Source organism: Mauremys mutica, chromosome 12, assembly GCF_020497125.1.
Source record: "Mauremys mutica isolate MM-2020 ecotype Southern chromosome 12, ASM2049712v1, whole genome shotgun sequence".
NCBI lineage: Eukaryota > Metazoa > Chordata > Testudines > Geoemydidae > Mauremys > Mauremys mutica.
Genome location: NC_059083.1, coordinates 18,557,164 through 18,612,305, shown reverse-complemented (window position 1 = coordinate 18,612,305; position 55,142 = coordinate 18,557,164). Strand labels below are relative to the sequence as shown.

Below are 55,142 nucleotides of genomic sequence, written 5' to 3'. Positions count from 1 at the left end.
CTGAGACAACAGCTATACCGCCCTAATCCCTGTGTAGACAGTGCTGTTCTCCCATCGACCGAGCTATCCCCTCATAGGGAGGGATTACCTACCCCAGCTGGAGAACTCTCCCCCTGGCACAGGCAGTGTCTACACTAACCTGCTGCCTGCAGCCAATGTAAAGGAGCCCCAAATGTGGGATCTGCAATCTGGGGATTTTCCCAACTGAGTGGGTGGTGCCTGCTGTATCAGTGACCCTGCAGAGGAAGTGCTGCTGCTTCACTCAGTATTCACCAGAGCTGCTTGAAAAAAATTAAGGGTCCCAGGTTGGAAATATTTATGCATGTGCTTAATTTATAGGACTGCAAGTAATTCCACTGATGTCCTCGGGGCTGTTCCCAGGAGTAAAGTCAAGCACATGCGTAAGTGTTTGCAGGATCAGGGTCTAAACAATGTTTTGAGGGGGAAAATATTTCAGATGTTCACAATTTTGATTTTTTGACAAAATTTCATTTTGAAATTTTTCTTTTCTGTATGGGGGTGTGTGTGGAATCATACATACTTTTTAAAAAATGTCCCCCCCCCCCCATCCAAGGTGCAAAAGAGCTTAAATGAAGTGAGAGAAAGTGGGGTGGAAAATCTACGCACATTTTTCCCCACTGCCTTTAAAAAAAAATTCTCCCCTTTTTTCCGACTTAAAAAAACAAAACAAAACAAATGTAAGCGGGGGAATAGTCCCGCTGTTGTGGGGAACTCTCCTGGGTTCTGCGCTACCCCGGTGAAGTGGGCTAGCGAAAGGATCTGAGTCCTTGCTCCCACTTCCTTTACCCAGAGGCCTCCCTGCCTTTGAGGACTCCCCTTCCACTCTCCTGTCTGGCAGAGTCCTCGTAACCCCAACAAGGCTGGGCCCAGGATTCCTGGGGGGCTCGACCCCCAACCCTGCTGTGGTCACCTAGGACAGGGGCTAAGGTGTCCTAGGGTGTTTTTTCCACACTGGGCACTTCCCTGACCCACTGATTATTCCATACAATTTAAAGCAAATACAAGTTGTTTAATTAACAATTAATTTAAAAAATAAGGAAAAATGGGAACGGCTGAAGGAAACACGTCACCCCGCTCTGTGGCAGGGAACATCACAACCAGTGTCTCTGGAACATCAGAGCGGTTCACAGGCTGTTCCTTGTAGGTCCCAGGCCTCCTTCTCCAGCCCTGGCTGTGCTGCAGGGACGCTGCGGGTCGGACACTTGCTCTGGCGGTGGCCACACGCTCTCAGGCTCTAGGTGTCAGGACCCTTCTTCCCAGCGTCGCCCCCGCCCTGTCAGGGTTACGATCCCCCCAAGTCTGGCCTGCAGGGCCTCTTGGCTGAGGCGCCTCCCTGCGCTGGGCCCACTGCCCGGGGTCCCCCTCGCTCTCCCCAGCTGCTCACCACACCTGGCTCCAGACTGCTCCAGCTCCAGCTCCACTGTTCTAGCTCCTGCTCCACTCTGCCTCAGCACGGCTGCTGCTGCTGCGCTGCCTCCAGCTCCCTGGGCTGCCTGTCTGGCCCCGCTGGCTTTGGGGCTGCAGCTCTGCTCCCAGCAGCTCAGCTCGGGCCCCTGCTCTCTCCTTAGCTCGGCCCCACTCCTTCTGCCCCAGGCTATCCCAGCTCACACGGAGGATGGGACCCCCCGGCCTCCTGTCTCCCTGATTAGCTGCCCGCCCTGTCAATCAGGCTGACCTGGAGCATTGGCCTCTCCACTGTCAGTCTCAGGGTCCTGATTTCCCATTGACCCTTCTCCTTTTAGTGCTGGGAGCAGCCAACCAGAACACCCCCCCTGAATGTTAGTAAGGGGGCGACAGTCCCCTTACACAAACAAACAGAAAAAGTGGGATTTCTCCTCCAATTTTGCAATGGAAAAATCATTTTTTTCTTAAATGTCACTAAAAAAAAGAAGATGAGAATGAAAAATGTTTTGGTAAAAAACATCATCAAAACCCCATTTCTCATTTGAAAAAAAAAATTCAACAGGGGTCTAATTTGCAGGGCTTGATCCCCCAAACACACAGCTGCGTAACCTTCCTGTGGTGGCAGTGAAACCGATGAGATCCCCGACGCGAGGGAAATGGTGAAAGTGAGTTAGCATTTCCAGACTCCATGGCTTACCTTGCACTTCCCGAGTGGCTGTTTTCAAATGCACAGTGACCAAGCGCTATGGCTAGAGAAGCAACTGCTGGGGGTGGAGCGTGGGGAAAACCAAAACCCAACCCAATACCTAACACATGCAATATTCCCCCTTCCCCCACAAAGCAGCGCTCATGAGAAAGCCCTCTGATGTCACACCTCACAACAGACAGGAAAGCTGTGGAAGACAGCCAAAGCCATCGGCTTCCTGATTCAGATCTGTGTATTCAGTCTGTGTTATGGTAGCACCTGAAGCCTCACACCGGGTATCGGGGCCCCATGGCGCTGGGTGCTGCACACACATCGTATATAACAATAAGACCATCCCAGCCTACTGCGGCTCACAGCCCAGGGCCCTGATCCGGCAAAGACCTGTGCACATGCTTAACGCTACTAGGGTGACCAGATGTGCTGATTTTATAGGGACAGCACAGGGGTCTTTTTCTTATATAGGATCCTATTATCCGTCCCAATTTTTCACACTTGCTGTCTGGTCACCCTAAACGCTGCTACCACGAGTAAGATCTGGGCAGCAGGAGGTGCCTGCATTTGGGGGAGGTGCAAGTGGCAGGGGGAGTTCTCCATTAGACGGCTGGGGGTGGGGAGGGGACATCTGGGCAGAGGGAGTCTCCTCCATTGAGGGAGGGGGGACACAGGAAGGAGGGAGGTTCTGGTTCTCCACTGGGCAGGTTAGGCAAACAGGGTGGCACTAATGTTCTGTGAGCCCCAACCTAGACCCCAACATCACCCCCCATCCAGCACTAACTGCAGCATCAAGGCCCCAGCTCATCCCTCTGCACCTGGCTGCTCCGTGCAGGGTGGAGCACACACCGGCCTTGGGGGCAGGGAGGGGTCGCTCCTTTCTGCAGCTGCCAGCTGAGCTCCGAGGACACACAGAGACCCACAGCTTGGGGCGGGTGGGGGGGAGGGGGTGTCAGCCACCAGCACTGGGGCAGCACTGATGCCGATTGTGCAATCGCTACTCCCAGCTGTTGAGCCGCAGTGATTGCTCAGGGGGGGGATTTCCTGGCAGCGCCTCCCCCTGTGTCAGAAGGTGGAGTTACGCCCACACTGCGGATCTGGCCTGTTGTGCCTTAGGAGAGGAAAAGCTAATCCTGGGATCTGTGCCTCGGGCAGCTGTTTAGCACCCAGGCGCCCTGTGCGCTCTCAGCTCCCTACGGGCCCTGGGAGGAATCCCCTTCAGCGTGACAGTCCTGCTCGGGGGGGCCACTCCCTGTCGGGGGTGAAGCCCTGCACTCCTGGAACTGCACCTCTCTGAGCCCTAGCAGGCCTGTCTCTCGCCTGGGCCCCCTCCACTCGCTCTGTGCCCCAGGGGCCTCCACACTCAGAGGGAACAATGCAACCCTGCCTCTAGCCCGCAGTGACTCAGCCAGCGTAAAACAGCAGAGTTTATGGAATGGCTCAACCCAGCACACGAAGTTCTCAGGGCTTTTGGAGCTAGAAACGCCCGGCCCAGCCCGTCTGGGTCTGTCCTGCATCCAGGTGGCTCAGGCTGCGATTTGTCCCCAGTCCAGCAGCCCCCTCCTTCCAGCCGACCATCCTATATTACCTTCCCCAACAGCCCCTCCCCCGTCCGTTGTCTTCAGTTCAGTCCCAGGCCAAAAGGTCACCTGGGCCCTCTCTCTTCCATCATCCTTTGTTCCCACCCCTGGCCAGAACCAGCTGCCTTCCAAGATGGGATGGGCCTCCAATCACCAGTTGCTAGGGTACCCAGGCTGGTGTCCAGGGCGATTGCTAGGTGAAGTCACACCAGGTCCTTGGCAACAACAACCCCCCTCTCCCACCACCTTGTTAAACCTGCAGCACACCGGGGAAACTGAGGCATACCCAGTACTCATGCAGAACACTAAGAAAATCCCCCACTGCGTCACACTCTCCAAAGAGTTCACATGAGTTACCCTGTGATTGTTGCTGCTTCAATATGCATGAGAGTGGTGGGGTGATCTAAGCTAAGTATTTATGGCACCCGGGCTGGCTCCCTTCCAGCTGTGTTGCATGGGGGCAGGGAGGGAATGCAATGAGATGGCTGGCTTTTTAAAAGACTGCAGTACGGTAGAGGTGGTTGTACATTTATCTTTGATGTTTTTAAATGAAAAATGGCTTCTTGAAGGCAAGAGCAACTTTTGTTTGCTGTGAAGATTTCCAACAAAAAAAACCCAAACCCAAACATCTGGGGTTTTTTTAAACTTGAGAATGACTTTTTTTTTTTAATTTATCTGTAAAACTGACTTTTTCCGTCTTCTAAATTTTTTCAGGATGGGACGCCCAAACTAAAACTCCCACAAAGAACCGTGGCAGCTCTAAATTGCACGAGTTCAGTCTAGAGTTGCCAATTTTGGTTGCGTGTTTTCCTGGAGGTTTCAGTGCAGGACATAATCTTTAATTCAAGATTAATCTTTAATTCCTGCAGCCTCCAGGACCATGCTGGAAGCTTGGGAACCCTACTTCAGTCTTCAAGTTTTACACCCAAAATTTGAAGTTTTCTGTTGGAAAAAAATCTGCTTTTTTCCTCTCCCGCTGCAGTGCTGAAGAGTTGGAAAATCTGCATGTAGTTTCAGTGAAAGACACACAACCCCCTGCACTCAGCCCCAGCAACCATCCTCACTGCAGCTAAAAGCCACTGAGCAAGGCTTGTGTTCAAAGCTTCTCCTGTTCAGCCTGTCAGCCGCCCTCGAGCACTGGGGGAAGGCTTGGATGGCTTGTTTTTTTCTAGCTCAAACAGAAACAGAAAAAAATAAAACCCAGCTCGCACTTCCAAACTCCCCCCAAGTAGACAAGCCACTGCAGCGTCCTTAATTACCTGGCCAACCACCTCAGTAGACAGTCAGGTTAGGAAGTTAAATTGTGTGTGTGAAACCCTGTTAGACAGTAAAATCCTCTGACACATCATGTTTAGCTATTTAAATACCTGTTGCATTATCTGTATTGTGGTCGCACCTAGGAACCCCAGCCGTGGGCCTGCACCCCATTGTGCTAGGTGCTGCACAAACACAGACTATGAAGATGATCCCTACCCAAAAACCCTACAATCTAAGTAATGGCCCATAGAGAAGGCTCAGCTCCCACATCCAGTGAGAGACAGTCCCTGCCCCAGCTGAGATCAGGGCCCCGTTGTGCCGGGCGCTGCACAGACACACAGTGGATACGTCCACAATGGAGCTGGAGGATGTAACTGCCAGCTTGAGGAGACATACCCACCCTACAACGCTAAAATCAGAGTGTAGCCCTGGTGGAGGGAAGGGCTAATTGCTCAGAGTACAGTCCCAGCCAAAACCCTAAATAGGTACTTGAGTTGGATGGTCCCTCCTGATGCCACAGCATGGCAGCTTGACCACAGCTAGTGTGGGTATGGCTGCTCCAGCCAGAAATTACACCTTCCAGCTCCAGTGCAGACACACCCAGCCCCTGCCCTGCAGAGCTCACGGTCTAACCAGGCAAACCGTCCCCAGGGCCGCCCAGAGGGGGGGGGCAAGAGGGGCAATTTGCCCCAGGCCCGGAGCCCCACAGGGGCCCCCACCAGAGTTTTTCGGGGCCCCTGGAGCGGGGTCCCTCACTTGCTCCGGGGGGCCCGGAAAACTCTTGCGGGGCCGGGCCCAGGAGCTTCTTCGCTCCCGGTCTTCGCCGGCGGGGGGTCCTTCCGCTCCGGAGCAGAAGGACCCCCCCCCGCTGGCGAATTACCGCCGAAGACGGAGCGGGACCAGCCGCCGCCGTTCAGCTCGGTCTTCGGCGGCCGGGGGGGGCCCTTCCATTCCGGGACCCGCCGCCAAAGTGCCCCGAAGACCCGCGGCGGGACCCCGCGCCGCCGAATTACCGCCGAAGACTGGGCTGCACTTTGGCGGCGGGTCCGGCTTCAGCGGTAATTCGGCGGCGGGGGGTCCCGCCGCGGGTCTTTGGGGCACTTTGGCGGCGGGTCCCGGAATGGAAGGGCCCCCCCGCCGCTGAAGACCCCGGGATCCTCTGGGCAGCCCTGACCGTCCCTATTCCACAGATAGGGAAACTGAGGCACAGTGAGAGGCAGTGACAGGGAGTCTGTGGCAGAATGGGGAACTGAAGACAGATCACCTGAGTCCTAGCCCAGTGCATTAACAACAAGACCAGCCTTCCTCAGTCTCCTTGATCTCCAATCCTTGTCTCAGTCTCCGCTCCCTCCTTTCCCCATTCAGCCTTTTCTCCCCTGTACCCACCTTCTGTCAGTCACTTGCCCTGAAGCAGCTTAATTGCTCCTCCCATCCCCTGCTTCAGGCTCAGGCCAGCCTCTGGCTGACGGTTGAGACAAGACTCTCCCTGGGGGCAGGCTCTGTCTACAGAAAAAGTTGTGCTGGGATAAGTGGAGCTGGTCTAGTGAAACCTGGGGCCCAGGCAAACCCATGACTGGCTGGCTGGCTCTTACTTTGAGTGGCAGAGTTTGTTTTTGTTTGGTTGGTTGGTTTAGTAGATATTGGGAGCAGGTTTAAACTAAACTGCAAAAAAACTGCTCTTAAACCAGATTAAGCCTATCCCGACAATGACCAGGGAAATTGTACCAGTGTAATCACTGCTGGTACACCACTGGCCCAAAGTGAATTCAGCTCAGCAGTCTGTAACCAGACTCTTAATAAAATCAAAATTAACTCTGATATTCCACAGTGGAGAAATTAAAAGGTGGTAATAACATTTCAAACCTTCAAAAGACACTCACCCCATCAACTATCTATCTATCCCCACCCTCTCTTCATTTACTGGGTTTTGGAACCCATGTCCCTTGTCTAGCGAGTGCTACTTAGTTGATGGCTAGTCCCTCTGTCATAAAACAGTTCCACTGTCCTTGATTCACATAATCAGCGTAACAACACTTTATTCTTCCTGCCCCAACAACAGAGAAACTGGGGATCCCACAGCAGCCAAAGTGACCATTTGGGCTGCTGTGGGCTCATGCTAGGCGGGGTGGGTGTGCTTATGCAAATAAGATCAGCCCCTGAAGCTCTTTTCCACAACTCACCACAACTCACCACCAGATGTCAGGGTAGAGCTCATCCTGACTCCGCTTACATCTACAGCTGCCTAGTGGGGCCACACAGGCCCACATAGACAAGGCATGTGTGTAGAGCAGCCTCTGGGGAGCTGGGCCTGTCCACGTGTCACTTGGACAGTGGCTTCTCTAAGGGCTAACGGCGCTCAGGCCCCACCAGTTCAGTCCCCTCCTTTTCGGCTTTAAACAACCCCTCAAGGAGGGGATAGAGCTGCAGGGCCCCAAACCCCTTTGTGGCTGCTGCTCCCATCTCCCCCCTTGGCCAGCAGCCCGGTGGGGTGAGCGGCAGGAAGGTGGCAGAGACATGGGAGAAGGCAAAGGTTTTGGCTCTGAAGTTTGAGCCTTCCATTGACAGCGCAGAGCAGAGCTGGCCATGCTCAGAAGCTGCATCTCCCCAGAGTCTGAAGACTCTGAGTGCCCAGCCTGGGAGAAGCACCAAGGGGCCAGCAGGGGGAAACTGAGGCAGAAAGGCCCAGCCCCTCCTATCTCCTCAAGAGGTATTTAAGTGCTTAACTCCTACTGGGAGCTAGGCACCTAACTAGCTTTGAGGGTCTGGGCCAGAGTCATTGTCTGAATCCTGCAAAGAGGGCTACATAGGTGATTAAAGTGAAGCGCATGCATCTGTCTCTGCAGGTTTGGGATCCTATGTTCCAGCTGAGCACTTAATAGAAAATAAAATACAGGCCCCTTTAAAAATCTCAGCGCTGCACATTAGAGCTAGGAGTTATTACCTCTCGGCTCTGCAAGTGCCGATTGCCACAGCCCTGCACAGATACAGAATTTGTATCCGCATCCAATCTACAAAAATAGTGCATGCATATAAAGCGGATCTCTGCAGATTGGCAGGGCCCTACAGATCGCTTATTCCTCTGTCTATTTGGATGGCGTCCTTCTGGCAAATCCATCTGTATTCACCGCTGCAGGTTTCCGACTGGATCTGACTCCCTTTGATCACCCCACAGCTGTTCTCTTCGGCGGCTCCTTTCACGGGGAACCTGCCAGACCAAGGGAAGAGACATTGGTCGCCCTCATGGCACTCAAGGTGTCTTGTTAATGCAGGTCACAGACAGCAGAGCTGTTCTGTGTGTCGAGACCCAGACTGGTGTTGGCGAAACCTTGTCGCTACTTGTAACTGGAGTACAAAGAATCTGGAAATGTCGGAGACAAACCTCCTGGAGCCCTGGCATGTTCTCACGGGGTGGATCTCCCCGTGCCAGCATCTCTTCTGACTGAGAATGGCGGCTGGGGGAGGGCGGGGGGATGTCACTCAAAGCTCTTCCCTGGGATGCTGCATCTCAACCTTCCTAAGAGTTAGAGTCAAGGTGTAGCATCTTCAAATGGTGCCCAAGTGATTTAGGAGCCTACGTCCCATTGCCTGTCAATGACACTAAGTGCCCAAGTCACTTGGATGCTTTTGAAAAGTGTGCCCTAGAGTTTCAAAAATGAGTTGAGTGATTTTGGGACCCCTGTTTATCAGAGGGAGGGTGCTCAGCACCTACCAGCAACTGGGCCCTTTAGGCTGCCTCAGCTGGGTACCCAAAATCACTCGTCACTTCTGAAACTCTTGGCCTCAGATAATAAGGGACACCCGCCCCCTGCCTTGCATAACTCAGCAACCATCCGGAAAAGCAACTCACAGCGTCTGATTTAACAAGGATCCATCCACCCAGGTCCATTTCCTCCAGGTCCCGTTCGCACTGAGGCCAGTCCAGACAAGGTACTTCTCTTGAATGCTGCTCCCCAGGAACTCCTGTAAGCAGGGGAGAGGCACTTGTGGGAGAGAACCCGCTGCAACTCCCAGCTGCTTTGCAAGCGGATTTGTAACAGATTCACATTTGCCGTGGATGAAGCACGGAGCAGGACACACACAATGGCCAGTGGATTACGCTAGCACCTGATGTTCGATTGCTACCAGGTTAAATTCTCAAATAGTATTTCCCAGAGCCCCCCCATGTCCCCTTCCTCCATTTGGGGCTCAGGGCTTTAGCCCCAAGTTTGAAAATATTTACAGGTGCTCCACTCCAGACTGCTCTGAATGGTACTGACAGATACCAAGGATGATACTTAAGCGATTACGAGGAGGGTTTCCTCCCTCTCCAATCAAAACAGAGCCAAATCCATGCAGCCCATGGGCACATCCAACCCACTGCAGGGGAGCTGAGTCCAGAGCCCACGCAAGCCATATCCGGCACAATCGGCATCTCATTTGGGTGCAGCCTGAGTGTGCCGCTCCCAGCTCATCTGCTCGGCTTTCCAGGGCTCAGTCACACCTAGGATGACAAACTCAAAGCTGAGGGTTTTTCAGTGTGTTTCCACTGGGTATTTGACAGCACCTGGTGTATATTCAGGTTCACTGTATCAACCTGTAGATCTCAGTTATTCCGTTTCCTGGGCTGTTTAGAGCTTTTTTTCCCCAGCAACAGGAGAGAGAAACTTTAAATAAATATATAGGAAAATGTGCTCGGAAACCCACAAAAACTGGCACAGGAATTTTGGTGGCACTAGTCCTATGATAAAACTAAGTGTGTGCACAAGCGTGTTTGCAGGGTCATGGATTTGGCTTCTCCGCGACATAATCCACCAGAACAGCTGACAAACAGACGAGCGCGCGAGGACATTCCCAGAGAGGTCAAAGCTGGTTATTTTATGGTCTTTGTTTAAAAAAAAAAGTGAACTATGAAAAGTGGCCTTGGGGTAATTTTATCATTTTTTAAATCAGTTTAAAATGGATATTCATTGACACCCCCCATCTTTCCCGGTGAAGATTAACACCCCCCTCTGCCTGTTTCTCACTTTACCATCTCATCCTGCTCCTGGATCACCACCATGCCAGCGCTCCTCGCTGAGCAGTCCGCACGGCTCCCGGCCCAGATTTTACTCTCTGTAGAAAACCAGTAGCATTTGGCACCATGTGGCAGCCAGTCCGGGGGACAGATTTTGCAGCCAGTGCCCTCTAGAGGAAACAAACAGGAGACACCGTTAATGGCTGAATTAGGTGCTGACATTGAGAGGCTGCCTGGTGCAGCAGCTTGGACAACAGACTGACTCTCAGGAAACCTGATCTCAGCTGGGGCAGGGACTGTCTCTCTCCCTGTGTGTCTGTGCAGCGCCCGGCACAATGGGGCCCTGATCGCAGCTGGGAACCAGCAGAACTCCCTTGAGGACAGTTGAATTACCCCAGAGATGACCAGCACCTTTTCATTCTCCCCAGTGAAGCTATTAGCATTTGCACACCCTGTTCCACACGATCGGGCACACACACCATTGGCCCCCGCCCTCACTAGCGCTATAACATGGCACCATGCACTCAGCTACGGGGCAGCTAGTAGGTGTCACTCAACCACTGCTTGAAAGTGTATCTCCAAGGGTCTTCAGTCACAGAGCCCAGAGAGGAGGAGCTGGGGTTACCCCGGGAGCTGCTGTTGATGGGAGCACACAGAGCCTGGCTCAGGCGTGCCACTAGCTGGGTCAGACGGGCGCTGCACTCTGCCCTGTTTCTCTCTCCCCGCTGGGCACCATAGCTCGCGGTGGCATTCGGCGCTGCTCCTGTCAGTCCTTCGTGAGATGAACCTTGAAAACAGCCACGAGACCTGCGGTTAGAGTTCTTGCCTGGCAACAGAGTGGAAAATGGGCACCAAAGAACGTGGATCAGGGGGAAAAAATCAAGGGGAGAAGAGAGAGAAAACTAATTCATTGGGAGGGGCCAGGCCAGGGACTTGGGGGTTCTATCCCTGGCTCTGGAGGCGGGTGGATCAGAGCAAGGGAAGTTGGGTGTCAGGACTCTTGTAGCTGACTCATGCTTTGGCCGTGGGCCCATCGCCTCCCATCTATGGGCCTTAGCTTGGTACTTCTGTAGCACAGGAATTACGACAGTACCCTGTACAGCCAGCATGCAAATGAGGGTAATTAACCACTGGAACAATGTGCCAAGGGGCGTGGTAGATTCTCCATCACTGACCATTTTAAAAATCAAGATTGGATGTTTTTTTCTAAGAGATCTGCTCTAGGAATTATGATGGGGGTCAGACTAGATTGTCATAATGGTCCCTTCTGGCCTTGGAATCTATGGAAAGCCTCTGGGATGAGCTGCTGAGACATGGGAAAGTTTACAGGGCGTCCACAAAACGACCAGGATCTAGCCGCTCACCCAGAATGCTCAGCGCGATCACAGCCAGCGTCGCCAGAACGCTCCAGGCCCCCAAAACGCCGATGGTGATTTTATACCCATGCAGCTTCACAGGAGAACCTGTGAATTCGGATTTGTAAGTCAGCCTCAGTGTCCCCCGGGCTGTGTGACAAGTATCACCATAACCCTTCGTAGACCTGTCATTACCGGTGAAAGAAGCAGAGGCCAGGAGGTGTTCTGCATCTGCTCTCTGTCTCAAACGCTCCTCAGCAGAGCTGGGTCACAGCTGTCAGAGCCAAAGGCCAAGATCTTAACACAAGAACAGCCATACTGGGTCAGACCAAAGGTCCATCTAGCCCAGTGTCCTGTCTTCTGACAGTGCCAGGTGCCCCAGAGGGAATGAACAGAACAGGGAATCATCAAGTGTTCCATCCCCCATCGCCCATTCCCAGCTTCTGGCAAACAGAGGTAGGAACACCATCCCTACCCATCCTGGCTAATAGCCATTGATGGACCTATCCTCCATGAACTTATCTAGTTCTTTTTGAACCTTGTTATAGTTTTGGCCGTCACAAGCTAATATCCCAAATTAATTAGGGATTTTAGGTGCCAGCTGGTGCCACCTTACAGGAGGCTGGTTGTTGGGGGGTAGGCTCTCAGCACTAGCTGGTAATTAGGGCCTTTTAAAATATTCTCAAGGCAGGCCTCCAAAAACCAAAGGGGACACATTCACCTGTCACTACAGCAGATTCAAAATCAGAATTTCCATCCCACAGGAAATTCTGACATGCTGACTTCTGGTTCTGTCCTGAAACAGGACAAAGTAAATCAACATATTGTTTTGAATGGAACAGAAAGTTTAAATAAATTATAACTAAATATTTCATTTCTGGTTAGTTCGATGTCAACCCATGTGCAGTGATGCCTCACAGGAGTTGTAATTCGCGTGCCTCATGCCGCTGTTCTCCACTACGCCTTGGGCTCCCCAGCTGGACTACATCTCCCACAATGCACCAGACTGGCTCTGCAGGGACCCAGGTGCATTATGGGAGGGGTAATGCAGCTGGAGGACCCAGCTCACAGGAGCAAATGAGGGCATGAGGCATCCAAACTACATCTCCCATGAGGCACTGCAGCAGCTCGGGAGAACAGAGATTCATATTTTGTTTAGATATTCCCCAAGTGGGAAATGATTTACATCGCTGTAGTGCCTCAGAGTCTCGGCCATGCTCCAGGGCCCCACGGTGCTAGGAGCTGTACATTATTTATTAGGTATATCACGGTAATGCCCAGGAGTCTCAATCATGCCCCAGGTCTCCATTGTGCCAGGAGCTCTACAGACACAGAACAAAAAGAGGGTCGCTGCCCAAGGAGCTCACAACCCAAGTATTAGGCACTGCACTCAGCAGAAGTGACAGACACACACGGGGACGCAGATCTGCTGAGGGAGACGTGGTCACTTCCACAGTGAGTTCGGTTCTGCTGCGAAGAGAACTGAAGGCCCAAGAGCAGATGGGCCAGAAGGTCCCACACTTCTAATTTGCACTCCAGCTTTGTCTGCATGGCCATAGCCTCTAGATGTCCCAGCGCCCCAGGCTAGGCACTGTACATATTTTTTTCACACAACGCCCAGTCAACCTGTGGAACTCCTTGCCAGAGGATGTTGTGAAGGCCAAGACTATAACAGGGTTCAAAAAAGAACTAGATAAATTCATGGAGGACAGGTCCCTCAATGGCTATTAGCCAGGATGGGCAGGGATGGTGTCTCTAGCCTCTGTTTGCCAGAAGCTGGGAATGGGCGACAGGGGATGGATCACTTGATGGTTGTCTTGTGCTGTTTATTCCCTCTGGGGCACCTGGCACTGGCCACTGTCGGGAGACAGGATACTGGGCTAGATGGACCCTTGGTCTTACCTAGTGTGGCCGCTCTTATGTTCTAGACACAGACGGCTCCTGCCCTGAAGCGATTAGTCTCAGATGAGACACAGCATGTGGATACGAACAGGGGAAGCAGAAGGAAACAATTAGATTCTGCTGATCAACATGATAAGGTGCAGTCACCGCATCTTGCTTTTCACTCTGTTCTGGGCCCGCGGGAGCTCTCCTGCTGCAGGACAATTTCACTCTGCATTTTGGCCAAGATTTCTCAAAGTAACTGGTGATTTCCCCCTCCCCTCTCCGCCCAATTTGAGACCACTTAAAGGAGCCCTGATTTGGGGAAATCACTGAGCACCTGCCCCCTAGAACCCTTGTGGTGTCCCGAGTTGGTTACCCAAAGCAGCCACCTCTGTGTCCACCATGCAAACTCTAACTGCCAGCCCAGTTCACAGAATTCACGCTGCAGGGAATGGGGCGTTTCCGTCCGGCTTTCTGCGACGCATGGCTGGAAAGGGAGTCAGTTACAGCATTGGAAAATCAGGCTGGGGGGTGGGAGCGAGGGAAGGGAGAGTCGGAGACACAAACGGGAGGTAGGCACCCAACTCCCCAGGAGTTTCCATGGGCCTTAGGAGCCTGACTGCCCTGGTTGACTTTGAAAATCTTGCCGAAGCTGGTAGAGAGAGAATGAAGTGATACAGGAAATGGAGGCGAGAAACGTTTATTAGATGAAATCTAACAGGACACGAAGCATCCGAGGCAGGTCACTACCGCGTCCGAAGCAGGACAGAGACACAGGATGTGGTGTTGCCGGCGTCATTATCCATATTACAGTAACGCCTGGAGACTCCAGCTGAGACCGCACTGTTCACAAAGGGCAGATGATAATCTCCCTGTTAAAGAGGGATCCAAGGCCCAAAGAGATGCACAGACTTGGGTCGCAGCCCAGTGCATTAACCCTGAACGCAGCCTGCCCCTCCTCACTTAACCCTGCTGCTAGGTCGTGACGGTAGAAAGTCAGACTTGGCCCAAATCGCATTCAAATCACCGCCAACGTCCTTTTGCGACAACCCACGTCTGCAGGTCAGCGGGAACCTCACTCCACTTAGTCACCGTACGATCCAGGGCCTGCACAGGGTGAAGCCAGAAATAACCCCAGGCTCTTCCCCAGAGTCACCTTCTGTAACGGCTGACCCTGCCCAGGGACATTAGGATACAGCAGGGGTAGGCAACCGAAGGCGGCACGCGAGCTGATTTTCAGTGGCACTCACACTGCCTGGGTCCTGACCACTGGTCCGGGGGGCTCTGCATTTTATTTAATTTTAAATGAAGCTTCTTAAACATTTTAAAAACCTTATTTACTTTACATATAACAATAGTTTAATTATATATTATAGACTTATAGAAAGAGACCTTCTAAGAACGTTAAAATGTCTGACTGGCACGCAAAACCTTAAATTAGAGTGAATGAATGAAGACTCGGCCCAGCACTGCTGAAAGGTTGCCGACCCCTGGGATACAGCATCAATACAGTCAGTGCCTGCTGCACTGGGGCCCCCAGCCCTGCTTGCGTTGCAGAGGCATATTCAAACCATGGACAGCAATAACCCCTCACTGGCTGCTGGGTTATTCATATTAAATACGGGGCCCCGTTGGGCTGGGCGAGGCACAAAGACATCAGTGATCCCTGCCCCACACAGCTCATCGGCTTAGCTAGAATTCTACTTGCATACAAACGATGCAGGAAATACAGCCAAGCTCTCCAGGTCCCGGCTCAGACGGGAGCGTAGGGGACCAGCAGAGACCAGCAAAGCGGGAACGGTGCAGGGGTAAGGTGCTGTCCGATAACCATCATACGTGCACATGGCTGGCTGGAGTTTAGCACCGACCTGCTCCAGCACTGCGGCTCTGGGTGCACTGCTCTGATACACACACCCTGCATCCCCCCCCTTTGCTGTTCTCCGTCACCCCCATATGAACATCCCAGTAGCTAGGACACACCCTAAGTACCTCCCACACTATTGAAGCATCTAACGGTCTTTATTGTATTTGTCCTCTCACCCCTGCACCCTGAGGCAGGCTAGTGCTTTTATCCCCAGGTCACAGATGGGGAAACTGAGGCCCAGAGCAATGAAGGGATTTGTCCTCAGGGTCACACAAGAAGTTCTTGGCAGAATAAGATTCAAACCCAGGCCTCCCACATGCCAGGCCACAGCCTGAAACACAATATGAAGCTGCCCCTTGCCTGCTTCCCATCCATCCTCTCTCAGACCCCACTGAAAGCACAAGCTGGAATTACTGTGACAGATGAGACAGCCCATGGAGACTTTGAGTGATACCTTGGATCCCCGTCGCAGATGGGCGGCTGGCGGTTCCCATCTTGGGCTGGAGATTCAATACCGTGTAACCCTCTTCGTCCTGCATCCTCCAGAGTCGCCTTCGTCTCCCAGCAAACGGGAAGAGGAGGGAAAAATCAGAGAGAGACGAAGGGACTGGGGTGAGACTCGGCCCGTTCAGCTTGTGGGGCTCCAGTTTGCAGAGGAAATGGCCGCCTCCCCTGGCCACACGCTTCGAAACCACACAGGAAACGTAACAACTCGCACAGCAAGCTAGCGAGGGCACTAGCAAGGGGGACAGAACATGGACCTTGTGTCCTATGCAAAAAGCAGCCTCAAAGCTATTCCACTGCCTAAAGGCACCGATTCCCGGCTCGTTCTGGCGACCAGCCCCTCGCCGCAATGGGATGCGGCTGGTGTGAGGACGAAGCACCAGGTCCTAAATCCAGGAGCCAGGCCCCTGGGTGCTTGGCAGGTGGGAGGACTCGGGCACTCTCTGGAGAACCTGGGTTGTGAGCTCCCCGTTCAAGGCTGATAGCCTAGTGCCTGCTCATTTGGGGCTGCATGAGCTGTCAAGGGGATCTACACTACAGCTCTGCTCTCCTGCGGTCAAGGAGCCGAGCCCCAATTCGCCCCAGCATGAAGTGGGTGCGACAGGCACTGGGGGAGAAGGTCTCTTCATCTCCAGCTTGGGGGGAGTCCCGAAGGTCGTCCCTCTGCAGGCTAGACAGCTGCCCCCCCAAGGGGCTGTTTGCTCATTGTTGGTCCCAGCGACTCCCTCGATTCTCACTCATGGCTCCAAGTAGCTGCTTGCGTTCACCTCAGCGCCATGGTTCAGGCCTTGCCTGGCAGGATAAACCCAGCGAGAGGAGCGAGCGCCAGCAACTGCCAGACAAGGGCACGCCCGCCCCTCCGAATGCCCATCAAGGAGCTGGGGACGAACCCATGGGGAATATTAGGCCATAGATGCCGAAGCTGGAAAAGACGGCACTGGGGCCCCTGAGCACGGTCGTGTTGATGGAGAGGAATCAAAGTTCTGAGCTTTTTACCTCGCCCCACCGGACAGGAAGCCGAGGGGCTGGAGCTAATCAGTCACTAATCTCCGCAGCGCACAAGGGGACCAAAGGGGCTGTTCATGAGGCCTATTTCCTCACATCCTGCCTCGAACCAGAACGCTGCACTTTCTAGGTCAGGCTGAAATGTGGCAGCCCAGCTCCCGCCTCAAACAGTGACCCCTGAGCAAATGGAAAGTGCCGTGGGTGAGAAATGGCTGATCCGAGAGGCTCACAGAAGCCATATGAAACACCAGTGCGCAGGCAGGGTGGGACTTGCTGACCCACAGGAAGTGGCCTCTGGCCAGCATCACACGCCTGCCTTTGCAGAGGTGTGCAAAGCCGGTGTCTGATTGGCTAGACCTCTCCTTATTGTCTTTGAACCTATAGCACTTACTCCTGAAAGCACCAGATATTAGACCACGTGGTTGTGATGACTCCTCGTCATGGTGCATTCACCAGGGAAATCCTCCTAGTGGATCAGAGCCCACAGACGTGGCCAAAACTCCACCGGAATATTTTTTTTAAATAAAAAAATTGTTTTGGACAAAAATGAGTTTTCCACTTTTGGAAACTGAACATTTTGCAGTCTCCCTCCCACCCCAACTTCCTTTGCTTTTGCCACTGAAAAAGGATGGGGTGGGGGGGAAGAGAACAAAAGGGAAAATCCCAACACATTTTGGTTTGGTCCTTTTAAGTTTCCGTGACATGTTTACCATATTTCCACCAGCTGTGGGAAGACTGCTCCCCAGCCGAGTTTGGCTCAGGTCTGTGGGCCACTAGGGGGCGGCTGGAGAACCTCTGTACCGGTTGACTCCATGGAACATAGATCCTTGCTTTGGCGACTACTAAGGCTGGGGTTGGGGTGGGATTTTGTGAAGCACAAGGCCCTGTTGAAAGGCAGGAAGACTAAGGCACCTAATACCCCCAGTTGGCCCAGTCATAGGTGGAAGAGCAGGGGGCCACCGCTGGGTTTAGATGAGAAGGAAAGAGGGTGAACTCCAGGTTACTTAGGGTGTGAAAAAGGAAACAACAGCCCCCCACAACCAGAACAGGGAAGCTGGAACAATTTGTACAATGAGGGGCTAAGAGCCATTGAACCAAACTGTAACCTGCATATGATGGAAACCACTTCAAGCCAGGCGCTGTGGCAGCTACTTCAAAAAAAGAACTAGATAAGTTCACGGAGAACAGGTCCATCAAGGAATGGTGTCCCTAGCCTCTGTTTGTCAGAAGGTGGAGATGGATGGCAGGAGAGAGATCACTTGATCATTACCTGTTAGGTTCACTCCCTCTGGGGCACCTGGCACTGGCCACTGCCGGAAGACAGGATACTGGGCTAGATGGACCTTTGGTCTGACTCAGTAGGGCCGTTCTTATGCCCCCCAACATCCCAGGGTTGTGCAAAACTAGAAAACTGGCATAGTGGTTTCTCGACTGGTCGGTTTAACTCACTCCTAAATTTAAGAAGCTGGTAACTAATCCCAAATTCTGTCTTCACTCACCTCAACAAGACAAAGGCTGGCGTGTGTGCAGGCCTGTGTGGGGTCTTGAATAAATACTGTTCTCCATTTTGATCTGAGCAGCTCACCGAAAATTGAGAGTGTGTAGCAGGCTGTCTCAGTTAGGAGACAGTGAGATTAGAAGCTGGTATTTATTTGAGGCAGGTTTGTTTATTTACAAAGACCATACAAAGGACCTGTTTCCCTCTACACAGAAGAAAACAGGTAAACAGAAAACAGCTTATTTTGCTCACAGCACCAACAGCATATTTTTCAGCCTGCACCTCTGACCCCTAAACCTCATCCCAGGCTCAGACACTGTTTTCTGCTGTTCCTTCCAGCTGTCTGCGTAGCTCGGTAGTTGTGTTCTGCACCCACCCATCCAAAAATTGGCAAAACCCTGCCACCCATTCAGTACAAAAGTCTCAGGCAGGCTCACATACCCTGTGTCTGGGGAGGGGGCTTGCCATTACCTTATTCTGACAGTTGTGTTAATTGAAAGGTGCATTCACACTCCATCAGTCTCAATGAGGTTTGTGCAGCCGCCACCACCACCTCTCAGCATAACAATACTATTCAGCAGCAAAGAATCCTGTGGCACCTTATAGACCGCGCTGCAACTTGTAAGTGTAGCCAAGCCCTAGCAGAAGTTTTAGAGCATGAACTTTCGTGGGTGAATACCCACCTTGTCGGATGCAAGTACATCCGACGAAGTGGGTATTCACCCACGAAAGTTCATGCTCTAAAACTTCTGCTAGTCTATAAGGTGCCACAGGATTCTTTGCTGCTTCTAGAGATCCAGACTAACACGGCTACCCCTCTGATACTTAATACTATTCAGGCATCATTAATCTTAACACTACAATTCAGTTACCTTGCACTACAAGTCCAAATCCAATGATAAGGCTGTAATGTTGTAAATGAAGTATATTATAAATACAGTGCAAAAAAGCTGCCAGAAACATATGGCTCAGTGATAAATGCATAGTTAAGTAAATCACAGTTTACAAAGATTTAAAAACAAATGGAAGAGGAGTCCATGGCTCAGTGTTGACAGCTGTGACAAAGCAAGCCTGTCTCTGTGCTACACTCAGTGACAGTGTTTACGATGGGTATAAACAGATCGCACATCTGGAGAGTTTGCACCTGCAGTGGTCGGTGCCCGGAATGATTCTGGCTTTCCAGGAAAGTCTGGCGGTCACAGCAGACAGTGAGGACGAGAAGGCGTCTGTACGAAGGACGCTTCAAGTTCTACACGAGACTCGTGCACCTGACGAAGTGGGTTCCACCCCCACGAAAGCCGAGGCCCAAGTAAATGCGTTAGTCTTTAAGGTGCCACCGGACTCCTCATTGTTTTTGCTGAAAACAGACTAACACGGCTACCACACTGAAACTAGAGACTAAGACGCCCCCGCTTTGCTACTTATTTGCAAGTTGCTACCAAGGTGTCTCCCCATTGGGGGTGTAACCATTCACTGTTAACATCCTCTTGCTGTCTGTGCCACTGTGTAACCTTCAGGCATGTTCTTTGCACTCATCCATTCACTGGACTCTGCTGCCTTCTAACTGTCCCTTTGGAGACGCAGAGATAGCTCAGATGGGGAGCAGGGAGAACACACTGCATTCACTCAGTGCATCAGATCTCAGAGGCTAATGCCCAATTCTTAACCAGTCCATCCATGGCTGCCGGATCAACCCTCGCTCGGCCCTTTGTACCTCGTGCCCTGCTTCCTTTCTGCAATTCCCGCCTTCGTTCTCCTGGCTTGCCAGCGTCACTCGCTTCATGCCAATCTCTCCTGGAAGCTCACTGCTGTGCAGCCTGCACTGGTAGGCGCGCTCGAGCCCTTCAAATCATGCACAAATAAAAAACGCTCCCATGACAGAACCATCCTCTGGGCCACTCCGTGCACTTCAGGTTGATCTCAGAGTTGTCAGCAGCACGAGACAAGACCCGCTTTCTGCAGCAGCTAGTAATGTGCAGAGGTAGAAAATCAAATGATTGCACAGTTATCCAGAGCCACCTCTCAGCTTCCTGTTCTTCCCAAAACCAAATAGCTGAAGTTTCAAGGTCACAGGGGACATTATGACCATCTAGCCTGATCTTTTGCAGAACACAGGGCAGAGAAGCTCACCCAGTGATTCCTGCATTGAGCCCAGTAACTTATGCTCTAGTTCAGCCAGATCAATTGGAAAAATACGATACATCTCCACCCAAAAGTGGAGGGGCTAGTATGACCCATGGTGTTGTCTCAGGTCATTCTTGACCAGAGATTGCTGCCCTGCAAAACATTCCTAGTCTCTTTCAGCTGAGGGCCTAAGGGCACAGCTACACTACAAACGTAAGTTGACCTACGTCGGCCCCTGGCTGAAGAACAAGGCAGATCCCGTCAGTCAGCGCCTACAGCAGGCCAGAGCACTGCGTGCCTGGATGCTGCTTCTGGCCTAGTTAATGCTGTCGGCAGCTGTGATCAAACCTGGGACCTCTTGAGCTTGATGGGTGAGCTAGAATACACAGTGGCTCGTCAACTCTAGCTGGCCTAGCCACCACTTGGAGCGCAGGGCGCCACACCGAGCAGGCCAGGGTTATGGTGGCATCACAAACACCCCCACGACCCTCCTTCTGTGGGCGGGGGTCATCCTCAACAGGAGCACTTCCCGACAGCGCGAGGGGCCGAGAGCCAGGCTCCCCACAGGGGTTCCTGCCCGGCTCTCGGCAGCCCAGCTAGGAGCAGGGAACCCCCACACTTGCCTCCCTAGCTAGGTGTCAGGTACAAGGTTTGCAGCAGGGAGGCTACCAGCCTCTGTCAATTTCACAGCTGGGGCAGGGAGCCATGAAATTGACAAAAATGCCAGCTAAAAGCTGATACACATAACTTGGTGTCTACATAGGCACTGCATCACGCTTAGTAGTTCTCAACTTATTTATCACTGTGGGCCTGGACCCCAACCCCGGAGCTTGCAGGGCTGAGCGGCAGCCCCAGACCCCGACCCCCAGAGCTTGCAGGGCCGGGCGGCAGCCCCAGATCCCACTGCACCGGGCAGCCAGGAACCCGGACTCCGCCACACGGGCCAGCCTTTAGCACACAGCTGATCTGGGCTGCAGCTGTGTGCTAACTGGGTGACACGCGGCCCATGGGTTGAGAACCACTGCTCTAACTACACGGCCACACGCCCTGCGCCTCTCGTAGAGGGGAAGTTATGTCAGTGCAGTAGGTAGGGCACTTACCCTGGTGGGAGCAAGGCTGTAGCACAGGGGTAGGCAACCTATGGCATGTGTGCCGAAGGCGGCACGCGAGCTGATTTTCAGTGGCACTCACACTGCCCGGGTCCTGGCCACCGGTCTGGGGGGCTCTGCATTTTAATTTAATATGAACCTTCTTAAACATTTTAAAAACCTTATTTACTTTACATTCAACAATAATTTAGTTCTATATTAGACATAGCAAGAGACCTAAAAACGTTAAAATGTGTTACTGGCCGGGGAAACCCTAAATCAGAGTGAATAAATGAAGACTCGGCACAGCACGTCTGAAAGGTTGCCGACCCCTGCTGTAGTGTGTACACACCAGGCGGCTTTATTATAGCTGGAAGTGCTGGTTGTGGAAGTGATGGCTGGTGGCAGGTCTGTGGCTTTGGAGTGGCTCAACTGGAAGATGAGATCAAAACGGCTCCCTGAAAGGTGGCCCAGAGTTTGGTCCTTATTTGCCTGTCTGGGTGTCCAGACATACCAGAAGAAGAGGCCTCAGGTGAGAACCAGCTGGTTCAGGAATCGCCAATTCATCCAGTCCAGTCTCCTGTCTGTGGAGCACAGAGCAAAGGGCAGGACACCCAATGGCCAGTTACGAGATCACTCGCCCACAGGGGAAAGTTTACTCCCCGAGATAGGGAGCTTAGGCCCTGAAGCAGGAGGGTCTGGCCCATCTCAGATGCTTTTTGGTCTCACTAGCATAACTGCGAACGCTCTGATTAGCCAGAAAAACATCCGAGCCCGTCAGCATCAACAATGTCCCTTCTCTTCAGGGCTGAGCCTTCAGCCCCCTGCCCGGCGCCATGCTAAACCTTTGCACACGTGTGGGGTTTGCTGCAGACCCAGTGCCTCTCCATAGAGCACCGCGAGGAGCTGATGGCTTTTGCTTCCTTCAGATACGCGCACTTGCCTCCCCCTCCGATTTTAAACCTGCGGGGAAGGAGCAAAGAGACTGTCGGTAACAGGCAGTGGGGGCTGCTGGGCAGAGGGTTCCCAGTCATGCAGCAGGGTAACAGCACATAGAAACCCACACAGACAGTCGCACCATGTGCCAAGGGAGGTAACCGGGATTACCCCCATAGCACAGATGGGGAAGTGGATGCACAGAGGTGAAGGGACCTGCCCCAGGCAGCACAGCAGTTAGTGACAAAGCTGGGATCAGACCCCAGGTCTCCCAATTCCCCGGCACCTGCTCTAGCCACTAGGCCATGCTGGCTCTAAGGGGAGGCTCCCTTCAATCGCAAGGTGATTATTCACCTCCACTTTGGTCTGGGGGAAGATAAGAGCAGCCCTCCCATCACGGACCCGCAGTGGCTGGTGAGTGACACGTCTAACCCGTGCCTGACCCCCGGTGGGTAGAATCAGCGCAGCTGTATCGAGATTAGCTCCCCCCAGCAGCACATACATGAGTGTTCAGGACAGATGGACACACACGGAAGCAGACAGAGCCAGACGCAGCCACCAGCTTTCCTCCCGCCCTAGGCAGAGTTGGGTCAGCGCCAGGTCCCCCAGCGCCGCAGAGCATAGCTCAGAGCCGGCCAGTGCTGTCATGGGGCGACCAGAGAGAGCATCAGGACAGGCAGAGCCCAGGGCAGAGAAGTCGCCCCAGCACATGGGGAGCTGCTGGCGAGGGTACTGGTTGGGATGGGGTGGGGAAGGAGACAGACAGCAAGAGCACTGCACAGATGCAGTGTGGCTGGAGATTCACACCTCTCCGGCTGGTGAGGAGGGTTCTGCCTGCCCTGCAAAAGTGGCTAAGACCCACGGCAGGAGACCGGTGCAGAGGGAACCGACCCTTCCCAGCCCCAGGGCAGGAGTTGAGATCTCTGAAGGCAGAAAGGAATCAGCACCATGCAGGACTGGGATTGGAGAGCCCAGATCCCCCATCGCTCCCCTATGCTTCCCACAGGAGGTGGGGGCAGTCGCAGACATGGGAAGCAGGTTGATGTCACTTTGTCATACAAGACGCAGGTTTCCCTTGTCAGCGACAAGTCCTGGCTCAGTGTGAGTCCAGGACATCAGGTGCCCATGACCAGATACTCAGGGAGAGGTGAGAACTCACCAGTTGTTGAATTTGGTGCCGTTCACCCATCTCCAGGGCCGGAGGTCCTGCTCCCTCCGGAGGCCGAACCAGTGATCACGGTGGCTTCTGTAGCGCAGCACGAAGTCCTTTAACAAAAGCAGCAGGAAACTGTACACGACATGTTTGACGGACCTCCCAGCAAGCTAGGTTTGAAGCTACAGGCCGACAGACAGGGCAGGGGTATCCCCATCCCCCAATTCAGCAAATGTGTCCCATGTAGTGTCTGCCACCAGCTGCAGCCAGCACGCAGCTTGAAGAGATTATTCTAATGTGACATGATCTGGGGACCCTGTCAGAGGGTGGGCGCTCAGCCCCCCGTGATAATCAGCCCCCCTTACGGAGGGTCTCACTTGGGCTCCCATGTTACGTCAGAAAGAACTGGACACATTGAACAGGTCCCAGCCTAAGAGCCACAGGACGCTGGGAGCTCCAGGAATGAGAAGCCCAGAGGAAAGCAGCAGGGCTGGGGCTCAGGGAATCAGTAGGGCAGGGAGCTGCGACAGCTCAGGCCAGAGGGGGTGGATGGGGAGGAGATCTCAACGGACAGAGAACTGGGGGGGACGGCTGGGGGTTCAGAGGAGATGGCGGGGGAGACAGGGAAGCAGTGTGACATGGGTTGAGTCTCACGAGTTGCTGCTGAGAGTTTGGAAGCCGGACACCCTCAGATCAGGCACGCTTTTAACCGCTGAACCCCCTCGGGGAATCGCTGAGCTGCCCAGCCCTTCCCAGCAGCCCCTGGGGAGGAGGGGGCGTGGTGCCCAGAAGTCAGCCCTGATTCGCCAAGGCAGGTGTCAGGCTGCAGCCTGGCAGCATCTCACCATCGGAGGTGGGAGAGGAGCCGAGTTTGGGGAATGGAGTTGGAGCAGAGCCAGCTGTGCCCACGGAAGTGGAACGTCTGCCTGGGACAGGGATGGTTAGATCGGCCCCGGGCTGGGACCCATCCTGCCAGCTCCCAACCCACTCCCCAGGGTCTGAACCCTGGCACTGTTCCAGCACCAGCCACCAGGCCACACCCAGCCTGTTACTGCTCCACAGACTCACCATGTCCTGCTGGGTGTCGATCCCAGCCAGGGAGGCACCGAGGGAGGAGCAGTTGCTCTGGCTGTCGTTCCAGCTCCCTTCGACCTCTGAGAAATAGTAGCATTTCCCTTGGAACGCGACCCAGCCATTGGGGCAGGCAGTCTCTCCTTGTACCCCCACATCAGCTACAGGTGGCTTAGATGTTACCACTGGAGGGGAAGAGAGTAACAGGGTGAGTCTGTCCCTGTCCCCTTCCCCCCAGGCAAAGAAACCCCCACCACCAGCCTGAGTAGAGCTGAGACCCCACACCAGAGCCAGTGACTCTAGGCCTGAGATAGATCCGACCCCCCTCCCTGCTGGGTATAGCGGGGACGGGCACTACCCCTGCGTACAGACTGGGAGGCAGGACTCCGGGGTTCTGATCTCCCCGCCCTGCAGTCCTAGCGCCATGCAGCCCCCTCTGTAAGAAAGGGGCAGTCTCAGCCCTGGGGGTGGCAGGAGATGGCCGGACAGTGCTCAGAGAGTTCACTGAGCAACGGGAAATTCACTTGGGTCAGTACCATCCTCTCCCTTTATCCCGGGGACCTGGCAATACAGAAGGGGAGGGGCTGGCTCCAGGTCACAGGGAGTCAGTGGCCGAGCTGCGATTTGAACCCAGGAGTCCTGGCCTGTCCTTCACTCACACCGCACCCCTCCCAAGTGTTGGTTACGGCGGTTTTGTAAGATGAATTTCAGGGCCGTGCTCAGCCCATGGCACTAACTGGGCTCAGAGGTGGGAACTTGAGCACCTCGGCCACAGGGTGGCACCAGCACCTCGGCCATGGGAAGCTGCTTCTGTGCTATGGGTGGTTAGATCCACCAGAAAAACGTTATCTGGCCAGGGCAGTGACAGGCTGGGGCACAATCTCCAGGCACCTGGCACACAAATCCAGCAGTTGTGCTGGCTCTGGCTCTGCAGCGGTTTCCCCAGACGGCCAGGACTGGACACACACAGGCACTGCCATCACTTGTATAGGCCAAGCTCAGGCGCCCCTGTGATGGGTGCAGCGAAGATGCCTAGACAGAGGTACGACCTCCTGGCCCATCCTTCCTATTTATAGGCCTTTCAGCATGTGCACACCCACCCCACCAGCACCCGAGTTCCCCACAAACAGGGGTCGATTTTAGCCTCATGTTTCCCTGTGAGGCAGGGAAGTGCAATTAACCCCATTTTACTTAGGGGAAACAGAGGCACAGAGTGGGGAAGCATTCGGTCCAGTCACCCAGGGGCAGATCTGGGAACAGAACCCAGGAATCCCAATGCCCATGCCAATGTTTTAACCTCAGGCCTGACCCACACCTGGCTGCTGCACAGAACTGGGACTCGCCACCTCCCTAATCCATATGACCAGTGCCAGGGAGGGGTTGGAAGGGGCTTGTGCAGTAGTTTGAATGGGGTGAGTAACAGACGTTACACTGGGGCCGGTCCTGCCTGACACAGCGTAACCAGCTTCCAATGGGGACGGCCAGCCCTACATGTCCCTCACGCCACCCTCCTCCCCAGCTGGGGAAATTACTGGGGGCCCAGGACAGGCAGTCACGGGGTTAAAAGCCAGTCCAGGCCTGGAGAGAAGAGAAGCTCCCAGAGAGGCAGCGGAGAACCTCCGAGGGAGAGGAGGGCTGGTTGCCGGCTGATCTCTGCAGGGAAGGAGTTAGAAGGGGCCAGCTTGGAGAAGCCGAGGGAGGGCCACAGCCGGCCTGAACGAGCAGCACCCAGACCCCAGAAAGAGGCTCAGAGACTCCTGATCCGAGGAGGGGAATCTACCCACAGAATCACACAGGCCCAGGAAGGCTGGGTGGGGGATCCCTGAATCCAGGGGAACAGAAGTTAGACTTGAGGGGCAAAGGAGCAGTTTGATTTGCTGTACAAGAGACTTAATGCGACAGCCGAAAAGGGGAGGAATCTTAATTTAAGGTACTTGGTACAAGACACAAGAGGGAGCTGGAGGCGGCACACCTGCAGGGCCATGTTAAGCCACAAGAGGGCACCCCGAGACAGCTCCCTCTTATACTAGCCTATTAAAATACATAGATGCTCTGCATTAATTTCCATAGGAGCTGGGATAGGGTCGGTGCTCAGCCTAAGGACCCTGATCATGTTATTTAATTCCCTGGCTTCCCAACAAGAGCCTAGCAAGCATGGCAGGGCTATGAGACACATCAGGAACATGTACACTGCAGAGTACGTTACCTCCCCCCAATCACCTTAACTCTGCCCCCTTGTAGTGATGCTGGCCTGCTCCAGTCACATTCCAAGTAGGGCACTCTGCATAGACACACACATGGGATTAGTGTGCTGAGCCCAAGCAGAGGAGCAGGAGCCTCACATGGACAGTGCTGCTTTCCAGGGGGATGTCCCGGGCAGGGGGAGGTTAGATATTTCGACTCCCTGCAACTGGGCTTCGTGACACAGGGAGAGTTGGCTGCCTCAGAGAGCCCGAGGGCCCCAGCATATGAGGGGCTGGGTAGCTGCTATGTAAGCCCTCTGTGCCGGAACAGAACGGGTCCTTCATGAGGAGTGGGGGTCTGATTGCTCTTGCACGGCACTGTGACCAATCTAGATGGTAACAATACTGAACACTAACCATGCATGAGCCTCCATCAGGCACTTCACCACATTAGGCTAAAGGGGGAAGCAGCCTGTTTCCTGGGCTTGGCATGGATGGAGGGGGCAGCTGGATTTTCAAGGAGTGTCTATGGGGGGCGGGCAGAGTTAAGGTGGTCTGGATGCCCAGAGTGCTATGAGCAGTCTCTGCTATGCACTGCCTGGGTTTCTTAACATTGAGGGAGTTATTTGAACTGCTGTTCTTGCCCGGCTCCAGCGGAGGGAGCCGGGGGAACATGGCAGCAACTGAAATGAAGGTCTGTGTGCGGTGACTCTATAATAAAGGTCACATTTAGCAGCATCTACAGCATGTGCCTACTAGAGCGGTTAATAGCCGAGGTGGAAACTCTCCCATCTGCGTTCCAACTTGACGGACAGGTTTATTTCCCAGCTGCGCTGCAGTGAGCTCCCCCCCCCCCCCCGTGTCCACTAATCAAGCCAGTCTCAAAAACACTGTAGTACTTGCAAGCCCTGTCCTGTGTCCTCCCAGGAACAGTGTGCGGATGAGCTAGAGATCCTGTGGTGGGAATTAAGTTCACGCCATTGCTCCAGGTGTGTGTAAGATGGGGCGCGTGTGTTTGAGCTGTACAGAGGGAGTGATGGGCACTGGGGCCGGTGCGGGGGAAGGAATTGGAAAGACATCTCACGTGAATCCTTCCTGAACCCAGTGCTGAGGTCAGAGAGGCTGGGAGGGGAGAACATGCAACTGAATGGGATGCACAGAGGCGGCCAGACAGGCTGGGAACTCACCTGCCAGAGCTGCCACCAAACAAATGATGATGACGACCAGAAATGCAACTGTGCCCCCTACTAATGGTTTCCTGACAGGAGCCAGACAACCTGAAAGAGAAGCCATGAATGCTCACAGGGCTGCTCCACGGCAGGGGATCGGGGAGCCAACGTCAGTAACCGGCAGCATAGGAGCAGCCACAGACCAGGTATTTATTTGTATTGCTGGAATTCGCGTGCCCTTGAACATACCTGGATATTAGTTAAAACCACAGAGTCCTAACAACGTCCTCCCCAAATCCCACCAAGTTACAGGGATCTTGGCTCCCGTTAGAGCATAAATGGGTCTAGCTAATCCCCCTCTTCCAGTCCAGGCTCTCCTGGAGCATCGGAAGGGTGACCGGCTCCCAGCTGTCAGAGAGAAGGGATAGGAACGGGTCTCTTACTCCCCTTCTCTGCAGTCTGTGCCCTGAGCTGTGTCCTGGCACTGAGCCCAGATCCTCTGCCTTAGGTCAGGCAGCTCTGAGCCCAGAGCAGTTGAACATCCAACCTTCAGCCCCTCCCTCGGTGAGTGTGAGTGGAAAATCTACTATCAGGTCATAGAATCTCAGGGTTGGAAGGGACCTCAGGAGGTATTAATCCAACCCCCTGCTCAAAGCAGGACCAATCCCCAGATGGATTTTTACCCCAGTTCCCTAAATGGCCCCCTCAAGGATTGAACTCACAGCCCTGGGTTTAGCAGGCCAACGCTCAAACCACTGAGCTATCCCTCCTGCCTATGTTGATTCCATGAGAGAGCTGAGAAGGTTTCCCAGCACTGAGACTTCAGACACACTCTGAAAAATGAAGGAACTGGGGACACTGGGTCATTACCCAGGGAATAAACCCTGTGCAAAAGTCGTCCACCCTCTGAGCCAGCGTGGGGCTGGGAAAACAGCTCTGTGGCCCCACCCAGCCTTCACAAACAGCCTTCCCCAAATGCCCAGAGCCACATTTTCCGAAGGCCCAGGGAAAGCCAGCTCGAACACAGGCTCCTCAACAGAAGGTAGGAATTTCACTGTCCCCACACACCTGGCTCCTTGTCATGCACAAGTGGGGGACCCTGGGAGTGCCCCAGATGTGGCTAGACTAAGCACTTTGAGGCTCGGACTTTCATTGTGTGTACGTTTGTACAGCACCCAGCACAACGGGCCCCAGCCTGGCTGGTCTCTAGGCACTCGATTAGAAATACAAGAATATGTGAGGGGGCCTATATGCTCTCCTGTTTGAGAGTCTGGCCCTCGTGGTAAGCAGAGGGATGAACACAGAACAGGGGCCCAGGGTTTTAGATGCAGAGCCCGTAGTGTGTAGAAATGGGGCTAGCGCCCCTTTAAATAGCTGGGGAGCCCTCCAGCGGCGCTCACCGTGTTTTAGAGTTGAGAAGCCAGCCCGAGCAGCAGTGCGCATGTAGCTGGCCTGGTGTGTAGTTAGTACACATAGATATTTGGCACCCCACTGTGTCCTGGGGTTCGTTCATAGCATTTCATTGCCTCTTGCTCTTTAAAGAGGAGTGACACGTGTTCATCCAGAACTGTTCATCCACAACCCCCCCGCTGCACACAGCAAAGGGCAGTTACAGGTGCAGGCTGGGTAACTGCCAACAGGAGCCCACTGGGGCAGTCAGGGCCTTGCTACCTGGGCAAACGCAAGGAGACAAACCCTCAGTGGAAGGGGGAAATTGCAAAGCCAGCATGCGCCTCCCTCTCCCATTCCCTGACCATGAAGCTGTGATTACCTGGGTTACGTTCTCTCGTTGCATCTCCATTCCTACTTGGCACCTCCATTAGGAACTTTTCTTGTTGAGGATTCTTTTGAGTTTCCATCTCCCCTCTTGTCTCAGGGTCCCCATTACAAATGAGGCGCACCTCTCCTTGTGGAGTGTGCTCAGTTGAATCTGCTGTTTTCCCCATCTCTCTGCTGACGCACACAGGCTACTCTGAGCACCTCTGATCTGCTCCTCTCCAGCTGTAGCAAGAGTCACTCCGATTCCTCTCTCTGCGACTTTCAGTTCTGTGCAGAAGCTAAGATGCAACACTCAGAATCGTTCAGGGCACAGCGGGGTCAGTTCTTGTCATTCCCTGTTCGGGCCAAGAACATAAGCACCATAACACCCAGTTAGTTTTTGGCTTCTGAATTCTACTGCACAAGTTGAGCCCGCAGAACGGATCCTAATCCACCAGCAGAACCCAGACCCTGCCAGAACAGCCCAATGGCACCACAAACATTCATGCATTTGGCACATAGATCTGGCCAGCTTTTGGTCCCAAATTCAAGACTTTGCCTAAAGGAATAGGCTAGTTTATTGATGCAGTCTCTCCCCACGCCCTGGAATCCACCACCATTCAGCCCCTCAACCTGCTGCGCCTAACAAGTGAAGTTCCTACCAGGACAACAAGAGAGTTTTTAATCGGACATTGCTGGGCAAGAACATTTCAAACCCTGTCTCCAGCATCTAGACTCAGCTGGCTCCTGCTTTTGGCCCAGAACCTCTAAATCATCTCAGTAGCAGGTAACAGACCTGGAAGTGTCCATTCCCAGGAAGCCATTTCCCCTTAGTTACTGTCACACCATGAGAATTTGGTCACATCATGAAAAAAGCTTCCTGTTGTGGGTTTACTTCTTAAGGGATGCTGTTCCTGCAAGCATGGGCAGTCATACAGTTCCTCCTATCGGATCTCTTTCCAAGACCGTATTAAGATTGTTTAGAACAAAAATGTAAATGTAACCTCACACAGCCTGGACCAGCCAAGGAGGGGAAGCAACGAACAAAACTACGGCATCTGAAAAGGACGCGCATTGATACACTGTTCTGCGATAGCTAGCAACCAAAGAGCAAGAAGTTAGTGAGTGTCTGCCTGAGAATCCTGTACATGAAACTCACTAAAATATTCACTATTTTTGAGACCTCAGTGCACTCAGTTGAACCTCATCATCATAAGGCATTTTTGGTCCTGCAGTTAAACAGATTCTCCTTCATACAAGTTTGTATTCATAGTTGAGAGATTGGGGCTAGATCTGGAACAACAAAAAGCAACCCACCCATTCTCCTTTCTTGGTGAAGATAAGCAGCACACTCTCACCCCTTTCTAAAAAAAAAAAATCTACTACTGTAGTCATTATTTTCCTGTGTTGAAAGTATCAGTAATGCTTGGCACTGTTCCAGTAAAAACTCAACAGGAGGCGTTTGCTTCTTAGGCTTGGCAGAATTCAATATTTGTAATTTCAATGGATAACACTGGTTTATTTGTAAAGATTTTTTACATCAATTTAAGTTTTCATAGCTGTGAAGAAAGTGCGGGCCAGTGGGTGGCGGTCAGACAATATTTAAAGACAGATGTTGATATTTTAAAAGTTTTCTTACTTTGCCAGGCTGTACATTTCAAACATCACCAATGGAGATATTTTCCGTCAGCGTGTCTGCATGCCATCAAAACTGAACCCTTCCAAGCCTACTTTTTAGCTTAATACAGGGGTAGGCAACCTATGGCACGTGTGCCGAAGGCGGCATGCGAGCTGATTTTCAGTGGCATTCACACTGCCTGGGTCCTGGCCACCCGTCCAGGGGGCTCTGCATTTTAATTTAATTTTAAGTGAAGCTTCTTAAACATTTTAAAATCCATATTTACTTTACATACACCAATAGTTTAGTTATATATTTTAGACTGTGACAAAGTTCCTCCTCTACCTTGGTGGGGCCTGTGCTTATTGGCAGATTTGCTCACCTCAGATTCACCCTGTGGGTCAGGAAACAGCCCAGAGACCTTCCCCTCTGGTAGAAGGCACAGTCCATGTCAACTCCTCCTGTGTCTGATCAGGAGTTGGGAGGTTTGGGGGGAACTCAGGCCCACCCTCTACTCCGGGTTCCAGCCCAGGGCCCTGTGGATTGCAGCTGTCTATAGTGCCTCCTGTAACAGCTGCATGACAGCTACAACTCCCTGGGCTACTTCCCCATGGCCTCCTCCCAACACCTTCTTTCTCCTCACCACAGGACCTTCCTCCTGGTGTCTGATAACACTTGTACTCCTCAGTCCTCCAGCAGTGCTTACTCACTCTCCTCTGGCTCCCCTGGCCTGACTGGAGTGAGCAATTTTATAGCATCAGAGGGACCTTAGAGTCAGGTGCTTAACAGCCTCACCTGACTCTTAGCAGGTTAATTGGAGTCAGGTGTTCTCATTAGCCTGGAGCAGCCCCTGCTCTGGTCACTCAGGGAACAGAAAACTGCTTCTCCAGTGGCCAGTATCTCTCTCTTCTACTACTCTGCTGTACCCAGCGGACCTAGGTCTATCACAAGACTTATAGAAAGAGACCTTCTAAAAACATTAACATGTATGACTGGCAGACGAACCCTTAAATCAGAGTGAATACATGAAGACTCGGCACAGCACTTCTGAAAGGTTGCCGACCCCTGGCTTAATAGGTCATATTGTAATAGCTGCTTCACGGTCTATAATTTGTCCCCCAGCTGCTGAGTTTTTATGGGAGGAGGCAGCTTCAGCCCCTGCCGTTTAACCTCCTGTTTTCAACTAGGGTATGTTAGAGAGCTGCTAACATCCCCGCATTTCTGGGAGCTGAACCATGCTCTTGAATTAGAGCAGCAGGATGGGCTGCTTAGCCCGTGCCAATTCCAGGAGAACTGCCCTGCACGGGATACAGACACCTCCAGGCTGTTTCCCACCCTAGCCAGCAGCAAATTGAGATTCGGGGGGGGGGGGGGGTGTTTCACAGTTCAAATAAACTGCTCAGCACAGCCTCCAATCCCCCCCCCCATCTGATCAGCATGCAGCCCCACCCAACAACAGTCCCCCATCTGATCAGTGGAGAAACATACCTGTCCTAGCTCCACCAGTGTAACCCCCTCCCCAGTATCCCCCCATCTGACCCCTGCTCCACTCTCCAGGGTTTAGCTGAAGCTCCCCCCTTTGCTCCATGCTCCCCCTCCCCACCCTGATCAGCACAGGATCCCCCATCCTCACCAAATACCAGAGCGCTCTCACTTCATGCACTGCGTCTCCCTGCCCCAGCAGGACCCTGAACCTCAGCAGAGCAAGACCGAGTCCCCTAAACCCAGGGTGGAGAATCCCAGGGCTCTGCTCAGGGTTATTTCTTTAGCAAAAGCTTTGAGTCAGCTCCCCTCCCTTCTCCTACAGACGCAAGCTGCAACACAAAGCCAAGAGTCAGAGCCTGGCAGGTTGCTCAACCCCCAGCACACACCTCCTGCGGCAGGTGGCACTTCCCATTCCAGCCAATCCCCGTGAGCACTTAGGAAAAACACCCTAAAAGGGCAGCAAATCTAAACATGACAAGAAAGGAGCCCCAAAGGAGAGAAGCCAATTCGCCAGCAGTGACACTCTTTGCAGGTTCCAAGAAGCACCCCGTCCCAGACACACCTTGAGACTTTCATGATTGTTTTAAACACCAGTAAATAAACTCACCCTGTGGGGGAGCATCTGTCACAAAGTGAGCCTCTGAATCCGACTGATCCCTGCGTAACACCTTCAAAAGACAAGTCTGGGAGCTTAAATTCATTCTTCTGCTAGACACTAGAAATCACGGACTGAACAGAGACACTGGATTTATGGCTTTTTACAACAGTGGGTAACCCACTAATCCCCTATGACTGCAGAGGCATTAACCAGCCATTCTACCTTGAATGGTCCCTTAGAATATGTGCCAATTACTGATGCTAAACCATCTATTCCACTTTAGCTCGGAGAACCTTTCCTGGGCCTGCAGAAGAGTGCCCTGTGTGGCTGGAAAGCCCGTCTCTTTCATCAACAGAAGTTGGTCCAGTCAATGATATTACCTCACCCACCTTGTCTAATCTTTCAAATATTCGAGTGACTTATTTAAGAGATCCTTTGCCCATTAAGAAACACATTATGCCGAGCGCCATGCAAAAATAAAGAATCTGTGATAATTATGGACACCCAATGCATCCCCCCCTCTTTCCTGACCCTCTAACCTCATGCACAAAGATATTGCCCATGGGCTCCAGTTTTGTAGACAGTGAAAATGAAAACCATAAAGGAGCAATCGCAAGATCTACAATGGTCACCCTCCACTCTCAATAACAGCACTTCCCATAGTGTTAAAACCCACTGAACCTTTGTGCAGGGGCTGCATTGTTTTGGGTTAATGGTAGTTCCCTCCTCTCCATCAAGCTGTTCTTCACAAAAGAAAGGTTCTCCTTCAGCAGAACAGATTCAGATACAATGGTCTGTTACAGAGAATGCCAGACAGAGCTGCCCTCTTTCAAAATGGTGTCCTCCCCTCTTCTCCTCAGTGGGACAGAAGCCATACCTGTCCTCGCTTGGTGGCCATTTTGAGAAGGGCACCTCTCTCTCTTTACTTCCTCAACATGCAGGGACCCACCAACTTCCTTGAGGGATCCTGTGGCCTCAGACCCATCAAGAACAATGCAATATGGAGGCCATTTTAAAAGGGGTCTATTCTTTCTGACAAAGTTTGTTATGAAAAATAGCCATTAATCCTGAATGTCTTTGCAGACGCCACCCATTCAGCCAGATCTACTCAACAGGTAGGCCACAAGGGAAGGAGAACTGGTGTATCTGAGCACACAGGGTAACCGGTAGGGCGGTACCAAAAGCAGGAGGAATTTTGAGGAAGACAGGGTGGGTGAGGGGTAAGAATCTGGAAAGGCTATTTTGCCCTGCTCCGGTCAAACAAAGCAGCTGTAAGTCTACTGCCATAGGCCCATATGCACGGGCTACTTTGTGCTTCAGAGGGAATGAACAGAACAGGTAATCAAGTGAGCCACGCCCTTTCATCCACTCCCAGGTTCTGGCAAACAGAGACCACGGACACTCAGAGCACAGTGTTGCATCCCTGCTCATCCTGGCTAATAGCCATCGATGGACCTATCCTCCATGAACTTACCTAGTTCTTTTTTGAACCCTGTTAGTGTCTTGGCCTTCACAACATCCTCTGGCAACAAGTTTCACAGGTTGACTGGGCGTCATGTGGAAAAAATACTTCCTTGTGTTTGTTTTAGACCTGCTGCCTATAAATTTCATTGAGTGATCCCTAGTTCTTGTGTTATGAGGAGTAAACACTTCCTTATTTACTTTCTGCTCACCAGTCATGATGACTTCAAATTACTCATCTCTTTTCCAAGCTGAAAATCCCAGTCTTCTTAATCTCGCCTCATATGGAAGCTGTTCCATGCCCCATATCATTTCCATTGCCCTTCTCTGTACCTTTTCCAATTCCAGTATATCTTTTTTGAGCTGAGGCAACCAGACCTTCACGCGGTATTCAAGATATGGGCGTACCACAAATTTAGATAGAGACATTATGATATTTTCTGTCTTGTTCTCCATCCCTTTCCTAATGGTTCCTAACAGTCTGTTAGCTTTTTCTGACTGCTGCTGCAAATCAAGCAGATGTTTTCAGTGACACCATGCTGCTGTTACGTCTGGGGGGATTCTGCGCCCCTGCAGGGGCACATAATTCATTTGGTCTGCCCATTCATTTTTCTGTGCCCCCCATGCAGAAAAATACAACAAGTAAATAATCAGCCTCTTCCCTGGGAGCCCAGGCAGTGAATCTGTTCCAGTGTGTCTGGAGGATCAGCCAGACACACGCGTGTGCCTAAGTGAGTTCTGTTGGAGGGAGAGGGCATCTTTTTTTATGCAAGAGGCAGGCTAGAGGCACAAATAGCAGCCCTGCCTGAGTTAATTGATTCATTCACCAAGGCACTAGCTGCCTGCCTCCCTGAAGTAACATTGTTAAAGTTGCTTATGATGGTTAATTGATCACATTCTCTGCAGCCTGACTATTATGTTAGTGTTGTTCACATTTCTATTGTTTTTCAACTGTTCTCATTCTAGGTCAATTCCCCCAGAAACAAAGTTTTAAAGCATAAAACTGTGAAAGTTTTAAGGCCCCTACATTGCCAGAGTGATTTAAAAAGCACATTATAAATGACAGTAAGGGAATCCTGAGCTAGGAAGAGCTGTGTGCTGTCTCACTTTCTTCCTGTGCCAAAGAGAGGTTGGTTCTCACTGGCTGGAAATCATTAAAACATGCTGACTTGCCTTTACACTAAATTTGGTGTGTGTGCGTGGGGGGGTTGTTTTATTTGCTAGCCAGGAGAATACAGTATCTCTCAACACATTTATTTAAGCAATTATATAGCTTATGTTTGTACAGATTCTTAATTTTTATATTTCTATTATGTTAGAAAGTGGTGAGTGATGTTTTTCTTACTTACTAAACAATAATGATTTGCGGCAAGCTCTGTTTAGATCAGGGGTCTCAAACATGCGGCCCGCGGAGCTCTTCCCTGCGGCCCGCGGAGCTCCCCAGAGCCGCCCAGAGGGGGGGGCAAAAGGGGCAATTTGCCCCGGGCCCCGGGCTCCGCAGGGGCCCCCCCAAGAGAAAAGCGGAGGCTCCCGCCTCCGCCCCTCTCCTGGAGCCTCAGCGCATCAAGCGCCGAGTCTCCGCCGGGGCCTCTGAGCCCCGCTCCGCTCAGAGCCGCGTGGGGAGGGGGCGAGGCTGGGAGCTCCAACAGGGCCTGAGCCCCGCCCCGCTCAGAGTCGCGTGGGGAGGGGGCGGGGCTGGGAGCTCTGGGCTGAGCGCTGCGCTCGGCATGGAGCTCACAGCCCCGCCCCCTCACCACGCGGCTCTGAGCGGGACGAAGCTCAGGCCTCGCCGGAGACGCGCTCGGGTAAGGGGGGGGGGAAGCGGGACCCGCCGGGGCCGGGCCGGGGGGTGGGGGAGGGAAGCGAAGCGGGACCCGCCGGGGCCGGGCCGGGGGAAGGGAAGCGAAGCGGGACCCGCCGGGGCCGGGGCCGGGCCGGGGGGTGGGGGAGGGAAGCGAGACCCGCCGGGGCCAGGGTGGGAAGCGGGACCGGCTGGGGTGGGGAAAAGAGGGACCCGCCGCCGCCGAAGCGCAGCCCGGTCTTCGGCGGCGGGGGGCCCCTTCCGTTCCGGGACCCGCCGCCTAAGTGCCCCAAAGACCCGCGGCGGGGACCCCCCCCCCCCCGCCGCAGGTCTTCGGGGCACTTTGGCGGCGGGTCCCGGAACGGAAGGGGCCCCCCGCCGCCGAAGACCCCGGGCCCCCGGAATCCTTTGGGCGGCCCTGGAGCTTCCCCAGTTACTTCCTGTCACCGCCAAACTCCCCTCACCCCCGCCCCCCTCCCCGAGTTATTTTCTGTTACTAAGCTCCCCGCGCGCTGCTCCCCAATGTTTGGGGCCGGGTCTCTCCCCTGGCCCCACCTGCCACCCCCACGCACCTCCCCCCAGTGTCTCCCGGCCCCCACTTGCTGCCCCCTCACCGCCCGGGAGCCTGCCCGAGAGCTCACGCTGACTCTACTCCTCTGCTATGCCAGCTTCCGGCATCACCTGCTGCCGCAGGGTCCTAGAGCCCCCCTGCACTACGGCCAGGGCAGGCTGCCCTTCCCCTGCCCTTCTGCCCTAGTCCTGAGACAGAGACAAGGCAGGGGCGGGGCCTCATGGAAGGGGTGGATTGGGGGTGGGGCCAGGGACAGCAAGGGGCGTGTCAGTGATGCGGCCCTCGGGCCAATGCATTAGTCCTCATGCGGCCCTCGGGGTCATTTGAGTTTGAGACCCCTGGTTTAGATGGAAAAAATCAAATTCAATTATAAATGCACCAAATTTTTTAAAAAAAATTAGTTAAATAAAAACTACCTTAAATGTGCTGGATATATAAGAAACATTATCTAAAGCTGATTTGTTAAACAAAGTATTCTCTATAGTCAGGGGCGACGCGTGGGGGGCCCGGGGGCCCTCACTGACCTGCCCTGGCAGTGGCCCCCACTGGCCCCTCCCCTTTTCTGGCACCATCCCCCAGTAGCAGCACTCCCATTTATACCAGTTGCCTGTGCCTAGAGTTAATGAATTAAGCTGATTGTTTCTGGTCACTGTGTCCTTCAAGATTTTTAGGACTAGGAGCTCTCATCCTGTTACAGCTAGTTATTAGTCATGGATTGGAAGAAAGAAAACGTAGAAAAGCTTGTTTATCCAACTAGGAATGAGCTAGTCAATGAACTGAACTATTTAAATAAACTGAAATGAAGAAAATATTCTCTCTGCAACAGAGGCTACTGCTGTTAAAAGCTGGTTTATCATTTCAGCAAACTCTGGTTCCAGGTGCTTAGCCAGTGCCTTCCACCAGTTCAGTGGTTTGCCTTTATTTAAGCCTTTGCAGAAGACAAGTTCTGCTTAATTCTTTTTAATTATAGTACACCTCTACCCCGATATAATGCAACCCGACATAATGCAACCCGACATAACACGAATTTGGATATAACGCAGGGGGGTGGGGCTGTGCACTCCGGCAGATCAAAGCAAGTTCAATATAACACTGTTTCACCTATAACGCGGTAAGATTTTTTGGCTCCCAAGGACAGCGTTGTATTGGGGTAGAGGTGTATGTTTAGGTTCTAACTCAGGTTGTCAATTTCAATTTTAACTTTAAATAGGTTTATTTTTTAAAAGAAAACCTGTATTTACAACAAACATTTGATTTTGCTTTTAAAAACCGATTTCTATCCATCCCATTTTAGAGACATTAAATGTTTTCACTTCTTCCATCCTCATTATAGCACTAAAGAGCAGAGTTAAGGTTTCTTGAGGAAGGAGAATCTTTCTGTTATTAAAATAGTGAGGGGGGTAATGAGCATTAATCCTAAAAAGACATGTATATTCAACAGTAGCCTGTACACAAGATGGCAATGATCTAATAACACAGGAAAAGTTCAAAGAATCTAATGAGGCAGAGTTTGGACACCCAAACCTTAACACATTTAGATTCCTTTCAAGTGTAACCATAATGGTAAATTCCTTAGATTTATAAATTCCTTTTGAGATAATTACAACATCCCTGCAATGTTGTTTATCCTCAATTACTCCTTGCAGAGGAGGAAGTTGAGACCAGTTTTCTGCCTATGCTAATTGATTTTTCATTCATGTTTCTTTCCCTGCTGTGTACCAGGGCAACATTTTAGTTACGTGATTGACAGGCCCAAGGGTGCTAGGTGCTGTACAAAGGGCTGCCCCAATTAGAGTGTACTCTGGTGGCAAGCCATGGCACAATCAGCGGGCCTACCTCATTTCCTACTCTCAGGTAACCCAAGGAATCTTGGACAGGCTCTTGTCCCAACAGTACCCCTTCCTCGGGAACACTTTGTGCAAATAGTCCAAAACCTAAATCCCAACACACAGTCCATTTATCACTGCAGTGCAAGCAGTCATTGAAATCCCAGGATATCTCGTCCCTTGACACCCTACATACCACACGTCTGCCACACCTGGACTCTGTCAGTCCTCTTCTAGCCAGATAGTCACCCCAGCCCTTCCAGCTGGAGTGCAACCCCACTCCTCCCCTGCTCCCCGACTCTCTGCTGAGAGAGCGTCTTTACTAGGGGACAAGTATCAGAGGGGTAGCCGTGTTAGTCTGGTTCTGTAGAAGCAGCAAACCGCATCTGCTCTAACCCCGCAGACAGAGACCAACACCTAGAAAATCTCCACCAAGCATTCTCAAGACTACAGTACCCGCACGAGGAAATAAAGAAACAGATCAACAGAGCCAGACGTGTACCCAGAAGCCTCCTACTGCAAGACAAGCCCAAGAAAGAAACCAACAGGACTCCACTGGCCATCACATACAGTCCCCAGCTCAAACCCCTCCAACGCATCATCAGGGATCTACAGCCCATCCTGGACAATGATCCCACACTTTCACAGGCCTTGGGTGGCAGGCCAGTCCTCGCCCACAGACAACCTGCCAACCTGAAGCATATTCTCACCAGCAACTGCACACCACACCATAGTAACTCCAGCTCAGGAACCAACCCATGCAACAAACCTCGATGCCAACTCTGCCCACATATCTACACCAGCAATACCATCACAGGACCTAACCAGATCAGCCACACCATCACCGGTTCATTCACCTGCACGTCCACCAATGTAATATACGCCATCATATGCCAGCAATGCCCCTCTGCTATGTACATCGGCCAAACTGGACAGTCTCTAAGGAAAAGGATAAATGGACACAAATCAGACATTAGGAATGGCAATATACAAAAACCTGTAGGAGAACACTTCAACCTCCCTGGCCACACAATAGCAGACCTTAAGGTGGCCATCCTGCAGCAAAAAAACTTTAGAACCAGACTTCAAAGAGAAACTGCTGAGCTCCAGTTCATCTGCAAATTTGACACCATCAGCTCAGGACTAAACAAAGACTATGAATGGCTTGCCAACTACAGAACCAGTTTCTCCTCCCTTGGTTTTCACACCTCAACTGCTAGAACAGGGCCTCATCCTCCCTGATTGATCTAACCTCGTTATCTCTAGCTTGCTTCTTGCTTGCTTATAATTACCTGCCCCTGGAAATTTCCACTACTTGCATCCGAAGAAGTGGGTATTCACCCACGAAAGCTCATGCTGCAAAAACGTCTGTTAGTCTATAAGGTGCCACAGGATTCTTTGCTGCTTTTACTAGGGGAGCGTGAAGTCCCTCACTCCCCCAGCCCTCTCCCAATTCTCCCGAGTCCAGCTCTCCAATGTGAAGACATCAGCGAGTCCCTCTACTGCTCCCGTGTTTTCAGCTCTTGGCTCTGAAGCAGCAGGCAACTCCCTCTGCTGCTTTTCTGCCTTCAGTCCTCTCCAACCCTGCTTGCTGCTCCTGTACCTTCAGCCTTCCCCCAGGAACGAATGCGCCAAAGCACCCCTCCCGCCCCAGGTCTGTCGCCCTCTGAGTCCCCCTGGTCCTGTATAACCCCAGGTGCTGCCCTGGGTTTTCAACTGGCCAGATGGGACTTCGTTCCCTGGGACCTGACACCCTGCGACACACACTGATGCATGATTGGGGCCTTTAGGTGTTCCCCCAATACAAATGAAGAATAAATAGCAGCCTGCACTACACTGACAGAGATTACCGTGAACTGCAGGTTAATATCACTGGTGCTTAACAAGATGTAGAGGATGAAAATGCACATTCCTGGGTCTGTTTTTAGATCCTGCTGTTGGTGGCGTTCAAGTAGAGCTGGCCGAAAGTCTGTTATTTTTAAATGGAAAATGGCCTTTTCCGATTAAAAAATGTTTTCACCATGTGCTGAATTTCAGCAACAGTTTTGGGGATTTATCCTAATAGCAAAACCCAAACGCTTCTGCTTCTGATAATCAAGTGCCAATAATTCCTTGGGTTTAAGCAACAAAAGTTTTTGGATGAAACCCGCCTCAACAAATTGAAGAAATTGGGCAACATTCCCCCCGGCCCATTTGTTAACATTTTTCATGAGGGGGGAAAAAGTTTCCATTGAAGTGCTGGTGAGAGGGAGCCCAGTATCACATTCAGCATCAGATAGGGACTATACCAGTGATACTCAGACCTCAGCAGTTCAGGAACCAAATTACCCACAACAGCCACAGTCATGTGAATCCATTGTTTCACTTGCTAGTCATATTTACACAGTATGTCAGGGGAAAGATTTAATTACTCTCCCAGCAAGTAAGTTAATATCAGGGCTGCCACACAGGCTGGACACGAGGCGAGGTGTACAGAGAGAGAGAGATGGAAACTACGCCCCAGTGCCCTGCACAGAGCCGCTCCCCTCCTGCAGCAACACCTGCATCGTCTGCTCCTGTGAGATTGCCGGCTGGGGACTGCACCTCTCTCCCTTGGGCCCCCGCACCGGTCTCAGTGCCCCTGGCGCAAGCCTGCTGCTGCAGCCGCTCTTCCAGCCGGGCACAGGTAGGGCGAGTGTGATGTGCTGCCCTTTCTCTGCCCTGGGGGCGGAGGCTGGCTGCTCACCTTGCCACACGCCCTTGGGACAGGCGCTAAGGCAGAGGAGCAATGGCTGTGAGGGCTCCACAGGGCTCTCTCCCAGTCCCAGCTGATGTGCCTGTGGGATCCCCCTGGGGGTGGGGGGAAGTGGGGGTGCTGGCCTGCCCACCCTACAGCAGGCATATAGTGTCCTCCCTCTGTGGGGCTGCTTTAATTCACCCTCACACAGCTAAAACCAGTGGGAGAGCATTTTAATCTCCCTGGACACAAAGTAGCAGACTTCAAAGTTTCCACACTTCAAAAAAAATAAAAAGAAAAAAAAAAACTTCAAAAACAGACTTCTGCCTGAAACTGCTGAGCTGGAATTCATTTGCCAGTTTGAGCCACACACTTGGCCTGAATAAAGACTGGGAATGGCTGGCTCACTACAAAAGGTTCTCTCTATTTTGGTATTCACAGCTTCTCATCAACTCTTGGGAATGCCCCCCAGGGCATGAATTGCCCTGTTAGGACTGGTTGTCTCCACATAGTAATGCTTCACACCCATCTTTGCAGGTATAGATTTATTCACCTGCCCAACGGCAGCTTGCACTTCTGCATCCGAAGAAGTGTGCTGGAGCCCACAAAAGCTTATGCTCTAATACACTTGTTAGTCTGTTTCAGGAAAAACAACAAGGAGGCTTGTGGCACCTTAAACAGACTAACACAGCAACCCTGCTGAAATATGGTGCACTATGGCGAGAGGAAGTGAGGCTAGCACCAGCTTAGTTGAATCGGTCAATATGGGGGTCCCCCTCTTGTAGATGGATTTAACCCCCTTTCCCCCCCACTCTAAGCTTCCCTGTTCATTTCCCACTCCTGACACAGCAAAACCAAGTACTGATTTTGCCCCAGATCCTTAAGTGGCCCCCTTAAGAACTGAACTCACAACCCTGGGTTTAGTAGGCTAATGCTCAAACCACTGAGCTATCCTAAATTTGATTAATTACACACACACACACACGTTGGTTTTGGGGATTTTAAATGAGCGTTTAGGACCCATGCAGTGCAAATGCAACAGAGCCCTGCAGAAACAGGCAAAGTTCTGCTTTCACATTGTATGTCACTGAGTTTTTATAAGCCCCGGAGCACATTAACATGTGGCTTGGAGTTTGCAGACAGACTCGTGCTTCAAAGAACTTGCAAATAAGGTCTTTATCCCACGAAACACCTAGCAGCGCCCCGCACCAAACCCAGTGCTGCTTCCTACGGGAGTACTCTTAGGCTTAGAGGGAACTATCTGCAGACCACCGCGGACCACAGTTTGAGACTCTCTGAGCTAGAGCTCAAGACCCCAAGGAAGGGATTGGCTTCATACTCCTCTAGACCAGCCCACAGGAGCATAGCTTGGAAATCCTGCTTTCTCCTCTCAACAAACCGCTAACCCTTGCACGCCAGGCTGGTCTCATCCTCTGTTTCCTGACAGCCCTGGCAAGAATCGTCTTTTTCTTAGCACGGGTGTCTGTTTACTGGGAACTCACCAAGCAAAACATAGTGCTCGGAGCCCGCGCACAGCTCGTCTGTGAGTTCATGCTATGCAGAGCAGGCTACCAAACATCCAGGATGGACTGGTGCGCGCTCCCACATTCAAAGTTAAAAAAAATCAAGGCACTCCGAAGGGTGGATGGCTTTAGACTTAAAAGCATAAGATTCTCTAGAGTAAACCATTCACCTCCAGGAGAAACAAAACATTTTCTCTCTCTTTTGGGGGGAAAGGAAGTACAGAAAAGGAGTTCTGTGCACTTCACTGCCGGTAAGCTGGAAAACACAGCTGCTTTCCTGTGCCTCACTGCAAGGTCCCAAGGCAGTTTCTCCTACCAGCAGAGGTTTTGCCTGCGTGTCCTTAGCCGGTGTCCCCAGCCCGGCCCAGCTAACGCTGGTCTGTCCGTCTGCCGCTGCGCTCTACCCCAGAGGTAACCGCTTTTCAATGCTGCCGCAGGACAGACACTTCGCAAAGGGGCTGAGAGAGTCCTTCTAGCGAGCAAGGTGTTAGCGAGAGACTCGGCGAGGTGCAGCATTAGGAGGATCCTGCCACCGTATATCCCACCGAGCTTTAGCTCTTTAAAAACCCCAGCGCTGTGCAGGCTCGTGAGTTCGTGTGTCAGGGGCTTGGAAACGCCGTGAACGCTTCTCGCTGGAACTCGCTGCGCTCCAGGCCCAGGGACACCAGAGGAAGCCCGCTCGGGGCGGCCCAGCGATGGCTTACCAAGCCCGCGTCTCTTACCTTCGCCGCCCTGGGGGATCAGCGCAGCTCCGGGCACGGGGCACCCGAAACCCGAGCGGCGAGCACGGCCGCCTCGCAAGCCCGTGGCCCCCGCGCGGCAGTGGTGCCCTCGCAGGCCTGGCCCCAGGAACAGCACCACCATAATCTGCCCGCGAGTCCTGCCCGGCGCCGGGAGCGATCGCAGCCTGCCCGGGGCGGCGCGGCGCGCTGGAACCGGACTGCGCTGGTTGCGCTCATCGCTCGCACTTTTATAGCGCGGCTCCGCCCCCCGGGCGGCTCCTCCCTCCCGGGATCAAGACACAGAAAACACGTGTCCCCGCCGCTGGCCGCTCACTTTCACTTTCCACCCGCGCCAGGCGGCTGCGGGGCGCGCAGGATCACCCAGCCTCTTGCTCCGTAATAAAGGTTTGGGGGGCTCGCCTCCCCCCCCCCCCTTTGCCTCGCGGCTCTGGGCAAACAGGGGTATCAGTCGCCAGTAAGAGGTGGCTACAATCATGTTGGGGAAACTGAGGCAGGAGGAAAGGCTGGAGGGACGGTCATGCCCCACAGCACCAGAGACAGGTAACAGAGATGTGTAGTGACGCGAGAGCCAGGCAGCTGGTGCAGGCTATGAATTTACTGGGGCGAACACAGGAGCAGAAGCCAAGAAAAAAAGAGCAACAAGCTGGGTGGAACTGCTAGTGTAAGGGCAGAGGGCACCTCAAAGGTCGTTGGTCAACATGGATGCCCTGGAGATTAGCACTGTCCGTTATTTATTTAATTAATTATTAATAAAAGTAACGTGTTAAATGCCATCCCAAAAGCTGAGTCAATCAGGCACTATGGGTATAATAAAGAATACAATGGCAAACCTGGGGTAGGTTTCTCCGACTCCAATAGGAGATTTGGAAATCCTCTTTGAAACCTTGCTTTAGCGATTTGTCCTAAACGATGCCAAAAGTATGTCTGTTCCCTGAGCAGGCTCGGCTGAACTTGAGTTCACCCTGAGCAGGAGCTTTTTAAAGTTACTAAACAGCACCTGTTTAAATGGCAAGGATACCTTTGTTTATTTCAAACCTGACCATGTTGGAAATGCCAGCACAGACGCTGAGCTAGCCAATTGTAAGCTTTCATGAAAGCAAGGAGAACACAAGCAGTTGACTGCCATCCCTGCAGGCTACAACTTGTTTCTCCCATATGTTTTGTGGCTTTGTACATTGAGAGGTAGAAATTATGGAGACACCAGTCCTCTAGTTATGCTGAAGATTTGGGTTGAGTTTTGCACTTAAAGCAGAGTTTTAACATCTTTGATTTGTATGAAAATTACAGCACATCCTCCACAAAATAAAGCACTTACTCTATGAGCATACAGTGATCTTTCATGCCTGCAGAGTGCACATGCTTTGGGATGTATGCGATGGATGACAGAGGGGCCTGGTGTTCTGAGGTGGCTGTTGGGAGCATTTACAGGACTGAGATTTTTTTCCCCTTAGTGGTAGCTGTGGTCTTCTGGGACCGTACAAAAGTCTGTTTTCTGTCTGACAGAAGGGTGCTGGTATCACCCGTGAATTCCTAGTCTGAGATCAATTTAAGGGAATGTGTTTTCCACTTGTTCTTGAGTGTAAACTTTCCTTTCAAAGTCCTTCCCCATCACAGGCAGGACTAACATGATGGTGATGTCATGGCTTGCAAAGAATTCAGTGTTAAGTTTGTAGATTCACACTGTGGTATTTAGACTTTGATCTTCAAAGGCATTTAGGCACCGAACTCCACCTGAAATAATTATCTTTGAGGATCTGGGTCTTAGTTACCTAAAGAGGCTCCCAGTGGTTTTGTTCCATATTTGGATGTCAGATATAACAAACCAAGTCAGTATGAATTGTATGTACTGTAATCAAATACACAAATCATCCTCTTCCAAAGAATTTCTGAGCAATTGAGCTTCATGTTTGCTTTTTGTGAATATTCATGCTAGTGAAGCTCAAGTGTGTGAATACTTGTGGAAAGTGAATACAAAAGTATCAGGAACATGGTGAAGTGAAATTTTCTTTTGAATTTGAATATATGTTAGTAGAAATTGGTTTGCATTGTTTTCTTAGCTGCAGTGAGCACCCTCATCACAACTGAGCTGATCTATTGGGTGACTGTGGCTGAGGATGATCTTTTATTTGTATTATGGTTGCATCTAGAGTCCCCAGCCAGTATTGGAACCCCACTGTGCTAAGTGCTCTATGAACCTATATAGGAAGACATGGTCCCTGCCCCAAAGAGCTAACAATCTAATTAGACCAGGCAGACCAAGGACGTGAGGGCAAAGAGATGTGAAGTGACTTGCCCAGCGCCAGGGTCATACAAAAGGTCAGTAGTAGAGCTCAGCTCTCCTGAGTCGTAGCCAATGCCATATCCACATAGCCATGGAGCTGGAGTGTTGCGTCTCATTTCTCCTCGGGTATGGGGCTGCTTTTGCATTACAGCCATCAAGCAGTGTAAGAGGAAAATGTTACAAGCATCTTCCAATTGCTCTAAAAGCTACATGCGGCTAGCTATAGGCAAACAAGGTCAGGTGAGAGGAAGAGGACAGCTGCTTAGCTGCTGTGTGGTTTTTCTGCTGCACACTGCAGGGGAAAAATCCCTGGTGTCCGTGTGTAGGTACATCATCAGGCACTGGGTAGAACAGCAGGCAAAGGTCTCTCCAGGAGGGAAACAAGCAGGACTGCCCAAAAAGGTAATCCGGTCTCGTGGCTCAGCAGGAGGGGATGTGGAGGTCACAGCCGGTAGCTGTGGGTCAGAGCTGGGTGAGGCTCAAAGAAACAACAGAACTGCGGTCACTCAAGTGGGAGGAAGTGACATGAGTGAGTGTACAGGCTTGGACATGGTGAAAGCTATAGAGAGCTGCTTCCTGAGAAGGTTGGCAGCAACCTTAGGTGATCACAGCCATACCCCAATAGCCTCGAGGGAAGGTAGTCAGAGACCCTGTTGTGCCCTCCGAATACTTGACGATACTCTCCTATGTGACAGCCTGTGGTGGATATTCATTTTGTGAAGAGCTATTCAAACTGGATGGAGATTATTCCTTCCTGACAAAGTGTTGTAGGGGGACTATTCCACTCTGGATGGCAGAAACATTACAAAATGGGTAGTGTGGCCACAGAGATGGTCATGCCACCTCACCCTATACTCTTTAGAATTCCTGGGGATCCTGATTCTTTTAATCACCCCTGCCCCGCAAGATCCCTCCATCATTTCTCCTTCCTTGGTTCCATCTCCTCTTCCCCCACTCACTCTTTCCCTCTCACAGAAGGTGACCAGATAGTTAAAATGAAAAGCAGACTACCAGAATCTTCTTGTTGGAAAAAGGAGTAGAGAAGATGCTCATGAGAGGGTTTGGCCTGCTGGAGTGGACAAGGTCACCACAGTTAGTAGTCGCCTTAGGGCCTGAAGCATAACAGTGTATAGCTTTGAAACATTTTGGCTGTTTTTTTCAGAGCCTAAGGGAGGGAGATGCCCAAGTCTCTTTGAATCCCAGGGGCTAATTCACATAACACAGGCTCCCCTTTCATCCTGCCAAATGTCACTGTGGCTAGCCTCATTATCCATAGATACATCTAATCTTTCTTCAAATCTTCCTAAACCCTTCGCTTCAACAGGCAAGACACCACGCAGTGGCTGTGGTGTGTTATTAAATGATGTGTACGTCCCCTGAGCTTTATATAAGGGCAAGACTGATGTATACACAAATCAGTGACTGAAAACTGACAGCCTGGAAACAGACAGTAGAAAAGCAGGACATTTGAGGTTCTGATAAAACTATTTTTTTAAGCTGGAAAAAGTTTTGGAACGCAGACAAAGGGTCCCTCAAATATCCTCAACTCTGCCCCTGTGTGTGTACCACCTAAACGATCACAGACGATCTTCCAGTTCAAGGGCTCAGGGAACCACACAGTAGTTAACATGCTACAATTTTCTAGCGTGGAGAAAGCCTAACACTTTATATCACAGCAGAGACCCATGGAGTTCCCTTCCCAGTATAATTCCCTTGCACCAACCACTGGGAGTTTCACAACCAGTTTAATCTTTTATCATGCAGGGGCCAGACTTCCGGCAACTCTGGACATCTTAAATCTAAATACTCGTGGGATTCAGTTACACAAACCCTGCTCTGTAAACCACAGGGGATACTGGGAAAGAGGCCTCCAGCAGATGCCGGATGGAGATTTCTTAAAGTTCACGGGCAAGCTACCAATGTAGAAACAGTTAAAGATGTACTTGGGCAACAGGGATCGTGGCCAAATCACCCAGACACTTGGGGATGCAGATGTCAGTTCGCTGAGATGTTTGTCGTCAATAGACTCCTAGACTTTAAGGCCAGAAGGGACCCATAAATCTACTTGACATTGGTAAGACGAGGGATGGTGACTGATAGGACTGACCAGTGTTCGTGAGTGACATTACGACAGTCCACCTGAAATTGTCAGAGTTACTTGAGTACTTCACGACATGCTTGTCAGGTCAGGACTCAAACTCCCAACTGTACTGTGAAGCCCTGACTTGGGCAGCTGTTGGATGTGCCAGGGAGTAAACATCAGACATTCCAAGCAGGGCCGACACTTCCACTAGGCGACCCTAGGCAGAAATCTGGCGGTGGGGGGGTCCTTCCGCTCCGGGTCTTCGGGGGAAATTCAGCAGCGGGTCCTTCACTCGCTCCGGGACCCGCCGCCAAAGTGCCCCGAGGACGCGGAGCGGAAGGACCCCTGCCGCCGAATGCTCAGAGGACACTGCCACCTAGGGCAGCCAGAACCCTGGCGCCACTCCTGATTCCAAGTCATATTTGAGGAAGACAACGGTTTAATTTCTCTCTCACAGACCAAGGCTAAGAGCTCCCCTCCCTATTTACCCTTAATGCACCCTAGGGTAAAAATCCCCCCTTCCCGCCCTGTATCCCCCAACACTCCCCCACGCCAGGGTGGGGAAATAATCCTCTCACAGCCAACTGAGATCCCCACAAGATCCTTTTTCTACCCAGGAACACATTGAAAAGGGGGGCAGTGGAAACAGCAACCAAATCCCCCCTCCCACAGTCCCTCAGGGTAGGGGCTGGAGGAGAAACAGAGAAGGAGAGAGGGGAAAGGGGCTGAGGAGAAAGAGAAAAGAGACAGGTCAATGGGGGAGGGGACCCCAGGAAAGGCAGATGGATGAAGTTTCTCTGCAGTGGCATTTGCGGTGAGGTGTGAGACAGGATATCCCTACCCCCGGGCAGGGCTGAGGGATCTGCAGCGAAAGGGTTGTAGATGGGGTTAGAGGGGGGCAGGGGGAGGCTGTTTCACTCCATCCCAGCTCTGGTGCAGCAGGGACAGTCGTTTTATTTCTCTCTCCCCCCCTTGGAAAGACTTTTCCACCCTTGGGGGGAATGGGAAGGGGAATAAAAACCAAACGATGCAGCAGCAGCTGTAGCGGAAGATGACTCAGCCCAGACCCCTCCCATCCCTGGAGCGGGGCCACAAGGAGCCGGGGCAGGAGCAGCAGCAGGGGCCTGCACGCTGCGTCCCCACCGCCTGCACCCATGTCCCTCTTCGAGCCTCCCTGACTCAGCAGCCTTGCAGGGCAGGACTCAAAGTGGCTGCTGGAACTGCTGAGCCCTGGGGCCCCTGTGCTGCTCCGGGCACAGAGCCAGACCCAGCCCGTGTTCCTGTAAGGCTGCACATGCCCCAGGGATGGGCGCGTAAGAGCTGGGCTGGCTGCACAGACATGGAGAGAGAGATGTGAGAGCGCACTCAGGGGAGGGAGAGTGGGAAGGAGGAAGCGTCCCCAGGCCACTGCTCGCTGTGTACTCCCCCCCTCGCCCCCAGGAAATTCCTACCCTAATTATCTGTTCTCTCCCCTGCTGCACATGGGGCCCTCCATTTCTCCTTCAGCCCTTCGCCCCAGCTCAGACACCGATCACCCCCCTAATGCTCCACACGCCCCCCTTGCTCACAGGACCTAGCGCCGACTAGAAACCGGACCAATCCAGCTGTGACAACATCTGCAAATGCACCACACAATCCTGATGCAGAGCATTCCCTGCTTTTCCAGTTCTGGTTTCCCCTCCCCACTGCCTAGGCTCTGCCGATGCCCCTCAATCCCAAGCCGCACCCACCCCACCCTACCCCCTCGCCCGGCACCCTCCTAGTCAGTTCCTGAGACCTTCCCACAGCTTTGCTGATGCATATTGACCCTGATGTGTACCATCCCCTACAATTCCAGTTCTACCTTCTGACCTTCTCCCTGGACACCACCACCGAGCTCTGTCGAGGCACCTGTCTGGGTTTGCCCCACACCAGTACTTCCGAGGGGAGCAGCCCCCTCTGAAATGCAATGATAAGTTTGCCTCTCCTTACTTATCCCCGGAAGAGAAGGCCTGCAGGAGCTGCAGCATCTTTCCACCCTTCCATAGAGAAGTACAGAAATTCAAACTATCCTAGGACTCTGTGGGCCATCAGTTCTTGAGCAGAACCACCCATAGTACTATATGCAGCTACTGTGACAGGCGGGTCTAGGCCTGCCCAAAGCTACAGGCCCGTCCCCTCAACCAAGGGGGAGGAGCCAATTGGACCCTGGCCACCACTGAATACTGGGGACAACAAAGGAAAAAACAGGGATGGGAGCGCTGTCAAAGGTTGAAAATCAGGGATCCGGAGGGGGACACCAAGCAGAGAACCCCCGACAGCCCCCACCGCTCCTCAAAGATGTCTAAGGAGTCAGCGGGCACTGCCCAGAGGAACTCTGCCTGGAGTCATGATTGTGCAACGGACTGGAAATAGGCCCCACAGTCCCAGAGCAAACCCTGTCCAGCTTCCTCCTCCTCCTGGTGTGATGGATGGCCGTCTTGGCCAGTGCCAGGAGGTGGCTGAAGAGGAGATCTCGCAGCTTTGTGGGGCTAGAGATGGGGTCTGCACAGATCAGAAGGTGACGGGAGAAGTGCTACCTGAACCACAGTAAGAGGTTCTGGAGGAGTCGGAAGAAGAACTGCAACCTGACACACCCTACATTGGTGTGCGCCAGGGTCTCCCTCTCGCTGCAGAAGGGACAGGTGTCGGGGGAGTTCGTGAACCACGCCCGGTACATGCCCGGGCTCACGGATCCATGGAGGAGCTGCCAACTAAAATCCCTGGTGAGTAGAACCGTCCTTAGTGAGGAATCAACAGGGCTCTCCCCACATGGAATAATTTGCAAGTTTGCAAGAGAGTGGAAGTTAAGCGAGAAGGGCAGAGGAGAGTATCAGACTGCTTACAACTGGGGCTGGGGCAGAAAATGGTGGGGCTGCTCATTTTTCTTTTACGTTTTGATTTTTTTTTGTTATTTACCTCAAAGCCGAATGAACGTTTGGAAAAAGGAAGCAGTCGTAGGAGATGTGACACTTCCATTAAGGTGTGAGAGCTGTTGTGGCTACTGGGCCTACCAAGTGTACCCCTATTGTGAGCGGCACCATAAAAAAAACATGTGAAAGTTCGTAAGATGTTACAATAACCAAGAAAAATAGGGTCAAGTTGCTTATGACACTGAATGTTGTCACGAGTGCAAGAGAACCAGAAAAAAAAAAAAGCTGGATTAGTCTAAACTGAAAAGGCCACATTAATAAAATCCAAGGGCTGCTAAAATTATGTGTGGTAAAAACAGACGTGGAACCAGAAATTAATGGACCAAAATGAGTGTGACGGATATTAGGCCTAACTGGCAGACAAAATAAGGAGGGGGATGAACTATGATGCTCACTTTCCTGGTTTTGGGGTTTCTTTAAAAGAGACTTTGGAGGAAACAAAAACAAAAACGAACAAACAAACGACATGATCAATTCACTTCTGCTCTCCCTCTCATCCTCGGTCCTGCCTTGCATCACAGCTCATCCCCCGAACTGCCAGCACTGCCACTCATCTTGACTCACCTAAAGGAATTTCGGCCTGAGAGGAAGGCCGGCCGGCTGGCCATAATCTTGTTCAAGGAACTTTGTTTTCATCTGTGAGTGCTGAAAGTCATCACATTATCATGTCACGCAGCCCTCAGCCCCCCAGTGGGGATATCCAACTTCCCGCACTGCAGAGGTATGCAAGATCCTGCACCGTTTTCCCTTCCTTTGTTGTGTTATTTTATGCCACCCTCCTTTTCTTACCTTCTATCCTCTCTCTCACTCTCTTGGTTTTTCACTGAATCCTGAAGTCAACCACACTGGATTCATCCACACCTACCTGGTCTAAAACAAACCAACCAACCAGCCCCAAGCAAACAGCATTCCTGACCAAATCGTAAACCACGATCCAAGCAGCGAGAGTTGTGGTTGACTTGCCAGCCAGCCACAAACACCCATTCCTAATTAACCAACCTCTGCTTGTTACAAACAGGATACATAAATACCCTCCACATATCGCCGCCAATGTCTTTAACCTAGCAGAGAAATGCATAACAAGAACCAGTGGCTACAAGTTAAAGCCATCCAAAAATTCAGGCCCTGGCAGACAAAAGAGACCTGGGAAAATTCATGTTGGGACGGGAGGAGAGAGGAGGTGTATTTATGATCAGGGAAGGAAGGAGGACTAGGGATTTAGGGGATCTGGCAGCGGAAGAGCAGAAGGGAGTGTGAAGAAGGGAGAGGGAGGTAAACTTGGTAGGAGGGAAATGGAGAAAAAACAGAATTGGGAGGGAAGAAGAGATGGGGGGTGTAGTCAGTCAGGAGCAAGAAAAAACACTGGGCTTGGTTCCCCATTGCCCTGCCACTTGTGTGGTCATTTCTGTCTGAGCAAAGTGGGTGTCAAACAGCACTACAAACGCTTTGGATCAGGCCCTATAAATCTGAATGACTCTTCCCTCAATACCCTGCAACAGACGTCGATAGACAAAGTCCCACGCATTTTCTTTCCACGTTTTCCACAGGCTTCAAGCAGGTAGGAGTTTCTCGGCTGGTGCCAGTGCTCTTGGGATGGGGGAGGAGGCGCAGAAAGCCAATGGTGATTCTCAGCTGTTCTCCTGTCCCTGATTACTGGGGGCTCCTTGAATCGAAGCACTCGGCACTGAGACGCAGAGCTAGGAGGTACCTAGCTAGAAACGTCACTAAACCTGTCTGCACCGCACGGTTATCCGCTCAGCACTGGCTGTTGCCAAAGTCCTGTCCCACAGTGCACTGGGCCTAGTGCATTGTTCCAGACCGTCTTCTCTTTGGTTGCTCCCAAATCCTGCTCAGAAACATTGAGGGGCTCGTTCCCAGGACGCTGGAGTCAGCAGCCCCTGCCAGGGCTGCCCAGAGGGGAAGGGGGGGGCAAGTGGGGCAATTTGCCCCAGGCCCTGCAGGGGCCCCCATGAGAATACAGTAGTCTATAGTATTGCAACTTTTTTTTATGGAAGGGGCCCCCGAAATTGCTTTGCCCCAGGCCCCCTGAATCCTCTGGGCAGCCCTGGCTCCTGCTGCCTCAACACTTGTCAAGGAACCCTGTGTGATGTCACAACATCCAGGGTGAGCTATTTCTGTGCCACTGTGCTCTGGTGAGGCTATGTGACTGAGGTTTGACCAGTCACAAGATGGGGGGAAATAATATTAATCTGCATAAACAGCACCAAAGAAAACTGGTGCACGAATAGCACTCCAGAAAGCTAAGGAATCTGGTGCAAGCTGGATCACGTAGCTTCTCAGTGTTTGCAGAGGAGGCTTGTTTGGGACAGAAAGAGGTGAGGTGGACAGGGTTACATCAACCCTGTTTCCAGCTTGCCCCATAGGGGTGTTTTCAGGGAGCTGGGGAAGGCAGGGAGAGCTGGCGTTAGGATGAATGACTGGGCTATTTTTTAGGTCTTTGCAGGTGACAGGAAAGAATCCCACTGGGGTTTAGGAGTGGAGGATAATCCAGGCGCCTGAAGAATGCTCAGTGCTGATGAAGAAGGGGTGAATCTCCTGAGTAAATAAAAGGCCCAGAGCAGCAGAGTTAGACACACAGGGCCAGATCCTGCTCCCATTTACACCAGTTCTGGGGCACTGACGTTACCTCAGCGTTACCTTGGTAACCAGGATGAGAATCTGGCTCACAGCCTCCAGGGAGCAGCGAGAGCTGCCCTCCCCTCGCTGCCCCACCCTCGATATGTTTCTTCATCACCGCCGGGGCACGGCTGGATTCATAAGAAACACTGCAGGGCTGAGATACCATTTTGCTTGGCGCCGGAGTTCAATGTAAAGCCCACACCAGCCTATGAAAGCTAGGGTGAACGTTCACAGTGCCGGGATGCAGCTGCAATGACACCCCGTATCCCTGGTTTTGGCTAATCAGTGCACAGCTTCTGCAGATGCCAACTAGTGCAGAGAGGCTGGGGAGGGGCGGCTCACGAAGATCCTCCCCTGGTGCAGGGATTTCAACTCCCTGTCCCTCAGCAGCAGTTCCCAGTGGCGTGCGATACAGTGCACACCTGCTCGCTGCCCGAGCCCAGGCTTCCTGCTTCGCACTGCACAAGAACTAGTTTGTCAGCTGCTGATGCTGGGCTAATACATTTGCTCAGGGTTATAAATTAACCTGTGCCCCCACCATCCTCTCTTGTCTGCAGGTGGGGGTAGGAAGTATCTGCATTAAAGGGATCGTGCTTAACAACTACACCCTGCCTCTCCGAGGCCTTGGGGAGAGACTGGGAATTCCCCAGGGCCTAGATCTAGCGATCCAGGATCTCAGTATTATCCACAGACGTTAAAAAATAAAACCCCCTTAGGACTAGAGCCCTTAAACCCTCAGCGCTACCCCAACACTCTCTGATTTAGTCTCATCACTTTAGGATCCACCGTATGAAACACAGAACTTCTTTTGAGACAGTAAAGAACTTGACGTCAGCGTCTACCTTCCCTAGTTCGAGAACGCAGAGCAAACCAGTTTGTCAGGAACTGTGACGCAGTCTGGGTTTTGTGAGGGCACCATCATGAAAAGGAGGAGGAATAAATACCAAATGCACCCAGAACTAGAGAAAAAAGCCCTTGTTAACATTATTTGGATTTTCTGCTTTCTAGCCCAGGTGTCGCTCCGCCTACTTTTAAACCCCAGTGACTCAGCTTCTCTAGAGATTTTATTTTGCATGAGGTGAGGCAGAGTGTGCTTTTGGCATCAGCATATTTTTTTTCTGTTGCTCAATTCATGCACAAACTTACCAAAATACCAGCAAGAGAAGAGGCTTCCCCATTACTCAGAGCTGAAATGGGCTCTCTTCCAAACAAGTCTTATTTGGGTATTTGTTATTCCCTTTGGGTGCAGTCTCTTTTGCTAGTACAAAAAGCACTCTGTTGCAATGCACTGTTAAACCCCA

At 52.1% G+C, this 55,142-nt stretch overlaps 2 protein-coding genes across 2 annotated transcripts; both read right to left on the bottom strand.

Moving 5' to 3' along the window:
- Positions 1-7,242: 7,242 nt before the first annotated feature.
- Positions 7,243-10,529, bottom strand: LOC123346320 (killer cell lectin-like receptor subfamily F member 1). The gene is made up of 3 exons (XM_044983659.1): positions 9,968-10,529; positions 8,807-8,919; positions 7,243-8,164 (listed from the first exon to the last, which is right to left on the bottom strand). Exons 1-3 carry the CDS (start codon positions 10,172-10,174, stop codon positions 8,020-8,022), a joined length of 465 nt encoding a protein of 154 aa, XP_044839594.1. The 5' UTR covers positions 10,175-10,529; the 3' UTR covers positions 7,243-8,019.
- A 10,990-nt stretch (positions 10,530-21,519) lies between these two features.
- On the bottom strand, positions 21,520-44,062 carry LOC123346307 (C-type lectin domain family 2 member D-like). The gene is made up of 6 exons (XM_044983647.1): positions 43,866-44,062; positions 29,558-29,900; positions 27,805-27,894; positions 24,432-24,619; positions 23,370-23,476; positions 21,520-22,237 (listed from the first exon to the last, which is right to left on the bottom strand). Exons 2-6 carry the CDS (start codon positions 29,730-29,732, stop codon positions 22,114-22,116), a joined length of 684 nt encoding a protein of 227 aa, XP_044839582.1. The 5' UTR covers positions 29,733-29,900; positions 43,866-44,062; the 3' UTR covers positions 21,520-22,113.
- Between the last annotated feature and the right edge of the window lie 11,080 nt (positions 44,063-55,142).

Coding starts and splice junctions, on each gene's coding strand:
- LOC123346307 (XM_044983647.1), bottom strand. CDS start 29,732: ATGGGGAAAACAGCAGATTCAACTGAGCACACTCCACAAGGAGAGGTG. Junction 27,895..29,557: donor AACGAGAGAACGTAACCCAG/GTAATCACAGCT, acceptor CTTCTCTTTCAG/GTTGTCTGGCTCCTGTCAGG. Junction 22,238..23,369: donor GGCACCAAATTCAACAACTG/GTGAGTTCTCAC, acceptor CCTTCCCCGCAG/GTTTAAAATCGGAGGGGGAG.
- LOC123346320 (XM_044983659.1), bottom strand. CDS start 10,174: ATGTCAGCACCTAATTCAGCCATTAACGGTGTCTCCTGTTTGTTTCCT. Junction 8,920..9,967: donor TCCAGGAGCAGGATGAGATG/GTAAAGTGAGAA, acceptor CCCTGCTTACAG/GAGTTCCTGGGGAGCAGCAT. Junction 8,165..8,806: donor TCCTTGTTAAATCAGACGCT/GTGAGTTGCTTT, acceptor TTGGTCTGGCAG/GTTCCCCGTGAAAGGAGCCG.